Source organism: Dermacentor albipictus, unplaced genomic scaffold (assembly GCF_038994185.2).
Source record: "Dermacentor albipictus isolate Rhodes 1998 colony unplaced genomic scaffold, USDA_Dalb.pri_finalv2 scaffold_11, whole genome shotgun sequence".
NCBI lineage: Eukaryota > Metazoa > Arthropoda > Arachnida > Ixodida > Ixodidae > Dermacentor > Dermacentor albipictus.
In genome coordinates, this window is record NW_027225565.1 from 7,827,950 (window position 1) to 7,899,165 (window position 71,216).

At 47.9% G+C, this 71,216-nt stretch overlaps 4 protein-coding genes across 4 annotated transcripts; 2 read left to right on the forward strand and 2 right to left on the reverse strand.

The window, feature by feature from the left end:
* The first annotated feature begins 6,112 nt into the window (after positions 1 to 6,112).
* Positions 6,113 to 47,011, forward strand: LOC139051285 (uncharacterized). The gene is made up of 3 exons (XM_070528290.1): positions 6,113 to 7,270; positions 18,368 to 18,600; positions 46,531 to 47,011. Exons 1-3 carry the CDS (start codon positions 6,164 to 6,166, stop codon positions 46,925 to 46,927), a joined length of 1,737 nt encoding a protein of 578 aa, XP_070384391.1. The 5' UTR covers positions 6,113 to 6,163; the 3' UTR covers positions 46,928 to 47,011.
* On the forward strand, positions 29,125 to 31,421 carry LOC139051301 (transcription factor Adf-1-like). The gene is made up of 4 exons (XM_070528303.1): positions 29,125 to 29,538; positions 30,133 to 30,316; positions 30,891 to 30,967; positions 31,050 to 31,421. Exons 1-4 carry the CDS (start codon positions 29,376 to 29,378, stop codon positions 31,403 to 31,405), a joined length of 780 nt encoding a protein of 259 aa, XP_070384404.1. The 5' UTR covers positions 29,125 to 29,375; the 3' UTR covers positions 31,406 to 31,421.
* LOC135903496 (uncharacterized) lies at positions 31,417 to 34,182 on the reverse strand. The gene is made up of 6 exons (XM_065433813.2): positions 34,024 to 34,182; positions 33,346 to 33,512; positions 32,980 to 33,109; positions 32,666 to 32,809; positions 32,276 to 32,583; positions 31,417 to 31,813 (listed from the first exon to the last, which is right to left on the reverse strand). Exons 1-6 carry the CDS (start codon positions 34,168 to 34,170, stop codon positions 31,432 to 31,434), a joined length of 1,278 nt encoding a protein of 425 aa, XP_065289885.2. The 5' UTR covers positions 34,171 to 34,182; the 3' UTR covers positions 31,417 to 31,431.
* LOC139051300 (uncharacterized) lies at positions 34,478 to 38,755 on the reverse strand. Its single transcript, XM_070528302.1, has one exon. The coding sequence runs from the start codon at positions 38,342 to 38,344 to the stop codon at positions 34,487 to 34,489; it is 3,858 nt and encodes a 1,285-aa protein (XP_070384403.1). The 5' UTR covers positions 38,345 to 38,755; the 3' UTR covers positions 34,478 to 34,486.
* Positions 47,012 to 71,216: the final 24,205 nt, after the last annotated feature.

Below are 71,216 nucleotides of genomic sequence, written 5' to 3' on the forward strand. Positions count from 1 at the left end.
CATGCAGTTCAAAATTGCACTTCCTACTATACTGTTCTAGATCATTTACTTCGCTCCTCAGTTTGTCCTGCAAGTCAACCTGAGTGGCAGCAGTTGAAGACAATGATGCCACTTGAGCGTGTAGATGGGTCATCTCCGCTTGGTTAGATGCCATGGTGGAAATCACGGTATCATACTTATTAGACAGAAATTCAATTGAAGAATGAATTTCAATGATTTTTTCAGCCATCTGTCCCCCGTAGCTTTAAATGTAAGCAGTTCTTCTACCTTAGTAGAAAGTGCCACAACCGTTGTCGTCAGTTGATCTAGTTTACTGAAGAAAAATTATTGGCAAATGAAAGAGCATCACTGCTTGAGCCTGTGTCTGGCTGACTGTTGTCGACCCGTTTGCAAGACGGACAAGTCCCAGTCTTACGCTTCGTTACTGACATTTTTGTGTATGTGCTTTCAGTTACTGAGGAACAGGTCTTTCCAAGGTGATAACTCCCCTTGCAATCAAAACAAGACAAAAACTTTCCTTCCAAAATAGTGGTACATGCAGAACAAGCAGAACACATTGTTTCAGTCAGCGGCATAACACAGCGGCATGGCAGAGAACTCACCTGCCAAGAATCAAAATGGAGTTTAGATTGACGAAGCGGCTTACCACCGACTGCAACGTTTCTGGAGAATGCCGGGCTCTATATAGTCGGCGTGAGGTACCACATGCTCATCAGTCGAGGTAATAGCGCCCAAGCCCGCCGATGGTTGACTGCTGGTGGATGAGACAGCCATCCAGGTGTACGCATGCGCCATAGAGCACTCCACGGCTTTGCATTCAGCAGCAGTAATGCCGCGATCCTGTTCAGCAATACACCAGTCCGGCCTGCCAAGGATGAAAACAGAGTTTAAATTGACAAAGCGGCTTGCCGCCGACAGCAACGTTTCTTGAGAATGCCTGGGTCTATATTGCTACACGCGTGTGATATTTGCGTGTTTTAACGAGGCGCGTGGGCGCCATCACTCCAGAAAAGAGGAGAACGAACGAACTGGGCTCGCGCTGTGAATCTAACTGGTCAGCGCTGCAACCGCTGTTGTAAATATAACCTGTAAATTGTTGCTCATCTTACTGCCTCGTCTTTCGCGCAACATTGTGGTGGAGGTGGAACGTTCCCCGTCCTCGCCACGGAGCTCCGAAGCGGCCGCACCATCGTCTTCTCAGCCATGGCTTCCGAACGACCCACCCCGTCGCCACATACACTTGCGGCTCCATTCACAACATGCGTTGCGTTTCCTATTCTCCGTGATCCCGGGACATTCTCCACCCAAAATGGCGTTGACGTCGACGACAGGCTCAGCATGTTTGAGCGTGTTAGCCAAAGCCACCACTGGAACCCTAACATCATGCTTGCCAATGTGACCTTTTATCTGGACGGGACACCGCGTGTCTGGTTTCACACTCATGAGGTCGAGCTCTCCAGCTGGGACATCTTCAAAGAGAGGTTTCGCGATCTATTCGGCAACCCATCAGGTCACCAACAGGCTGGGCGAAAAGAGCTTCCCACCCGGGTCAAGTCGACCGAATCGTACATCTGCTACATGCAGGAAGTGTTCGCGCTTTGCCGGTAAGTCGACGAGCACATGACCGAGGTTGACAAGGTGGGCCATATCATAAAGGCATCGCGCACGACGTCTGAACTCCTTGTACTCAAGAACAGAAGAAGGGGTAGAAAACCGAGGGGATATGTTCCGGAGGAAGAAACCAGGTTAGTACTAACCACGAAGGCAGGCGAATCTATTAAGCAAGTAGAATTCATTAGAGTCTTAGGGTTATTCCTGGAGGCAAACGGGGCAAACGGAAGAACAATACGAAACATCACAAGCAAGACTGTGGAGGTAATAAGACTGCTAAGGAGAATCATTAACAGACACAGAGGGCTGGGAGAGGAGAGCGCCATGAGACTGGTCCGCGCTTTCGCCTTGTGTCACTTCTCATATGTAGCTGGGATGCTCACTTGGACACAGACAGCGCTAAACAAATTGAAGAGATTAATTAAAAGGCTAGTCAAAACAACAGTGTGGTAACCGATTAACACGCCGGATAATAAATTAATGAAACTGGGGCTCCACAACACAATAGCCGAGATAATTGAAGCTCAGCAAATTGCCCACAGAAAGAGGCTCTCTGAAACAAGGCCAGGTAGAGCAATACTAGAAGACGTAGGGTGGTGCCCAACCGAATTCAAAATTTCAGGTGAAAGTACAGTAGAACGAAAAGATAGCGTAAGAGAGATAATCAAGAGGACTCCTTTCCCCAGAAATAGGCACCCGATACACAACCTGGAAAAACAAAAGGCAAGGGCCAAAGCTCTCCTGCAAGAGATCCTAGCTTCAGTCCTAGCTTCAATCAGGGAAATATCACGCAACTTGATATTCAGACAAGGAACTCCTTTATTGTAGACCCTTTTCCAAGAAATGTCCACCCCCAACACAATACAGGTCGAAGGTTAGCGAGGGCTAGTACTTTCTTAAAGAACATATCCGGAACGGAGACCTTTGTTGACGCGGCGCGACACGCCAGTGCCAACACGTTCTCCGTAGCCATAGTCAATGACAGGGGAGAACTCCTCTAGGCAGCCTCGCTGAAAACCTCCTCGGTCGATGTGGCGGAACAGGCTGCTATAGCTCTCGGATTACTGGACTCAAAACGCACTACGGTGTACACGGACTCCCGAGCAGCCGTTAGAGCGTTCGCATCGGGATTGATAGCCAAAGAAGCAGCCAGAATTCTAAACGGCAAACACCCCTCTGACATTGTTCACCACATAGTATGGTTCCCAGCTCACATGGAACCACACGTATTACCGCGTCACCTGAACCCCAATGAGATAGCCCACGACCGGGCGCGAGGTTTCGTATGCCGCGACTGGATGGTGTCTCGGGTGAGTTCGGGAGAGCTCGTCCACAGTGATCCACTGGTTACTTTTCATGAAATCACCTCTCATTACAGAGCGAATAGGCAGAGTTTTCCTTTCCCCCATCATAAGCTCAACAGGCCACAAGCTAGCACGCTTCGCATGCTCCAGACGGGGTCCTACCCCTCTAGGGGCTATTTGAACAAGCTCCACCCGGACATCGATCCACTCTGTCCAGATTGTTGCACTGAATTTAGCTCTATAAATCACAAGATCGGGCAGTACCCTGTGTTACAGGATTTTAACAAAGAAGAAGACTGGACTAAGGCCATCACAGACCCGAGACAGGACGTCCAGCTCCTGGCTGTCCAGAGGGCCCGTGAACGAGCGGAGATGCCTGGCCTCTCTGTTCCGACATGGGACTAGCCAACGGCTGGGTAGAGACCTGCAGGCCCCCGCTTAGCTCCTCAGGACCCCAATAAAGTCGTTTGCTGCTGCTGCTGTGATGGGTACATGTACCTGAATTTTCTATTGTATAAAGAGGTCATAACAAACACGCGTGTTATAGTGCTAATATGTGCTCTTTAGTCAACTCAGTTCAAGTTAATGACATGGCGTGTCGTGAGCAGCTTTTCCACTACGATTATTTTTCCATTTGCCCAACGCAAACTAAAAGGTGTAAATGATACATGTCCACTACTGATACTAGTAGAAATTCCTATTCATTGTATAATGATAAATGCTAACATATCCAAAGCTTACATAGAAAAATCTTCATTGTGTAACGCTTACACTTCTGTGTTCTGTAACTCCTGACTTGCTTTTGTTGCGAGGAGAGCGAGTGGGGCATTTTTCTCTCAAGGGAGAGGCGATGTAATATCCTGTGTCGGCTTCCAGTTTCGGTTTCCAATAGGTCACGTCAGGGCGCCACTCAGCGCCAAACGCTCTAAGTGCACCTGCTGCGTTTCCCCTCGCTATAATAAAGTCATTCCAAGGTAAATATACCTGGTAGCGAAGCTTCCATAGGAGCCCATACGTTCAAAACATGGCGGTTCATCAGTGGTTTATAGGGATCAGTGCCATCTCTACGAGGAGAGAACACTTCCGCGAGAAGAAAAAATAATGTGACGTCTATTCCGTCAAAAACAGAAGTGACATCATTTTGTTTTCGAAGGCGCGAAATTTGTTTTCTTGGCCTGCCTTTAGAGCTATATATTCAAAAGCCACGCCATTCGACTTGATTGGCGTTTCGAGCTTTCAGCGCGGTAAGCGATGCAGCAAAAGGCCTGCCGTATACGGTTGTCGAAATCACACCCTTGCGCAGAACATACTTTCTTTGGAGGCCGACCAGGCACGTACCGAGGATTTTTTTCGGAGGGAGGGGGGGCAACTCAAAGTAACTTTTCTATGCAAATGAGGGGGGGGGGTATACCTTTACTAGTACAAATGTGAACAACGCCTAACATTCGGCATTAAAACGCGCAAACACACAAACGATAAGTGAAATAAGGTGTATTTTACACGTACGCCTGTGCGATATACCTCTCCTTTACTTGGCAAACAAAGAACCACGTCAAATGGACTCGCGCAGGAAAGAAGCGCAAAGAGAACGCTGCCAAGAACAAGACGCAAAAGTGCAAAATAAAGATTATTTCAGTAGGATAGAAATTAAAAAAAAACAGCAGTTGGCAACAAAGGCACACGGACCGCGCGGAGTTAGGTTACACCGCCAGCCAATCACAGAAGCAAACAAAATCGTCGTCGTGCAGCCTTTTCAGAATGGTGTCGTACTTGATACTTCCGAAGCGCCTGCTGTTCTTGAAGAGTCTTTTCATCGGCAGGAGCAATGAGGTGTCCAACACACATGGACCAAATGTATGGAGTCTTCAAAAGTCTGCGGTGGAGTTGGCTTCACTGCTGCACTCGTTTTACTCATGAAACTTCACTGCCAACTGAAGTTGAGAGGCTCAGTTGTCAGTTTCGTCAGCTCAGTTGTGCGTCGTATATTACACCTAGATATTTCATAAAAGTCAACTTGCGGAGTTATTTCGCGACGGTATCAGAGACATATTCACCAGTACATTCAATGGAAACACAATCAAGAAACCTTTATTAGGATTAAGCGACATTCGAATATCCAAAAACCAATTAAGCTTCAAGCGTTCCAAAATATAACTGCAGTTTTCTTTGTAATTAGTGAATATCACTGGCAGACGCAAAGAATGCTATGTCGTCTGCATAGACATACGCTTATACATTATCGCATAATGGAAATGAGTTTTAACGAAACGTTAAACAAAGTAGGAGAAAGTACCTTGGGGAACTCATCTTGAGGGGGGGGGGGGAGGACTGCTTATATTTTGGCGTCAATGAGCCATGTTGGGAGCAATAAAATATCCTATCCTTCAAACATATATCCAATTTATAAAATACAGAGGAAAAGACGTGCTATTTCAAACAATAAAAACGTATGACATGCTCTACACTGTTGCATGCTTTAGAAAATCAAGGGTCACTAAAGCAGCATACTGCCGCCTGTGTCGAGCAAGATTATTGCTTCCCTCTAAATCGACATGCACGCACCATATCGAGCATCCGGGTGTAAATCCAATCTGACATGGGCTCAACAATGCATTATTCGGTAAAAAATTCTTGATACGAACGTGCAATACCCTCCTATTATTTCATAACACTCAACGTTAGTGTGACTGGCCTAATACATCTATATATGCATCACGCTCTTTGTTTTTTTTAATCAGGGGGATTATTTTTGCAAGTTTCCGTTTAGGAGGAATCCATGCGTTCATGGAGTGGTTAAGTATATTAGAGGGGTCTTGCGGGGAATGGTCAAACAATACTTTCACCATACCTGATGTATATGCCATCTGGACCCGGAGCTGTGCCAGGAACCACTTGAACAACGCGTTGAAGCTCTTCCACTGTTGCCTCAATAAAATCATCTCCGCATTTGGCCCCTACAAAGTTTACCGGCATCTGAGCTGTAAAGCGCTGCTCTAAGCTTTTAGCAATTTTGTGCGAAAATTCTAACGATTATTTTGGTGAAAGAACAACTTAGTAAATATTTATAGGCACTGGCATGGCCTTGCGAGAGCTGAGAAACCTAACCAGCGATTGCGTCGTGAACGAAACAATAAACGTCTTCTTTCTCTCCGCTAGCTCTTAGGTAAGCGCTATTGTCAGAGGACAGCAGCAGCAACAGCGTCAACACTAGGAGCCGTCTCTCACTGGTCGGTCAAGTAACGTCTCTGATGGAGAGATATTACGCTGAAGGGTTTCGGCAACCACACTTTCGATATGCGCCGCTCTTGGGCCAACAATCACCTGCACGAACACGGCGCCAGGGAACTGGCATTCTCAAGTATCCGTTTGGTTTCTGCGACACGCAGAAGGCACACTCTGTGAAGACTCTTCGCTTCGAGATGGACCAGACTCCGGTATTAGCGCCTCCGCAACCGCAAACCGACGGCGCGGATCCCTTGGTGCATGCAGCGGAAGGCACTGGCACTAGCTGTCCATCTTCCATTGCGTCTGCGCGTACCGCCAGCGCAACGGACGACGAAAACCCTGATAACATATCCGAGCATGAAACTGCAACTCCGTCTTCGGCGGCTTCGACGGCCGAAAGCGTCGACTTGACTGTAAGTGGCGGGAAGTCCTCTTCCGTGACGGCTGGGTGGAACGATCAGCTTTCTGTTGAATCTGGGATCACCAGCAGTTCGGCGCGCACAAGTTTCACAAGCGTGTCCTCGCGCTCTCTTCCGAAGGACATGAAGCGCTACTTCCGACGTTACGTCCGTAGCTCCGGCGAAAGTGCCAGCGCGCAGCTGCCAGCTTCTTGGTTGGGTGCGGTAAATGAGCATGGAGGCGTCCAGCCTCGTCGGGATTCCTGGCGAGCGACGTCGCGCCGTTGCGCGCTGCTTACCGCGCTGGCCACCCTGTTGACGCTGTTGCTGGCGGGAATCAGCGCCGAGATATACGCCACACTAGTGCGAGAAGGCAAGCACAGAACACCGCTTATGCCGCTGGAGAACACTATAGCCGTGGCCCCACCCGAACCAGAGGGCAGGGCTATTCGCGTGGTTCCGCCGCGTGTCATTTACAGAGGCGGCAAACGCTCTAGTTCCGTGACGCCAGAGAACGAGTGGAGCACCGACGGGGCCCGCGAGGAGGGGCGGAAGATAGATCCGTCAGCGTACACGTCGGGAGCCAACGCGGATGAAGAACACTTGCCTGCCTCCACCGCGATCACTGTCGATCATGGAGACAAAGCAGCGACGGAACCGGCTGACCTGCGAGAAATACTTGGTGACTGGAACGATGGCAAGGAGACTCTGTGGGCTGCGTACAAGTCGCTCGTGAGTACAAGTGATACCTCCTTACGTTTAAGTAAAAGAGGGCTGGAAGCACGTCGCAAAGTCACCTTCCTGTTCCGGTGTATGTGCCGAGGCATCCCGAGTGCCTCATTGTTTGGACACACACAAACAATTGACGCTGTCAACCTTTAATTGCCGAACTCTATCGAGTGAGGCTAGCTTCGCATGACTCTGAGGAACGATCAGACAGTGTTTGGGGTATCAGCGGCCTTAGCGAGATTAGAAGAACTGCTGAGGCTTATAGATTGCTCAATGACGGATGTGTCCTCTGCTATAGCGGTCTCACAATTATCAAGCAATACGGGGTAGGATTCCTAATCCATAAGGACATAGCGCGGAATATTGACAAATTCTACAGCATTAATGAAAGGGTAGCTGTAGTCGTAATCAAACTGAATAAGAGGTATAGATTAAAGGTCGTACAAGCCTACGCTCCAACGTCCAGTCACGATGATGATGAAGTATATAAGTTTTATGAAGATGTTGAATTAGCGATGAGATAAGTGCGAACTCGGCAGGCACGTACCCAGGATTTTTTTTCGGGGGGGGCCCACCACCACCACCACCACCACCACCACCATCATAATCATCATCATCATCATCATCATCATCATCATCGTCGTCGTCGTCGTCGTTGTCGTCGTCATCATCATCATCGTCATCATCAGCCTGTTTTAAGTCCACTGCAGAACGAAGGCCTCTCCCTGCGATCTCCAATTACCCCTGTCCTGCGCCAACCGATTCCAACTAGCGCCCGTGAATTTCCTAATTTCATCCCTCCACCTAGTCTTTTGTCATCCTCGATTGCGTTTTCCTTCTCTTGGTACCCATTCTGCAACCCTAATGGTACAACGGTTATCTAACCAGCGCATTACATGACCTGCCCAGCTCCATTTTTTCCTCTTGATGTCAATTAGAATATCGTCTATACCCGTTTGCTCTCTGATCCAAACAACTGTCTTTCTGTATCTTAATGTTATGCCTAGCAATCTTCGTTCCATCGCTCTTTGCGTGGTCTTTGCTCTCAAACATCTTTGTCAGTCTCCGACTCCCTGCCCCATATGTCAGCATTGGCAAAATACACTGATTGCACATCTTACTTTTCAATGATAATGGCATTCCAGTCAGGAGCTGGCAATGTCTGCCGTATGCGATCCAACTAATTTTTATTCTTCTGTGAATTTCCTTCTCATAATCAGGGTTCCCTGTGATTAATTGACCTATGTAAGTGTGCTCCTTCGCAGTCTCTAGAGGTCCACTGGTGATCCTGATCTCTTGTTCCTTTGCCCGGCTATTTATCATTATCTTTATCTTCTGCATATTAATATTCAACCCCACTCTTACACTCTCTCCGTTAAGGTCTCCAATGATTTGTTGTAACTCGTCTGCATTCTTGTTGAATAGAACAATGTCATCGGCAAACCGAAGGTGGCTGAGATATTCGCCGTCGATCTTTACTCGTAAGCCTTCCCAGCTTAATAGCTTGAATTCTTCTAAGCAAGCAGTGAATAGCTTTGGAGAAATTGTGTCTCCTTGTCTGACCCCTTTCTCTGTAGGTATCTCCCTGCTTTTCTTGTGTAGAATTAAGGTAGCTGTAGAACCTCTGTAGATATTCTTACGCGAAAGACGAGTCAGTAAGACGAGAAACTATCTATAGGTTATATTTACAACAACGCTTGCAGCGCTGACCGGTTAGATTCACAGCGGGAGCCCAGTTCGTTCTTCCGCCTCTTTCTGGAGTGATGGCACCCACACGCCTCGTTCAAACAAATACCACACGCATGTAGCAATATTACTCCGCCAGTTAATCACAGAAGCAAACAAAATCATCGTCATGCGGCCTTATCAAAATGGCGTCGTGCTTGATAGCTCCGGATCGTCCGCTGTTCTTGAAGAGTTTTTCCATCGGCGGAACCAATGAGGTATGCAACAGACATGGACAAAGTGTACGGAGTCTGAGTATATTTCACTCTTCAAAAGTCTGCGGTACAGTTCTTTTCACTGCTGAGCTGGTTTACTCATGAAACTTCACTGCCAACTGAAGTGAAGCTTGACAATAAATAGTTGCAATGAAGCAAGCATTTCAGTTCAATAAAGAATTAGGCTTTCGTCATTCCACTGTAATAGGCGAGGGAAAACGTGTAAAATTAAGCGCTAATAATTTTACTTTTTTGTGGTTACGGCCTTATTTGAGTAACAGGAAAAGTTTGAAGTACGGATTATTTGCAGCCTCGTGGAGGAACAGTGGCTGGTTGTAATGAGGGCGTGGGCGAGGCTTCACTGTAGACTTCAGTTGTCTCCGACTATAGTAGCATTTTTTGTATTAGCTCTGGAAGAATTACAGCGAAATATATATTTGCGGAACAATCACAGTTCTTTTGGATTCCTCGTTTACTGCTCCAAATGAGAAAACGACTCGTGTTGTTATTTGGGAAGTTGCGTACCGCTGTGTGGCCGCCAGTCCCATACAACCGCGTAGAGCGCAGGATACTGCGATTGTAGACGTACTGCGCCAACCGCGAAAGGTTAGAAAAACACCCACAGAAGCACAATAGTGAAGTGGCTACGTGAGGCGGTTCGACCGATAGCTGTAAAAGCGTCATTCAAAACACGTAACTGTTCTCCGCTTCTGACGGCGTTTTCTCTACTTCCTATTTAAATAAAAAGATGTTGATCCATAAATATTTTATAAAGCAACGGTTATATTTGTTAGATTTGTTGTTAAATTCGCTTTTCCTTGCAGTTTGGTTGTTGCCTTGGCTCTCTCCCTTAGTAGATCGCTTGATTTCTCAACTCCTTGCGATTTTTGTTTCCAGTTGACAATTTTGCACGAAAAGTGCTATACAATTAGGGAAAAACCAGACGAGGTAACGGGCGACAGTCATCTTGATTATGGGTTTGAGGGTTATTGCAGGTTTTCGTGATGGACGCTGTTTCACATTATTTTATTTCTCACCTTATCTAACCGATATCACGTGTATATGATTCCGGGCATCTGCCAGCGTCGCGACGAGCTGTCATTCAAGGAAATAAGGAATCAAAAGGAAAAGTTAAACGTAATTGGCGTTTTCTCCGCCCGCAACTCGTTCCACGAGAGTACAGATCAGCTGACTAACAGCCGCATCCCTTTCCTGGTCCCAGGATGAGTCTAAACAAAGAAGGTTGAACTAACTTAAGCAACAGCTATGCGCGTGACAGTTGAATGGATGGTGACAAATGAACGCATCTCTAGTTAATCTCGCGAGCGCCGAATCTATGAGAAAACTGGCCTTCACATCCCAAGAGATGTTGATAACTACCGCCATCCAAAAGGAGTGAAAAAGGCAGCATAATGCTGACCGATGAATAGCTGCCAAGTCTCAACATTGATCTGGCAGCGCTTTAGGAATGTGTGAGGAGTGGTGGCGTGGGTGGGGAGGGGGGGGGGGGTTATGCCATCTGATTTCGGGGGGGGGGGGGCCGGGCCCTCCCGGCCCCCCCCCCCCTGGGTACGTGCCTGGAACTGGGTATACTGTAGTAATGGGCGACTTCAATGCAAAAGTGGGGAAAAAGCAGGCCGGTGAACAAGCAATTGGCAACTAACGCATTTATTCTAGGAACGCTGGAGGAAAGATGGTGGTAGAATTCGCAGAAAGGAATAAGCTGAGAATAATGAACACCCTTTTCATGAAGCCTAGCAACAGAAAGCGGACCTATAAAAGCCCTAATGGTGAAACAAGAAATTAAATTGATTTGATACTTTCTGATGATCCCAGCATAGTGCAGGATGCAGAAGTGTTGGGTAGGGTAAAGTGCTGCGATCATAATATAGTCAGGGCTGCGATTCACCTTAATTTCAAGAGAGAAAGAGTAATATTTTTCAAGAAAAAACAGGTCAACCTAGAGGCCGTGAGGGTAAAAGCAGACCAATACAGGTTAGCACTTGCAAAAAATATGCAGCCTTAGAACAGAGAGCTGATGATGATGACATAGAGGTAATGAATAAAACCGTAAGTAGGTTGGCTTCAAAGGCAGCAATTGAAGTGGGAGGCAAGGCATCAAGGCAAGCTCTCCCAAGTAGCTAAGGACCTAATAAAGAAATGACAAAGAATGAAAGTGCCCAACGCGAGAGATAAGATAGACTTTTTCGGAACTGTCCAAACTGATCAATAATGCGAAAATTAGTGATATTCGAATTATAACGTCAGAAAGACTGAAGAAGCCGTAAAAATGGACGCAGCCTGAAATCAGTAAGAATGAAACTTGACATAGGACAAACCAAGGTGTATGCATGAAAAGATAAGCAGGGCAACATCATCAGCAATCTCGAAGCTACAGTAAAAGCAGTGGAAGAATTCTATAATCATCTGTACACTACACAGAGGAGTCAGGGTACCTCCATTAGAAACGGTAATGAACAGGATACAGAAACTCCTCCTATAACTAGCGATGAAGTCAGAAGGGCCTTGCAAAACATGAAACGGGGAAGAGCGGCAGGAGAAGATGGAATCACAGCTGATTTAATCAAAGATGGAGAAGATATAATGCTTGGAATACGGGCGGGTCTCTATACGAAGTGTCTATCGACTGCAAGGCTCCAAGAAAACTGAAAGAATGCAAACATTATACTAATGCACAAAAAGGGAAAGGTGAACGAATTGAAAAATTATAGGCCCATTAGCTTACTCCCAGTAATATCTAAAATATTCGTCAAGATAGTTTGCAATAGAATTAGGGCAACACTGGACTTTAGTCAAGCAAGGGAACAGGCTGGCATCAGAAAGGGATACTCTGCAATGGATCACATCCACGTCCTTAATCAGGTTATCGAGAAATCCGCACAGTGCAATGAGCCTCTCTATATGCCTTTCATAGATTACGAAAAGGCATTTCATTCAGTAGAGATACCAGCAGTCAAAGAGGCATTACGTAATCAAAGAGTACCGAAAGTGCTTCCGTAAATACCTTGGAAAATATTTGCACATGTTCCACAGCTACCTTAATTCAACACACGAAAAGCAGGAACATGCCTATAAAGAAAGGGGTCAGACAGGGAGACACAATCTCTCCAATATTATTTCACTGCGTGCATGGAAGAAGTATTCAAGCTATTAAACTCGGAAGGCTTAGGAGTAAGGATCGACGGCGAATATCTCAGCACCCTTCCGTTTGCCGATGACATTGTTGTATTCAGCAACAATGAAGACGAATTGCAGCAAATAATTGAGGACATTAACAAAGACAGTGGGAGAGTGGGTTTGAAGATTAATATGCAGAAGAGAAAGATAATAGGCGGGCAATGATCGGCGGTAGTAATAATAACAGATTCTTTATCCTTATGTTCCTCGCTCACAGCAAATGGTGTCACTAACCTTTTACGTACATTTCATTTTCTAGTGCCTGCCCACATAAATTTAATTAGATTGCTTTGGGTGTCTGGACATAATGGATTAGTCATGAACGAAATGGCTGACAGTCTCGCGAGAGTGGCCCTAAGTGGCCCTGTATTACCATTACTTCCTGCAATAGCTTCGGTAACGACTACTTGATTCAGGAGATATACACTCATTCAAAACTTTTTGAACCCAGCTGTAGCTAATTTTTCAGAATATCGATACCTCCTATTCCCTTGGCCCGAAAATTCCTTTCACACCAGAAAAACTGAAGTCATCTTTACCCGATAACGTTGTCGAATACCAAAATTAAACTTCTATCGTCACAGGGCTGGTCTGGTGCCCTCCCCTCTGCGCCCAGTCTGTGGAGATGAAACAATAGATCATTTTTTCATATTCTGCCGCCGTTTTACTTCTTTAAGAAAAAATATTCTACAATCAGGATTTACACAGCTTGGTTTAAGCTTTTTAATTATGAATATCCTTTCTCTAGGAGCCTCCTCTCTTGGGAAGTGCCACAGGGATATTTGCTTAAGCGCGGAGGAATTTATAGTTGCTACAAAGAGAGTGTCTCGGATTCTTAAACATTTTGTTTTTGTTCGTTTCCTCCAGTTAGCTTACCAATTTTAGTATTTAATAAAGATTGCCTTATTTCACCCAAACCTTGGCCAATCCCTCACAGTGGGTGTGCGCCATCGCAATAAGGAATACCATACCATACCAATGGAACAAGAGTTCAACATCGCCAGTCAGCCTCTTGAGTGTGGGAAGGAGTACGTTTACCAAGGTCAATTAATTACAGGGAACCCTGATCATGACAAGGAAATCCATTGAATAAAAAAATGGGTTGGATCGCATACGGCTGACATTGTCACCTCCTGACTGGAAGCTAACCCTTATCATTGAAAAGGAAGGCGTACAATCGGTGAATTTTACCAGGGGTGACATATGGGGCAGAGACTTGAAGACTGACAAAGAAGCTTGAGAACAAGTTAAGGACCGCGCAAAAAGCGATGGAACCAAGATTGCTAGGCATAACGTTAAGGCACTGAAAGAGAGCGGTTTGGACCGGAGAGCAAGTGGGTATAGTCATTATTCTTATTGACATTAGGAGAGAAAAAATGGAACTGGGCAAGTCATGTAATGCGCCGGTTTAATAACCGTTGGACTATTAGGGTTACCGAATGGATACCAAGAGAAGGGAGACGTAGTCGAGGACGGCAGAAGGCTAGGTGGAGTGATGAAATTAGGAAATTCGCGGCCGCTAGTTGGAATCGGCTGGCGTAGGACAGGGGTAATTGGAGATCGCAGCGAGAGACCTTCGTCCTGCAGTGGACATAAAAAAGGTTGATGATGATCATGATGACACCATAGCGGCAGCTCGCTCTGCGTCGCTATAGAGCGTCGGTCTGCGTTCGCTTGCTTGAGTTGCAGGAAAGGGACACGTTTTAAGTGAGTAAGCATTTCTATGCCTACCCAACGAGGTCCGTCCGTCACGTAAGATGATCGCTTTCGAGATCAGGCGCGCAGCAGCAAGCGAATTCACCTTCGTATTGCCTCTCGCCTAAACGCCACTTAACGGCGGGAACAAAGCGCTGACGAAGCTGTTAGCACTCGGCGCACTGTGTCTCCATCGCACATTGCTTTCAATATAATGCCCACCCAACTCGCTTTGACGCGAACTAAGCGGCATGAACACAGCGCACACGAAGCTATCTGCCTTCGGTACACCCTGTCCTCATTGCTCATCGCTTTCAAGATAGGGCCCGCGCTGCCGCGCCATACGCAGCCGCAGTCGTAGTACTGTTGGTCACATTTGATAATGGTGGCAAGCCGATTGATAAGGTTTACTTAAAAGGAAGACGTCCGGATACCGACCAAAATGGTTTAAAATAGATATTTACGTTTCGCCTCCCCCCCCCCCCCCCCCCACCGGGAGCCTTGTTTACATTGAAACAAGCGGCAGAGCTGGCGCCCTTTTTATGTGCAGCTCAAAACATGACTAAGGCACCTGGCATACATGGGCGGCAGATTGCCTTCGTTGCGACTTAAGAGTGTGCGCCGTGGTTTGGATGATTAGGGACTCAAGATAAAGACGCGAAGAATGATTTTATTCCTTGGCAATCACGCGATATTTCTTCCTGTTAATCGTATATGTGATGTGGTTGCGGAGTGTTCGGCCAAGGTCAAGGCAATGCAACGTGTCGGTTCTAGACGTCATTCATGTGCTGCTTTAGTCTTGTTTTGAAGTTACCGGTTTCTCCAACGTTGACATACCGGCAGTCTGCACACGGAATGACGTGCACCTCGCCTGGGTACTTGTCCTTTTCCAAAGGGTCTTTCACATGCGCGTGCGCGTGTCTAAGTTTCCGGGAGGGGACGTGGGCAGCCTACACGTCATACGACCGCAGAACGCGTGCAAGGATCCCGCTTATGACGGGGACATACAGAATGGAAGCCTGTTTTTTGGGGGGTCCAGGCTGGGTGGGCATTGTACGAGTCAGTTGGCGCCCTACTGAGTCAATGAAGTACTCAGGGTATCCACAACTTGTCAGTTCCTGTCGCACAAATGCATTGTCAGCCATGCGGTCTTTCGCTGTTGCGCACACGTTTTTTTTTTTCGCCCGACGAAGAAGGGAGCCGACAACAGACCTCTTTTGCGTATCAGGATGCACCGATGTGTTGGTTAGGTAGCGACCTGTGTGAGTTTCCTTCCTAAACACTGAATAACCGGTTTGGCCCTTTGCGTTGCACAAGGGTGTCTAAGAACGGCAGTTGGCCTTCACATTCCACTTTTACAGTGAACTTGATTGCTGCTTGCATACTGTTTTGGTGAGCCGGGAAGAGGTCAAGTTTTTTTTTTTTCGTTGCAAAACACTGAAACAGTCGTCGACATATCTGAAGAAGTCTTTAGGTGCCGGTGTAAACAAGGACAACGCTTGAGCTTCGATATCCTCTATTGTTAATTTAGCCTCTGTGATCGAAATCGACGCCCTCATTACCGCTCCGTGGACTTGCCTATAAAATTTCTTCTGGAACGTGAAATACGTATTTGATAGGAAAACTTTAGTATGCACTGCAAGACATGAGCTGCTTCCATAAACGGGAAGGGCAATGCCATGCAAAATGATTTTATCATAGGCAAGCGACCGCAACCAGCGATCAAAACAACACCGGCGCTAATGTTTCCGTGCGGATCATCACCGGATCGGCATTCATTTTCGATAAATGGTGGCGCCGCCTATAGTCAGTGACAACTGCGACAGCCCAGAAGTGAGCTCTTTGTCGTGTTGCAGTTCTTCTTCAGCTGTCCTTGCCGCCCGCATATTTCTGGAAGTCGAAACTACCAAGCGCTCCAAGGTGAATGTGCAAGCACAAACACGTATTATATTTTATATTTAAGGAAACTAGTAGAAGCACAAAAAGGATGAAGGACGCTGAAGGACACAACATGGGTGCTGACTCGCAACTGATTTTTTATTGGGAAAGCATCTAATAGAAACACAGGAACACTACGCATGCGATAGGTAGTGCGAGAACAGAGAAATTAATTAAGTACAGCCTGCTAATCATCCATGAAAGTAAAGGAGTAAACCATAGGGTCGTGCAACACGATTGGCGTCTTGTTTATACTCGTGTTTAGATTCTTTTTTTTTAAACGAGGCTTTCTTTGCCTTTTCCTTCGACTTTCCCACTGCTGCTGGTGCTGTGGCTGCTGCTGTCGGTACACCGCACCGAGGGTGGTTCAGAGGGTCTATATACATGGAAGGAGCGTAGCAGTGAAGAAAAGAGACGCGAAAATCTCGTTTAGACCACACCGCATCGGATGTACACAATGCACTCTGGAACTCCCGGGTTAACGCCACTTTAGCCTCTTGTCAACTGCAGTTATCCGGGACCCCCTGCAAGCGCTTACCTTTTTACCAACGTGCATGTTCAGAGGGAAGCTAGATAGAATGGAAGAGAGGAGGGGGAGAGGAGGAACAGAGTAGGCAGAAACGAGGTAGTCGCGAAACGAGTGAATAGCAGCCTTGCCATTCTGCACTCGTAGTTCCCATACAAATACAAGGCGGGGGCGGGGGATAGGAAAGGGGTGACGTGAGAAAGCCAAGGAAATGCTGGATAACCTCAAGCTCAAGGTACGGGACGGTGCGTTTCTGCTATTTCTGAAAAATAAAATCATGCAAATATGTCTAGCGGACAGCTTACTCAGGGCGTGCAGAAACAGAGCCGCAATAATTAAAGCGCACCGCGGGGTCTAGGCGACACAACGGAAGCGGTCGCTCATCAAATCAACACTTCTGGGCCCGCCGCGGTAGCTTTGCGGCAATGACATTGCTCGAGGTCGTGGATTTGACCGAGGCAGCCGCATCTTGACGGGGGTGAAATAGAAAAAACGCTCGCGCACTTTCATTAAGGGGCACATTAAAGAACACCACGGTGCCAAAATTCATCCAGAGTGCGCCGCTATACGGCCTGCCTCATAATCCGATTGTGGTTTTGGCACATACCAGCCCCATAATCCAATTCAATTTTAATGCTCTGCCATGATGCGATGTGCCATATGAGGCGATGACAATGCTCAACCCTCTCAGAGGTTACGAAATGTGGCGCACGACAACGCCTGAAGCAAACAACTCTCCCTTTGTGTTTTGTGTACTACGCAAACAACCAGCAGTGGCACATGCAAGATAACGCTTAACATGAACTTACCACTCTCATGTTGACAAAACGTTGAAGAAATTAAAAATTCGCTGTCACCATCACCGCTAATTATCGTCGATCAATGCAAACAACACAGGATGCTTCGCTTACATTGATTCCCACAGTGCGTGGGATCTGCATAGTTCTTTTTAATGGTATGTCTCAATGGCTAGTCGTGCATGTCTATTGTTACTGCACTGCAAAATTGCGCTCAACGACCTTTTCATTTCCATTTAATCGGGTGTTAATGCAAAGGTCCATGGGCCAGATGCAAGTCATTCCACAGGTGGTGGAGTGTTGGTAAACTACGCTCAGTGAACATGAAGCAAGACTTGCTTTGTTTTATCCCACAAATTTTTAGACTCATTTCAGGCCTTTGCTAGTTTTCAGTTCAACAAGGGACAGATGCGTGCAACTTCGAACTCTTCGAAATTTCTTCTTCTACTTCGAACTCTTTTCCGATATTCCTTAACTATTATAAAAAAGCTTGTACGATAAGGTGATACCACAAAGTTATCACGCTTCTTTTTTTGGACAACTGTCGCTGCCCTGCTCCAGTTTCTTTTTTTCATTTTATTTTTCTGCAACTATACGAGGTTTGTGTATCAAACATGCTTGAGTCGTAATAGCGTGCAATGGAACTAACCCCCATCGTGTGAGTGCTCAAGAAATACCTGCACAAAACCTCGCTGTCCTTCTTTTACTAGCTCTAAGTGACTCGTCGAAAAATTGAAAATGGTGTTTGAAGATTTAAAGTGGTGGGTCCATACAGCGCGTTAAGTCTGAAGTGTAAGTTTTTGGTCTAAAAACAGTCTATGTTGGCTCTTGTGAGCTTTACAAGTGAATTTTATGCCTAAACCCCTCTGTAAAAAATGTTTGATCGTTTTTTTATCCTTTGTGTTAGTTTCCCAAAATATGCCTAACTATCCCAGCTCTCGATTATTCTGCAGCTCTGTGTGTTTGAGCAAGTGAATTTGTCAAACCATACTTGGTTTTCATTCAGAGCGGATCGGCGTGCGAGGCGCCTTCGTTCACGTACTGCCAACGCCCTCGGCACGAGTTTTACTACGAGAGCGCCATCCACGCTTGCGTGGGGACTTCGACTCACCAGCTCGGCGTCTGCACCCGCGGCGCCAACAGGTTCGACTCTAGGAGGAGCTGTCTGGAAGTGTGCGTTAAAAAGAAGCGGCCCTCGGAGCATTGTTCGCATGCATCGCTGTTCAGGGAATGCAACAGGTGCGTGAAACCGTGTCTTCGTTTACAATGATTAGGCAGTGCGACTTGAGCGCCTACACACTTGATAGACAGCTGCAGTGCTAAATATTACTCGACCTTAGGCCACAACGCCAAATACAAAGGATAACGTGCCTGCGTAAAATAAAGGGTGATAAATATGAAAGGATTAAGTCCACTGTTAATAAACTCTGACATTCAAGTGACGCGCAAAACTGCGATACTCGGAGATTTGCGACACCAGCTTTACTTCGCGCGTTTCACTAAGACGTGTGACCGAAGTTTGCTTTCCTGGCCCTCTTAGTATTTATCACGTGCCTTCAATCTCTCATACGTGAACATTGCTTTGCTTACGTCATTTCATAATTTCGCTTGAGTACGTTTCCGCCTCTTTACTACGTGGCTCACCCCTATACGTGTTGCCTCCACTGCACAAGCATGCCTTGCACTTCGGCGGCGTGCTGATATTCGTTAAGCGTTTGATACGATTCGTATCTATTTGATACAAGATTTGACCCTCAAAAAGAGTCCTGATTTTTATTTTTATTTTGCACGAGGTTATGATTATTCCATAGAGTAAAATGGATTTAATGTTTTCCACCAGCATGCGCTCGCTATTTTCATACAGATGATTCTTTTGACGAGTACTACGCCACAAGGTATAGGGGCTCATTCTGCGGTAGTTATTCTCTTCTACAAAGAAAAGTAAATAGGGCTGTATTTCAGCGCCTACGTTCTTCTCACTAGTAGTAACTTGAAGTAACTTGACTTTGCTAATTTCTGAGCACTCTCCTGCTCGCTATATTCCATGATCTTTCCGAGTCGGGCAGTGCCAACCCCTCCGTCTCTTCCACCGCCAGCCTCCGCTCACGCAGGAAGACCGCACCGCTCAGCTCGAACCTGACAGCACAATTCTGGGCCGTCCAGCGAGCCGAGCAGGCCGCTTCGAAACAAGGTCTCGGAACCGCGTCCGCGGCGGATACCCAGACCCACTAAAAACACGCCGGACTCGAATCTCGTTGATTTGCAAAAGAAGTTTACGTTCTTCTTCTTCCGATGGCTAGTAGATCTCACTGTACATATAGGACCCCCGCAGTTAATTATGCGCGCGTCACTAGGTTGCGGTTTAATTTACCGGCAGCAGCGGTCGTAATCCAACAAGGGCCGAATGAAAAAAAAAATTATGCCGCGGTAAACAATAATGCGGAGCACTCCAGTACGGTGACTATCATATCCCAGTAGGTAGCTTCGTGGTATAAAACGCAATAAGTAGTTATGAGCTAAGAAATAAGATTTTACATATTCTGCCATTCGTACGCTCGCGCCGTCTCACTTGTGCCGCCACGTCGAGGCTCATATGGCGTCAGAGGCGTGTGGCTCAGAGTCGGGGGATTGCCCAAGCTGCGTATAGAACGATGCAGAGTATCCAAAATAGGAAAATATACCCTCCCAAGGTGTGGGGCAGCGAGAACGATATAATTTCACGCTAAATTTAATAGGGGAAAATTCAGGGGCACTGCTTTAGAGGGACTACAATCGCTCAGCCTGCTACGGAATTGTGGGTAGCTTACATGGATTCTTCTACGATTTGGCGTGCGTCGTTGAGAAACGCAACTTCCTTTGTTATACACTGCAATTTTTTATTGCGACAGCAATCTTATGGACACTGCAGGCGCATTACCGCCGTCAGTATCGACGTCGCCGTGACGTTCCGCATAAAGTCGACGTGTGCTAAATAGTGGCCGCGCGCCGCGTGCTGTTTGTGCGAGTGAAAACGTGCGAGGGTGAGGCGAGGATGGTGGCTCGATCCCGCGCGTTCAAGGCAGGAAGGCTGGGACGAAGCGCGCAGTCTTCTATCACGAGCAAGGCAATGGGGCGATTCTACTCCGGCGGTGGCTGCGTATGGCGTCGCTGACCGCGGCCGTGCGAGCCCTATATGGAAAGCGATCTGCGGTGGGCACAGAATCTAGGTGCGTCGAAGCCTGATGGCTTCGTGTGCACTGCGTTCTCGCCGCTTAGTTGGCGTTGAAGTGGGAGGCACCAAGAAGGTCCATTCGCTCGCAGCTGCTGCCGCGCTTTCTCATTCCAGAGTTTTGACAGCGAGCGTGCGCGGTCATCGGATGAGATGTGTTCGTGTTCGCGCGTGGTAGCATACTTGTTAATTGAGTTTGTAAGCTATTGTTTATAAGTGTATACGGCCGATAAAACTACTATCCTTGCTTCGTATAGCTGTCTAATAATTTGTTGCCGCAATCGATACTTCGCCTTTCGGGTGAAACTGCGACATTCTTTATACAAAAAAATAAATTATTGGGTTTTACGTGCCAAAACCACTTTCTGATTACGAGGCACGTCGTAGTGGTGGACTCCGGAAATTTGGACCCCCTGGGGTTCTTTAACGTGCACTTAAATCTAAGTACCACGGGTGTTTTCGCATTTCGCCCCCATCAACATGCGGCTGCCATGGCCGGGATTCGATCCCGCGACCTCCGTGCTTAGCAGCCAAACACCACAGTCACTAAGCAACCATGGCGGGTGTATTTATATATTTATTTATTTTTATAATCTGATACTAGTCGTGGTCATTGTCTGTGTTATGTCCACTCATTATGGTTCATCCTTGAGCCCCACATTGAGTAAACACCGATTGTAGCACACGCAGTTAAACAACTCAAGTGCCGCATGACTCCCGCCCTGTCACAGAGAGGGACATCTGAAGTCTATGCAGTGTTTCACTTATTGCGCTAAGACAGCGCGCCTATACTAAGAACCACTCAGGACAGCACACGTTCTTCAGCCATCTCGTATTCCGAATGCTTACGCTTCCCCACTCAGCATTTCTAACTTGCATGACGTTGAATTCTGGGGCTTCACATGCCAAAACCACGATACTGACACGTCTACTTACCCGCTGTGGTTGCTCAGTGGCTATGGTGTTGGGCTGCTGAGCACGAGGCCGCGGGATCGAATCCCGGCCATGGCGGACGCATTTCGATGGGGGCGAATTGCGAAAACACCCCTGTACTTAGATTTACGTGCACGTTAAAGAACCCCAGGTAGTCAAAATTTCCGGAGCCCTCCACTACGGCGTGCCTCATAATCAGAAAGCGGTTTTGGCCCGTAAAACCCCATAATAAAAAAAAAGACACGTCTACTTGTTTGTGGAATGACCGCATTTCATCGTTTAGCAAATGTTATCGCACAGCGCAGGACGCGCGCCTGCCTGTATCGGAAGTTTCTCGAATGTTATCGATGGTTCTGTCTGTTGTCGCCGAACTTTGCGTACGTATGCGCGACGGGAATGTTGTAGAATTTTCTGAAAGACACGCGGGCACCAGTGATTACTCTGGAACGTTCGATGGCTGATGTATAAAAGCTGACGCGCTTGACCGGCTTGACCCGCTGATCAGATTTTCTACGATCGCCGACTGTGTTTGCCGCTATCTTTCTGCTTTGAGAGCGGCCTGTTTTTGAGGGCACAGGTTCTCCCAATAAAACACTAGTTTCGCCATTCATAGTTTTCCTGCTTTGTCACTACCACGTGACAATATGATTATGAGGCACGTCGCAATGGCGGTTTCCGAATAATTTCTCCCACCAGGGGATATTTAACGTGCCTCCAATGCACGGGACACGGGTGTTTTTTCTTTTCCATTTCGTCCCGATGGAAATGCGGCTACCAAGGCCGGGATTCGATCCCGCAACACCATAGGCGCTAAACCACCACGGCTGATTGCTGCTTGACGTCGCTGGGACGTTTTGGCAACGCGGCGTCTTCGAACCGCTTCGACATTTCGATGACGTCTGGCAGCTCGATGGCGCAGCAGCGCAAAACACTCGTGGATCGTAACCAAACACATCACCTGCTGCTCGGAAGTCTCGGCAGCAAGACCAGCCTTCTTCGCATCGGCCCCTCAGTCATTGCGGTATCAGCCCCTTGTTTAGTTGAGCGTCCGTGACAACACTCTGCAGCACGAGCGCAACACGGGCAACCGAAATTTGGCACAGCCGCATAGATAGACTCTATCGAAGTGGGTAGAGGTGATTAGAGCATTGCACGGGCCCGGGGTGGTGCAAATGCCTGGGCGCGGCCGCGTAGGCAATTTTTTGCTCGGGCCCGGGCTGGACTCGGCCCTAGAAGCTTCGAGCTCGGTTCGAGTCCGGGCTTCAGGATTAGGCGGAACATGCTATCTGCAACTCTGCAACACTGAAAACTTAAAAACTGCAGCCCTCTGAAAAATTTAGGTCAGATGATGATGATGATAAAAAACTTTATTTATCCCTCTTTAAAGGGAAGTAGGCAACGGAATAGCGGGTGGGGGGGAGGAACTACTTGAAGTACGCCTCCTCTATCCCCTCAGCCCACTCCAGGATGGCCTTCTGAAGATCGAGCCTCGAGCTGCGTAAGGCAGCCTACCACTGCTCCTCAATAGATATTAATTGCTTGAGGAAAGGGGTAAGCGGTTGCTTAGGGCACCCCCATATGATGTGGTTTAAGTTTGCTTTGGGAGAGACACAGAATTTACAAGAGGGAGAAAGGTAAATGGAGGTGTGAAGGCGGTGGAGGAGGTAAGGGGAGGGAAAGTGCGAGTCTGCAGCTGTCGCCCCAGAACTTCCCACATACGCGGGGATTTGCCCATGAGTGGCGGAAAAGTTAAACGGTCTAATCGGTAGTGTGTGCAGATGCCGTGGTAGGTAATAAGTCGATCCCGCGCTGTAAACGGTGCCTACTCCATGGCGAGGTCCGACACATCTGATGCCTGAGCCCGGACTGTAAATCCTAAGCCGCCTCGTTGCCGGCAAGGCCCGCATGCGCGGGAGTGCAGATTAATGCCACAGTTTGATGGAAAGGAAAGGCCAAGAGGAGAGAAAGGGCTGGCTTAGAGACCCTGCCCGCTCCGAAGGTATGTATGGCTGCTTTGGAGTCGCTAAGGATAACTGATGAATTTGGGATTGTGAGAGCCAGGGCTATGACCGCTTGCTCCGCCTCCTCCGAGGAAGAGCCAGGAATGGAGGCGGCCGCAGCGACCTGGCCGTGAGAGTCAATCACTGATATTGCGTAATGATTCCTGTTCCCATAATGGGCGGCATCAACATAGAGCACGTCTTTTGAGGTGGATAATTGTTTTTGGAGAGCCTTTGCTCGCTGCCTCCTGCGCTGTTTGTGGTGCACAGGGTGCATGTTTTTAGGAAGCGGGTGGATGCGGGGGGATGCAGAGGATCTCGTGTATGTGATGTGGAATGGTGTATTTAGTCTTCATGATGAGTGCCGGAGTGATAGAAAGAGTTTGTAGAATGTGGTGACCTGTTGCGGTGTTAGAAAGTCTGCTATATTGGTATGTGAGGTGGGGCTTCTGTGAGTTCAGTAAGTGTGTTGAAAGTTCCAGTAAGCATTAGCCTTTCAGTGGAGGTACGTATGAGGACGCCCAGAGCGAACTTATATATTTTGCGTAAAACAGTGTCGATCTTATCTGATTCTGATTTAAGGAGATGTAGATATGGTGTTGCGAATGTAATCTTACTGATAAAGAAGTCCTGGATCAAGCAGAGAAGTTCGGCCTCCTTTAGTCCGCCATGTTTATTTGAGACTCACCCTCGAAGGCGCAGGGTGTGATCGACTGTGGTGTGGAGTGTATGTAGGGTATATGTGTTGAGCCGGTTGCTTTGAATGTGTAAACCGAGCATCCAGAGCCTGTCCACTCTAGTAACGGGGATGCAGTTTAGGATGACCTGTATATTAGACGTGTTTTCCGGCCCCCCGGTGGGATGGCAGAAGAAGTAGCTCGGATTTTTGAGGGGAGCATCTGAGATTCATAGCCCCGGCATGAGCCACGACGGCGTCTGCTGTGGCCTGTAGAGCGTCTTGAATCTCTCCATCGGAGCCACCAGTCGTCCAAGGAGTGATGTCATCGGCGTAGAGTGAACATTTAAGATCAGGAATAGACCGCAATGCTTGCGCCATCAGCATCATAGAAAGATTAAAAAGGGGACAGCACTGAGCCTTGGAGCGTGCCGTAGCTACCTAAAGCGTACGAAAGGGATTGCTCTGTGCCTATGTGTATGGTTGCGGTACGGTTGGATAAGAAGGTACATATGTAGTCATATGTCTTTCCGCCAACCCGAATGAGATTAAGCTCTCGGAGGATGGCGGAATGTGAAGCGTTATTGGAAGGCTCCGTGGAGGTCCAGACTGAGAATTGCTTCCTTATCTAGACTGCTATTGGGTGTAATGATGTCATGCTTCATTCGAAGCATGATATCTTGGCATGAGAGAGATTTTCTAAAGCCTACCATTTCTGATGGATAAAGATTGTTGTCTTCCATGTATTTACTGAATCGGTTGAGGATGACGTGTTCGAGTGTTTTACTTAGACAAGAGGTCAGTGATATAGGCCTGAGATTAGAAGTGCTGAGTGGTTTGTTTGGGTTTGGGATAAAAATTACGCTGGCATCTTTCCACGAACTAGGGAGGGTGCCACTGTCAAAGCAGTGATTGAAGTACGCCGTGATGGCTGTGACGGAGTTGTCGTCTAGATTGCGGAGTATTTTATTGTTAATAAGGTCGGGGCCTGGTGCTGACCTTGTGCGCAGGGTGGCGAGGGCATGGCGAATCTCTGCTTCCGTGATAGCGGCGCTTAGTAGCTCGTTGGGTTTGCCAGTATATTTTGGCATGTCATACTTCTGAGCGGGAGGCAGATGTTTGTGGCGGAGGTCGTCGAATAATCCGTTGATATTGTTTTTGTGTGCATGTAGCAGTTTGCTTATGCTGTGGTTGTGGTGTGCGCGCGATGTGGTAGGGTCTAATAAGTGTCGTAAGAGTTGCCATGTACGCTTGTAATCGAGGTTGTCATGCATTCTTTCACATACCTGGTCCCATTGCTGGCAGGCCAGTTGTGTGGCGTACTCCTAGATCTGCAGGTCTAATTTGGCAATTCGGAGTCTTAATTTTCGGTTGTACCGTTGCCTCTTCCACCGTTTGAGAAGAGACTGTTTGGCTTCCCACATGTGTAGAATCTTGGGATCAACCGTAGTGAGAGGTGTTTAGGAGGCAGAGTGGTAGTGTGCGTCTGGGCGTTAGAGTGTAGTTGCTGAACCCATTCTGAAATGTCTTGAATGTTTGTGGGAGCTGATATCTGGTGGGCCTCTCGCAAATTGTCCCAATTGGCAAGGCTGAGGCGTTTGGGTGCAAAGGGTTTGTGTTTGAATTGTAGTGTGATGGTAATGATGTAATGGTCGCTACCGAGGTTAACTTGTGAGTTGTGCCATGTAACGTGTTGGATACTGTGTGTAAGCGTAAGATCTGGGGAGGCTTCCTTAGCTACGCTGTTGCCTAGCCTTGTTGGTGCATCGATGTCGTTATGTAATGTGAGTCTGTGGTCTTGTATGTGGATCCATAGGGCTCTACCCTTAGGAGTAGAAACGTAGTGACCTGGGTGCGTTGAAATCACCAAGAATTAGGAGAGGGTGCCTGGTGAGTGGCAGCGGCAATAGCTTGAGCGAAAAGGGAGACAAAGCGGTGATGTTTGTCTTGTGGACGAATATAGATATTGAGAATGCAAAGGCCAGAAGCATTATTTTTGCGAGGAATAATTTCTAGAAAATCATGCTCTATATCGACGCTGTCGAATTGGGAGTGATTGGCAGCGAGGTGAATTGCCATATCGGGCTGGGAGACCTTATTGGTCTGATAGACATAACCTGGGAAGCTGATTAGTCCGTGAGTTTCCTGAAGCGCAATGACAGCTGGGAGATTAGAAGAGGAGGCTAGAAACTGCTGGAGGTGTGCTTTCTTTTTTCGAAACCCCCTACAGTTGCACTGCCACACTTCAAACTCGGAGCGTGTCGGGTTATTGGCCATTGTTAAGCGGAGCTGATGGGGAGGCGGATCGAGCAGGTGCCACCATGTCAGGATGATTCGCGATGACTCCAGCTATCCAACTTGTAGTTTGTTGGATGTGTGCTTGTACGAAGTCAATAAATTTGTCTAGCTTTTCATTCCTGGATGTGCAATCTGTATTGATTTTTTCAATTGCAGTGAGTATATTATGGAATTTAGTCTCCAAATCCGTTAGTCTGTCGTTATAATTTAAGATTGTCTCGTCCAGGGTGTCCTCTGATCGCGGAATGCTCGGAGTTTTACGTTTGCTGGGGGGAGGGTGAAGCGGTTCCCCTTTCAGTGGAGGGGCTAGTGTCCATGGGGCGGTGTGAAGAGGTTTCAGGTAGGGCTAACGGATGATGAGTCGAAAGGGTCGTGTTAGAGAGAGGGTCTTCAGAGGTTGAAGTAGAGGGGTGACGAGATTGGAGTTCTATCTTGGCTACTAGGCGCGAAAACGCACACGACACAAGGAAGGAGACGGGACAGAGCGCCACTTACAACTGCTTTTATTCGGAGGCACATCACACACTTATATACCCGGCAAGGACACAATCACATCAATATTGATATGGAAGCGCACTGGTTAAATATTTCTTTTCGGCCATATATAAAGATATTGACGGGTCGCTGACGCACATGCTTCCTTTCTTTTCGATAAAGAAAGCTTCAATCACTTCCCGAGCTTTTTGATCTTTACATTTTGCCAGAATTCGCGCCCCTGTTCTAGTTTAAGTCTTTGAATTTCGGCTTTCGCAATTGTATTTTCTGTAAGGAGGAATTCATTATTAGTAGCCTGGTTTGAGGAGCAGCTGGAAGAGGCTACTTTAGCCCAGCGTACCTGGTGTGGGTTTGCGCAAAGAGTTGGCGAGAGTAGGGCTTGGTGATAGAGCTGGCCAAGCGACGTCTTGGGTTGCGTAGCCAGGCCCGCGGTCCTTGCTTTTGCTGCGACTTCTTCGCCGGCTTGAGTCGCGAGTGCGGTCGAGACTGGGAGTTTGGTTGGTGGGTGAGGTGTCTTGTTTATGCCTGGGATGTGTAGGGCATGGTTTGAACCTTTGTTTGCACAGTGAGGAGCCGGTTTGATGGTTTCCGTTGCACACAACACATATCCGGTCACATTCGTGGTCCATGGGTGCGTCTTTCATTCCACACTTGGGCAGAGTGTGTCTGTGGCATTAGTGCAGACGTCTTAGCGATGACCAATCCCGCGGCATCGTGTGCAGGCTTCTACCTTCTGCCTGAAGGGGCGGCATCGAAGTGCACAGCCGTCGTAGTCGACATAGAAAGGGATGATTTTGCCTTGGAATATGACCATGATGGTTTCAGCATTGCCCAGGCGTCGTGCACCACCAATAATCAATGTTGGGTTGCATCTGCGGAGGGTTGAGGTGATGTCATTTTCTGAGTAATCTGGGGCAAGTGAATGCACCCTCTGCAGGTATTGTGAGGCTTGGGCTGAACGCAGGAAGACTCGCATAGTAGGGTAACGGTTTAATGCGGGTTAAGGTTACATTTAACAGACCGACTGATCACTCCAGCGGCAATGGCTTGACTGACTCGCCCATCGCGGGGAAACAGCAAAAACAAGCGAGGCTTCCGGAAACGGAAGCAGGACAAGGTAGGTGACGATGTCGCTGCGGCTACTTGTTGCGCAGGTCACGTTGCGCCATCTGTAGCAGCCCTCACCAACTGGGCCTAGCACACCATCACGGCACTCACATTCCACCCCGTCCGGATGACCAAGTCCCTTGGTCTAACTTGGCGTTCATATAGTCACTCAAGCACGAAGTCTCGCAATTGACGGGGAAGGTGGCGCACACGCTGTTGGCGCTGAGGCTGTGTTTGGTGTATGGCAGTTTCATCATCAGGGACTGTAGTGGCGGATGTTTCCCCTTCAAGGCTGGACGAAAGATGTGCCACAGGAGATGACGGAGGTACATACAACTTAATTTGTGAAACATGCACAGTTCTTGGCTGGTTAAGCAGGCGAGCTGTCATTCCTGACACACGCAAAGCCTTAAATGTGGATGCAGTCAACTGCTCAGTGAGACGGTAGAGCCCTCTAAAGCGCGGTGCCATTTTCTCGTGGGGCGCTGGCGCTTGACGTTTGATCCATACTAGGTCACCTACTGTGAAGATATGAGAGCGATGGGTACTGTCATAGTGACGTTTGCGGGAGGCTCGAGCTGCTTCGGAATTGGCAGATGCCTCTGAACGTTGCGCTGTTACATCAAGGACGCGCTCAACAAGGCCGGTTTGTTGGAGCGACCGTTGTTGCTGGAGAGGAACCTTAGGCACGTAGCTGAAGAGTAACTGGAATGGCGAAAAGCCGGTGCTCGAATTCACTGAAGTGTTGACCGCAAAGGCTGCTTCATGGAGCTTCGCAGGCCAAGATAAAGGTTCCAAAGCACATATTTTCCTTAATACTGTAAGTAATGTTCCATTGCTTCGTTCAACGAGGCCATTCCCTTCAGGTCGGTAGGCTGTTGAATAGCGTAGCTCAACGTTATGTAAATGCATGAACCGCTTGAACTCTGTCGACTCAAAGGCCGACCCATGGTCTGAGAGACAGTGGTCAGGTGCACCATAGCAATAAAATACTCTATGCAAAGTCTGAATAAAGGCCAGAATACATGGAGCGAATATGCGACGAATAGTCGGCGTTCGACGCCCGGCGGCGTACGCGCGACGCGCGGCGGCGGAGAAATCGTCGTTCGCCGCCGATCTAGCTGGCGCAGAAAAGTTCGTCGGGCGGCGACGATACCGGAAGCGGCAAACGAGCGGCGCCCCAAAGCGAGCCAATCAGGTCTCACTATCCGAAACGACTTCCGTCTACGCTTCCCCGCTTGTCCGTGCATTCCGATCCCGCTCTATCGTTCACGCCGGTCTCCCGCTTTTCGTATTCATGGAACCCAAAGCGGCGCGGCTGGAATTTAACGACAAGTTAATTTCGGCTGTTCAGAAGCGTGCCATCCTGTGGGACTGCAGTCGCTATGACTACAAAGATCAAAGAAAGAAGGCTCAGGCGTGGGAAGAAGTTGCCGCCGAAATAGGATGCGACCTGCAAGGTATGTTTACAAATATTAGTGCCTCTATGTTTCCGCATGCAGGGTGGGCTTTCTGCAACTATGTCACTCTCGCTAAGAAGGGAGTGTCACCCGTTCAAAGTACCCACTTTTCATCATAGCTCGCCGTGGTCAAAACACATTCAACTCCAACCGCCGCGCGCCCTGCATGTTACTGTGGTGGTGCCCGTACGCCAGTTGCGTGTTCTCTCGAGCGAACGAAGGTTGTTACCTCTCGTAATCAGTGAATGAACAGCGATCCCATGCAATCGCGCGACGATGCAACGATTATCTACAGGAAAGATTGCAACCGCTACAAGAGGCTGAGCTGTATGTGCGGCGATGTTGGGCGCGCGGATGTGTTTGGGCGCAGCAGTTTCGGCCCACTATTGGGCGCGTGACCCTTAGCTACGTTAATACTTTTTGTGCACACCTATATGGTTCGCCGCGGCAAGCCAAGGGCAGAGGAGTGTGATAGCATTGAAATAATATTCAGGTGATAGTAGTCAGGTGATAGCATTCAAATTGATGCTGCTCCCTTGCTAGTTGCTGGCACGCGAAGGTAGCTGTGAGCTAATAATTTTGCTGTACTTCCAGAAAAAAATCTACAGGCTAGGTGGAAGAGCCTGCGGGATACATTCACCAAAAAGTACCGGGTGCACAAACACGGCGCCCCGAGTGGCTCAGGTGCAAGTGACGCGAAGGGAATCAATGATGCAAGCGTGAGCTGGCCTTATTTCACCTTGCTGAAGTTCTTAAAAGATCAGGCGGAAGTGGCCAGGTGAGTGCCTTCTAGTTGTTTGACTTGGTCGTTTAAGGTTTGCATGCAAGCAAATGAATTGTTTTGTTTAAGTGTAAAAGTTATTGCACAGGCGAAGCAACCTGGCTCATTTAAAGTTAGAATTCTACAATACATGAAAGCAAGTGGTACTTCATCATGCACGTGCGAGCTAGTTGCTTGTGTCAAACCGGTAGTATGCAAGCTAATGCAAATGAAAACAGATTGCTCACATTTCCATATGTGCCATTACTAATTTTATTTATACATATGTAAGCCTCCTACAGGTACTGGGCCATCACTGAACTGAAATATGGAAAAAAACTAATACACAAATATTAGACGGGGAAAATACAGGATTACAAAATTACAATGAAGGTGCTCCCAATGGATCCCTTTTCACCTCAAACAATCCACAATAATAGTAATACCATGGGAAAAATTAAAATAAGGAAAGTCTGTACTCGCGCGCACGCTCACACACACACACGCACACACACAGGGCCCTCTTTTCTATGCCACAAAACACCGATCTACAGTCGACACGCTTCTTATAAAGCTGGTTGTATTTTTTCAGTACCATATCCAACATTTCTCAGCCGGCTGCGACTGAAACCGCTGAGGAAGTGTTCGAGAGATTGTACAACACTGGAGGTAAAAGTTACGGCTGGAGTTATTAATCATTAGAGTCAGTGCTGAGGATGTTTACGCTGCTTTGGCTTTTTCTTTTGTCCAGGAGCGCAGGAAGAACAAGAGGACGAGATTTGCAGTGCCCCTACAAGCTTCGTAGAAGAAAGTAGTGTTGAGGCAAGGACGTCGAATAGTGACGACACAGCAGCATTACACTCCAGCTCCATAAAACTTGTATCAGAACCTCCGAGGAGGAGGCGAGCCCAGAAGGCAAACAGGGGTACGTGGGAACAAGAACTGGACAGAGTTGACGCCCAAATAGTCGCTAACAGCGACAAAGGAGCCTTGTACGGACAGCTGTTGGCAGAAAAGTTTCGCTCTTGCCCTAAAAGGCTAAAGTCACAAATGGAACTTGAACTCTTAGATTTTTTAAAGAAATACACGTTCGAAGAACCTCAATAAAAACCTCATGCATGCAGATGTTGTGCCTAAGTTTTTTGAGGTGGTGGGAGGCCAGTATGCGCCCACTGCCACGTCACAGCACCTTCATTCATGAAGTACTGCGCGAACATGTTTCTTGTTGCCGCAGCACTCGCACTATAGTTCCTTGACGGTGTTGCTTCCAAGTCAAGCAAGTCTCTCCTCTGGATTTCAGTCCTCCATTGAGCTGGAACAATGTTGCCATAGTCGTCCTCCACATCTGCATAGCCTGGCGGACAGTACGTTGCCTCACTTGCCGCACACAGAAAGTTGTGGAGCACACAGCACGCCAGGACAACATAAGTTGCATTGTCGGGCAGTAGGTTGATGCGGCCAAGTAGAACTCGCCATCGTGCAGCCAGAATGCCAAAAGCATTTTCGACGATGCGCCTGGAAAAAATACACTTCGCGCATTAATAAAAGATTGTTCAAATGCTGCCAAAGCCTTTAAGGCATATATTAAAAAAAAAGAACTCCAGTGTTCCTAAAAATAAAGCTAGGAACAATCTGCTGACAAGCAACCATCTTTTAAATTCAGTTGGAATAACTTCTTTGCACAGCAAAAAGTTGCTGTAGACATCTGGTTTGACTCACCGCAGACCAGCATGGGTGTTTAAAATGCAAGTAAATGTCATGTCTGCGTTGCTCTGTTTTCTCCGACTAGTACCCTTTCCTCTTTTAACCCCACTGGGACGTGCAGTTCACCAAAGTGCGAATAATACAGAGTATAATAATACAGAGAAAGTAAGGAACACAGGCAAACTTCAGTATGCTTGTGTAATCCGTGCTTAGCGAAGCACAAGTTGTCTTCCTATGGTGAATGGAGGCTTGCCGGAAACCCCCTCCCCATACCTTGCTCTGCTCAGCCTGTAGTTGAAGACCCTCTGGGTCGGCGTCAGGTGTTTTCCTGGGTACGGGCGCAGGAAATCAGGTCGAAGCTGGAATGCCTCGTCCCCAACAAACACGTGAGGTGCAACGTTGTTGCTGTTTGGGAGACGTGCTGGTACTGGGAGGTTCAGGTCTTCATTTCCAAGCTGCCTTCCGAATGAACTTGCCTTGAACACACCCCCGTCACTGTGCCGGCCTGCAGCCCCAACGTCGACCATGATGAAGCGGTAGCTGGCGTCAACAATCGCCATCAACACGATAGAGAATGTGCCCTGGAGTATGTAAAAAGTCATTCACGTTATTAGAAGCAGCACAGACCAGTTCGTTGCAAAAAAAATACTTTGAATACTATACCTTGTAGTTAAAATATTTGCTGCCAGAGTTTGGTGGCGCCTTAATTTGGATGTGCTTGCCATCGACTGCCCCGATGCAATTGGGGAAATTCCAGCGCCTGCTGAATTTCTCAGCGATGTTTTGCCATTGGGCAAGTCCTGGCTCCTAGGTTACACAAACAAGAAAGCAGTGCATTTTGAACAGGTTGCAATGCATGACATCGCTTAAACAGAAATAACTTCACTTCTGAGTATTTAACGCTCTTAATACCTGTTACGCCCGTGATTCGCTTCACAAAAAAGAGTATAAACAAAAATAAGGCCAGCCATACTCACAGGTAGGTACAGCGACTGTAAGTGCCGCCAGAGAACTTTGCAGGTGTGGTGAATGACGACACGACATGTTGATGGCGCAACTCTGAAATTCATTGCAATCTGCTTGATTGCACTCCCTGAGGAGAGGTACCTGCGCACATAGAAAAACGCTCAATCAATGAGGTGAAACAGTGGGGCTCTTCGATTTACAGACTCGGACTCACCGTCGACTCCCCGAGAAGCAGTGTAGCATTCGTTTTTAGCATATATTCCTCTGGCGTGGGAAATCCTAGGACTACCCGCAAACATTCCGCGGCGAGTCCGAGATTGTAAATCGAAGAGCCCTAGTATGTGAAAGCATTCGTCATATTGCAATCGATGCTGTACCTGAGGGTGATGGCCAGCCTTTCTTCAGAACACAAAGGTTCGCGACACAAGAACGACTTCACCAAGTCGCTTTTCACCAGTTCGTGCAGTTCGTTGAACTTGGGTGGTGTCATTCTATAGTATCTGAAAAACATGGTGGGGTCTGCGTCCTTTTTCATGACTTGGAACTGGAACGGTTGGAGTTAAACAAGAACATTATTGAACTGTTTAAATGTATAGTCTTTTACAAAGCACTTTATGACTGGTGTATGTACCTTCTTTTTCTCTTCTTTTATTCTAAGGGAGCAATTCATGAAGTCTTGCTCAGCTGCCAAAAGCTATAAATACATACATCAACGACGCGGCCCTCACCATATTACAAAGGTTACGTCACCTGCCGTCAGCACCCAAAGACAAAAATTTCTCCCGACGGCTGGCGTAATCACTAGCGCCGAATCGGAAATGAGACGGAGGAGATTGACGCACTATGTCCATTACTAACTCTTGAGTCTAGGCGGATGGAGATGACCCATTTGATATTGCTCAGACCACCAGCGCGGCAAGAAGTTTTTAGCCACAAACTGCTGAATGAAACGCCTCATACAAGGGTGATGCATCAGACCAGTACACTCTGTGCTGTTTACACTTACATGTCAGCGGCAATTTCGCAAATTGTAGGAAACAAAAACCGGTACTTACCGCGGTGTGGTACTCTCCTTCTTTTTTTCTCTGTTGCCATACCTGGTGCACCCAGTGTTTACGCTGCCTTTTTTTTCTTTGAAGTTCTATTAACTTCATTAACAATAATTTCTTCTTCTGAAGGAGGAGGCTCCGAATAAGAGCCATGGTTAGGCAAGTTCACGTGTGCTACTTTAGGGTCTGCTTGCTTCGGCCGCGCGCGCGTTGAGCCACAGAACAGAGCCGCGGTGTTCGAGGAGCCGAAAGTTGTTTACCCGCCCAGTGTTGCCACAACGCATAGCATCGCCGCTTTCATTAAACTACATCGGCACATGAATGTCCCAAACACATAAAAAAGACTAGAAATCATTTCGAAACAAAATTTTACGCGTTTTTAGAGTGTTCCGTAATTCAAAAGCGATAATAATTGTCGTTAAAGTATTTTTTTTTTGTCATGTGTTTCACGACAGCGCATTTGCCTCGTCTAGCCACACTGATAACAACGCAGCGACTCGCCGGCGGCGGCCGGCCTATCTTCGCTCCATGTAGCGCAGCCCGACGAACATACGGCGTCGCGCCGCGGCAGATTTTCTGCCGCCCGAACTTCGTCGTGAAAGTTCGCTCCATGTATTCTGGCCTTAACTTCGCGTGCCGAGGTTGACGGAACGGCTCCTGGAGCAATAAAGCGAGTTGCAAAATCAATCACGTTCAGTATGTACCATGATGAGTTGCTGGGAGGCATAGTTATGTGGTCGATAGCAATGCTCGAGAATGGAACATCTGAAGTTGGCATTTTGCCAAGAAAACCAACACTTCTTGAGGTTGGACGGTTATACTGCTGGCAGCATTGGCAGGATGACACGTAGCTCTTGACTGCTTTTTCCATATTTGGCCACCAGTAGCGGTCTTGCACTTTGTGTAAAGTCCGCTTGACGTCGAAGTGACCTGCACCATCATGTAGTGCCTGGAGAATGGCGGGACGCAATGACGATGGCACTACAACAGCATATGTTCCTGAAGGTGTCCGATGGTATAGCACGTTGTCGATTAGGTTGAACTCGGCCGGGGCATCTCCGTTAGCAAGGCTTTGAAGAATTGCACTGCATTCGGGGTCTTTTTCTTGAGCGGTAACCAGCGCTTGAGCGGAGTGTGTGACTGCACACGAAAGTCTAGACAAATGGTCAGCTACAACATTCTGCCGTCCAGGCAAATGTCTGACCGAGAAGTCAAATTCAACCAAGTCCATGAGCATGGAAGTAAATCTGCGAGATGGTTTCACACACTTCGTCAAGCAAGCAACAGTCCAGTTATCTGTAACTAGGACGAACTTCATTCCGATTAGATACTGACGAAATTTCACTGTTATTGCCCAATGTACTGCGATGCCTTCCCACACGTTACTGTGAAGCTTGCGTTCGTCTAGCGTCAGGGATCGGCTAGCATAGGCAATAACACGTTCTTTGCAATCCTGAAATTGTGACAATACTGCTCCTATGGCTTCACCAGAAGCATCAGTGGTTACTGTTGTTGCTGCATATTGATTGAAATGAGCAAGTAGCGGTGGCTTTGTAAGGGCTGAGCGAATAGCTTGGAAGGCACTTTCGCATTCTGGGGACCACAGAAATGTGGACGACTTGACAAGGGCTTGAAGAGGGGCTACCACTTTAGCGAAGCCCTTGATGAATCGACGGTAAAAGCTGGCTGTCTGTATCCAGGAAAGGACTTCCTTTTGGTTTCGGGGAGTTGCGATACGGTACATGGCAGCTGCTCTTTCTGGATCCGGGCGATGGCCTTCGCTTGAAATGATGAACCCAAGAAATTTGATGGAAGCGAGACCGAACGAACATTTCTCAAGTGAGGCTTTAAGTCCACTGGTATGCAGCAACTGGAGGGCCTCTTCCATCAAGTCTGCGAATGTGGCGAATGATTCTGCATAGATAAGGATGTCATCGAGATATACTCGTATGCCGCTTTTATCCGGGCGAGGCTGAAGGTCTTGGAATACCAGTTGCATGGCTCGCTGAAATGTGGACGGCGCATTCTTTAATCCGAATGGCATTCGGGTCCACATGTAAGTTCCGTGGTGGGTGATGAATGCGGTTTTCTCATAGTCCTGGGGCCTCAGGCTGACTTGCCAGTAGGCGCACCTAATGTCCATTGTGGCGAAGTAGGCGCAGCCAGCGATGTCCTGAATGATGTCATCCACCAGAGGTAGGGGGTGCACAACCTTGATCGTACGTTCATTAAGTGGAATGTAATTCACACACAAGCGTTTCTTTCCACTGCGAGACACCACAACGACTGGGAATGCCCACGGGCCAGATGCAGGGAGGATGATATTTTGAGCAAGAAGCTTTTTAATTTGCCTTTCGAGGAATTGCCTGTCTTCTAGCGTATATCTGTAAGGGCTGCGGCTGTACGGCACGGTATTGGGCAGCAAATCAATGCGATGTTGAGTGTCAGTAAAATGACCAATGTCATCTTCATGGCGAGAAAAGACGGCATTGTTCTTGGCCAGTATGTCAGCAATGACAGTTTGCTGTTCAGGGGAGAGCTGGCTGCCTAGGCTGGCTGGTGGAAGTTCGGGGTGGATGGTCACGGGCACCGTAGTGCAGACTTGTAGTGTGGCAGTGCTGCTTTCCAGCGGCACTGTCTTCGCCACCAAAACTTGCCAGGGAGGCTCTTCTGGCGAAGGTAAGGGTTCTCGTTGTAGACAGTCTTGTGATGCTGCTTCTGCCGGCGCAAAAAGTTCTGAGCGGGCTAAAATGACGGCATTGGCCATTCGCGGGACCAGACGCTGAGTGGCTAGAAGCGTTACACCCGTGGCTGGATGTTGTAGCTGAGTGGGCTCTGGTGGCTGGAAGATCAAGCGAGCTCGTGCTGCTAAAAACCAGTCTTCACCCAGAATAAGGGGTAGGACGTTGTTATCCAAAACTGCTGCCTCAACCACACCAGTGATAGGGCCAATAGTTATCTTAAGGAGGGCGGACCCAACTGGTAGCGCTGTACCACCTCCAACAACGGCAAGAGGGAAATTAGTCCATGGCAAGATCATTGCGGAAGGTAGGATGGCTTTAGAAATCAATGTCACGTTCGAGCCAGAGTCCGGATATGCTTCATGTTCTCCGACTCCTGCAATAGCCGCCGTGAAAAATGGACATTGATGTTGGGAGCCTTCAAGTTTTTCAGGCATACTGTGAAAAGCCCGTGCCTGTTGAGCATCAGAGATGGTTGATGGTGGTGCCCTGTTACTACGCGAGGGACATGCCGACGCCAAATGCCCTAACTCTTTGCACTTGTAACAGGTTGCTTGTGCAATGTCTTGGCCGCTCCGGAATGCTGGGGCCCCATACTGCGCAGAAATGGCTTCGTATCTTCGTTCCTGTTGTTCCTTAGGCAACTCGGAAATGCGCTGTCTTGGCTGTGCTGTTGTAGCTGTTGGCGGAGCTGGTGGCTGATAGTTATATTGCTGACGTCCTGAATTGCCACTTTGAAATGAACGAGGGGGTGGTTTCTGTGGAAGCAGCGGCTGTTTTACGCTTGCCCTGTCATGGGCACGTTGAGTGCACTTGTCTAGGCTTGTGCACGTGGACATGAAGTCACGCACTGTTAACGGCCTATTAGCCGCGATGGCCGCAATGACATGTGGTTCTTGAAGACCTTGTAGTAGGTAATCAATTTTCTGGGCGTCGGTAAGGGTGACGGGGCAGCTTTCAACCACACGCAGCTTTGCGTAAGCGTACTCTTGTAGGCTCTCGCCTGGGCCCTGTCTGATCTTTATGACGCGTTCCTGCCATTCGATGAGGGTCAGCTCCGATGAAAATGTTTCCTTCAGGGCGGCGCTCCATGTTTCCCAGGTTGAATGGTGATTTCCAAAAGCGAGGTGCCAATTACGAGCTGTGCCTTTCAGTTTACTTGCGGCAATGAGACGGGTGGTGGCGTCGTCCCATGCGGCAAGCTGCTGTACCCGGCGGACGTCATTGAGCCAGACATTAACATTTTGTGCTGGAGACTGATCGAAGTACGCAATCGATGACGACAGGTCTGGCAGTGTGGTAACTGTAGTCGAGGGGCGTGGCAGCTGTTGAAACAGAAGTGCCAGACTTTCGAGCGTCGCGGTTTCAAGGGTGAAACCCGAGTTGCCGGCGGTACTCGCCCTCTCCACGCTTGACCGTGGCGTTGCTTCACGACGTTGGTGAATGTCGGCTTCGAGGCGCTGAATGAGCTCTTCCTTAGAGCCGGTGCTCTCTAACTCGCGTCGGGCTAATTCATCGCGGATAAGGTCGACTCCGAGCCGCGACATGGTCGTTGAGTCAAGCTCCTCCCAAATAATTCCTGGCATGATGCACCGCAAAGCGAGGCTGGGCGCACGGGAGACTAGGCGAGTGAGCGCTAAGCCACAGGTTGTGCGCGGGATTCAAGTTAGTTCCAGGCTAGTTGTGAACATTCACGGCACTCTTCATCTGACGGCCGTGCTTTTCTTCTGATGCGGAGTGAACACAGACGAGCGGTAAAATGGCTGAAGTATCTTCAGGCGTGAGTCTTCGGGGGCGTGAGGGCGCGACTAGAATGACGAATGCGGCTGAAGAGGCGTACTGACCGTCGTTCTTGCGCTGCCGTGGCTGAATGGCTTGGCAGAGGTTCCGGGTCGACTGCGCCAGATGTGAGGCTTGGGCTGAACGCAGGAAGACTCGCATAGTAGGGTAACGGTTTAATGCGGGTTAAGGTTACATTTAACAGACCGACTGATCACTCCAGCGGCAATGGCTTGACTGACTCGTCCATCGCGGGGAAACAGCAAAAACAAGCGAGGCTTCCGGAAACGGAAGCAGGACAAGGTAGGTGACGATGTCGCTGCGGCTACTTGTTGCGCAGGTCACGTTGCGCCATCTGTAGCAGCCCTCACCAACTGGGCCTAGCACACCATCACGTCACTCACAGTATCGATGGGATCGGCCACATGGGTGGCGACTTCGTAAGGGTTACCATTGAATTGCAGACTCTGGATGTTGCGGTAGAGATCTGCACGTCCCATGTCTTGTGTGCTGATTAGAACGGTGTTGTTGATAGTGTTGACACGAATTCTGTCAGAACTGGTGCGGTCGGTGATGGGGAGCCCCGCAGCCTTGAGGATGACTTGTCTGAGGATGCATGCATGGATTCCAGGGCAGTTGAGGTCCCCACGAAATCTCAGGATGATTTTATAATCGCTGCGCGGCTTCGGCGGGGACTTCGGTTCGGCTCTTGATTGAGTCCTATGAGCCACTGTGGGGTTTACTGGTGGCGAAGGATGCTGACGCTGTCTCGAAAGGTTATCGTGGATCTCGCGCCAGGTGCGCGCGCCATCGACGCCCGCATCGCGCTCCGTTCCTGCGCTCATGCTAGGCGGAGTCAGGCCTAGCAGCGAGATGGTCAGCCGAGAGCCCTAAAAAGGGCTGCGACTGGCGTAAGGGCCGTCGGAGTTGCTAAAAGAACTGTCAAGAAGTTCCGATAACACTCACATAGGTCGAGGCAGGAAATCAGGCTCTCGAAGCTGATCGGGTAGACACAAAAAGAAAAAAATGCAAGAGCCGAGGCAACATGCGACATGCAGACCTCGACACAGCAGCAGTACACTGCACAGATTAGTGCATATTTTAAAGCAAAGCTTTCGATGTCTCACTGATTCGTGCGTGAGCGCCGGAAACGCACTTCAGGAAAGCCAACTTACACGGCTGCGTAGAACACTATAGTTTACATTCGCAGTACGCCAGCGTCGACTGGCCGGCCGGTCAGTGCATGATGACGGCTCGAAGCGACGAGCTGAGCAAGAGTAGCGCATTCGCACAAAGTTCGCTGGAAGCGCAAGTTGCGTCTGCTAGGCATCACGCCACCCTTGTCGCGATTCGTTGAGCTTGCCTGCTTATCGGAGGCAGCAATTGCGTGTGAACATGGGCTTGTCTTAGGATCTGAAAAATACAATCCTAAAAAAGCAATCAAATCACATATGCGTATCATCGGGTCGCTCAGCATTTCTTGGGTCCGTTGCGTGGTCGTTGTTTTTTGGGCTTTATTTCAGATTGCATTCGGTGGAAAGCTTTGTATACAACCATCTTTCTTTAAGAAAGGGGCTTTGATTCTTATCGGCGCTCTTCAGTCATTGGGAAAAGTCTACCAGTGCTTATCCTTGCCCTCTATACGCCTCAGCTTTTCGATGCGATTAGCCTTATTTGCATATTTGAGACACTTTTTTCTATCTATTTTCTTATGCCATGTGACTCAGGTTGTCTTCTAACTTGAGCCACTACGTATGTCTTAGGAGACGTGATATCGTTGTGGTCGTTCCATCGTTATCATATAGTGATGGTCATCTTGGAGCAATGTCATTCTCATAGCGCTGTAGTACAATCAACATTTCAGAACCCTCATCAAATTGTTGGCGTGTCGTTATATCGCCTTCATCTTCCCATCGACGTGATCCCGTCGTGAATCACGCTGTCGTTGTTCAATCGTGACTCTGCCGCCTGTATCCTGCCATGGTCGTCATTTTGTCGTCGACATACAGTCATCGTCATGCATTTATATCACACCGCTGTCGTGATGCCGTTGTAGCCGTTCCATCATCGTCATCCGACTTTCGTCATACTGTCGTCGTCACGCCATTGTCACCATGTAGTCGTCGTCGTACTGTGTAGTCAAGCTGTCGTCGCCACCCTATCGTCCTCACGCTGTTGTCGAACGTTCACCATCATTTCTGAAACATCACCCAATTGTAGTCAAGCCGTCATCATCATATTGCCTTCGTCTTTCCGTCGACGTCATACCGCTATAGTCCGTCCATCAACGTCATTTCTTCATCGCGATACCGTTGTCGGCACTGCATGCTACGTTTGGCATACAGTCACCCACCTTTCATGGTCATGAGCGACCCTGTCAAGCGAGGGTGATAGCAAAGGGGGCCGATCGCGGAGACAGTGCTTGTCGTTTAAAGCCGAACCAGTTGAAATCTCAGAATTACCACTACAGATTCCAAATAAAGGCACCTTCGACAGTACGGTCTGTCGCTACATCGTACGATTGCTGATCGCGCATTAACTGCGATAGTAATCTTCATATGGGTTTTGCCGCAATTAGTTCGTCTTCGCGAAAGTAAAAAATTCTGGTGAACACTGTTGACAAATTATTATGACCGCGGATTCCTAGCGGCAATCGTGCTCAGGTGAGAGACGAATGACCAGATGTTCTAATCGAGGTGGCGCTATGAGTTTGAGAGCAGCCCCTCCTGCCAAGAAAGGGAAGCACATTAGTGGAGTTAGCAGCGGCGGCGAAGGAAAAATTTCAACATTGGCAAGACGTCACAGAGCCAGATCAAGATAACAGAGTTAGAAAGGCATTTACATTGCAATGGCATTGAAGAGATTGGAAACTGAATGGTCGGAGACCCGCAGCAAATAAAAAAAAATTGCTAGAGTGTCTTCAGTCGCCCAAAGTATCCTTCGCATAACAGTCACAAGAGGAATCTATGAAAGAAGTTTCAGCACAGCTGCTTATATTTGCGAAGAGCAGAAGACGTGCGTTAAAGCAAATAGCATACAATAATTTGTTGCTGCCCAAAAATATGCAGATTTTTGGCGGTATATTCATTGATGTGCCACTGCGCACTGCCTTGCGTGCAATCATGTTAATGAAAAACAAAAATGAAATAAATTTTAAACAAGTTATGAAAGTATTGGAATAAAGTGGTAGCAAATAAATTTTGGAATATTCATCCACAAGTTAATTTGCGTGTTAAGGCATAGTGCAAGTCGCTGTTGGTTTCTATAATTTTTCTTCATTATCTTTTTTAAGCGAGTTGAATATTCTGACGTAGTTTATCGCATATTTAGTCCAACTAAACACATTAGGCTATCAAGTGTCGAGTCGATTGTTCTTAGGGAAACTCGTTAACCCTACGCACATGTTGCAATATTTTGTAACATTGGTGAAAGGGATGGGAAAAAGAAAACAGAACACGGATAATTGTATTTTCTTCGTGCATTTTTCTTTTCAATTATATTTTCACTTGTTCAGGGACTGAGCTGCCTTTGTGTTCACTGCACTGTACATGTATTTTCTAGCACTAGGCGGGCTCCCGGTGAACTTGAACAAACAAGAAATATCATGTCCCAATCTGACGGGAAGGAGATACGTAGGCTACGCTTTACATGCACTGTGCCTAACACCCTATAGGACGAAATAAAATTACATAGAGTCCAAATATAATATTGCGAAACAAAGATGTCCTAATTTTTGACCGAAAATTTACACTAATATAGTTAGGCCATATAAAGCAATGGAAATGGTATGTTCCGTGTGACAATGTAATTGCACAGGAGCGTTACTATTGCTAACCCTCCGTGGTTGCTCAGTGGCTATGGTGTTAGGCTGCTGAGCACGAGGTCGCGGGATCGAATCCCGGCCACGGCGGTCGAATTTCGATGGGGGCGAAATGCGAAAACACCTGTGTACTTAGATTTAGGTGCACGTTAAAGAACCCCAGGTAGTCGAAATTTCCGGAGTCCTCCACTACTGCGTGCCTCATAATCAGAAAGTGGTTTTGGCACGTAAAACCCCATAATTTAATTTACTATTGCTAGTCATCAATTTACGTTTAGTAAAGAAAGAATTTAGTGACCGTGTATTATGGTACACTCGAACGCAAATAGACGAGTGTATTTAAAGTTACAATCGCGCCAATTTTGTTGCCTCGAGTTCCATCACTGTACACCGCAATCATTATACCGGGACCACTTAAAAGGTGAGATGAAATGGCTAGCGGTGTGTAAGGGATTCTTAACCTATGCTTTCCCTAGATATTGCCGTACAACTCTTCGGGAAGTGTAGTATACTGCCGTAAATATTGTTTAACACACGAGCACGGTGATCAAAGGGTGTACTTTGTTTTTATTGCAGCAACTCTTGCGGAAAACCTGAAGCAGTGAAATCTGCCTCTTAAAAAATAATTTTCCGTTTCTTCTTATCTATAGTAGGCAGACGTGGCTGATCTCTTGTTGGCAAGAGCCAGCATAATGCCTCCCTATTTGCCTCTCTGCCCAAAGATTCTGTGTTTTTCTATCTAATAATAGAATAATAATACATGTCTTTTCGCTTAGTAAAGAAATGAAATCAAATTAAATCAAATGCTTATTTCTTGCACAGTTGCAGAGAATGCAGGAAGAAGGGGCGCAGGGCAAAAAGCTGCTTGATGCAGCTGGAAGACTGCCTGGCTCCCGTTAATCACATGAAGGCGTGCTCGATCATGCTTCGCATAGGCTCACGGACTAATGGGTCGCAGAAACCCGGGCCGGGCCGGGTACGGGCCCAGCTTGAAATCACCGGGCCGGGTTCGGGCTGGCCGACGCATGGCACCTTAGGGCTCGCGGGCCGAGCCTAGGCCTGAAAAAAACAGCCCATGCCGTGCTCTGGAGGCGATCATGCCACCGACCGAAGCCAATCTAAACGCGGCGCTCGTGATCAAGCCACTCTGCCGCAGGAAATCCCGCTACCCACCGCGGTGGCTTAGCGGCTGTGATGTTGGGCTCCTAAGCACGAGGTCGCGTAATCAAATCTCGGCCACGGTGGCCGCATTTCGATGGAAACGAAATGCAAAAACGCCCGCGTCCCGGGCAATTTGGGGGCACGTTAAAGTGCCCCTCACCCGGCCCCATAGCAAATTTTCGTTATACGCTGAAAGTTGTTACGTGTCCTCTAGGGAGCGTTGTGCCGCAAAAATGTTTTTCAAATCGACTCATTAGTAGCCGAGATAGAAATATTTCAGTGCCGCGAGCCGCTGATTTCAGCAGGCGGGCTCCACTGCCAAGCAAGACGCTCTGTCCACTCACCCCGTCTAGCCTACGCAAGCGTAATTCCTTCACTGCGTTCTTCCATGTCGGACCTCGAGAATCACGTTACGCATACGTCCAGGCCCCGCCCTAATTTCTTTTTTTTTTCTTTTGGCGTTACGCACTTTCTCCGACGGCACCGCGCGCGAGCTGTTGTCTCGTTCGCGCAGAGCACAAATTCGCGCGCTGTGCACAAGGAAACATGACTAGCGGCATAATTCAGTGCTACACGAATACCGAGGCAGAACAAGCGCATCGCAGAGCATGATCACGCGCTGCAACACGGTAGAAAATGGCATAGTTTCGGTATCTGCGCACGTGACTTCACGACCGTGGGAACATCTCTCTTGTTTCCGTGCTAATTCAAACAAAAAACACGCAGACATTCCGTTTGTGTGTTTTGTTATTTCTCTAAACATCAATTCATTTCAACCAACAGATTGGACAAATAACAGATGGCGCCTTGAATAATTCTTGAAGTCTCGTGTGACTGCGAGCGACGTCGCACTGCGGATCTAAGTACGTAGGCGCAGGGACCCGTGTACAGCCGTCAGCACGCTTAACACGTACGTTCCGCAGCATGGCCTGCGCCAGCTTGGACTGACGCCAGCGCCGCGAAGTGTTGTGCTCTGTTGTGTCGGCGTGTTTGCGGCGGCTTACGATAGCTGGAGCGCAGCTTGATTTGGCTGCGCGTCTTGTCTTTCGCTTGTGCCCGACCGGCGGGGAGAGTGCGCTCACTCGACATGTCCGTTCCGCCACGTTTCACTCGTGGCTGCGGTCTCACGCGCGTCCAGAAAACACGCTGCGGTTTGCTTATATCGACAAAGCGAAATGGCGGGGGACAGCTCGCACGCCTTTCGGGTTTGGCCTCAAGGCATGGCCCTCTAAGGAAATGAAAAATAGGAAAAGGAGAGCAAATGCAGGTTTGTGGCGTTTGTAAAGGTTGGACAATAAATTAATCTGCAAATCCGGTGGCATAGTTCATGTTCTTCATTTCTTATATCTTCTGACAGCGCGCAGCGGAATGCTCTCGCGCAGTGCTCTCGCAGGTGCCATTCGCACGAAAATTGTGACGCAACCATTCGTCGTACAACGTTCCGGGTGATGTCATATACCCATGCATGTGTGTGCGCGTATTGCTTAAAATTCGAAAACGTAAAGACTGACCGCCTGAAAAGCAGGCAGATCCCATACCCTGTGGGAATCGATGTTATGCGAAACAGTGCGCGGGCAGCCTACCAAGTTAACGAAACGACCATGAGAGCCTCAGATGTAGGCGGCTAGATAGATATATAGATACTGTCAAAGTGACACCAAGAAATGCATCGCATTTAATAAACTCAATTCGCAAAGCGCAACCAAACCTCTATGTCTTCCATAAATGACATGTTTTCGCATTCCCATACGTAAGTAGTCCTGAGTATCTCTGCCGAACCTTTTTGCATAGGAACATACAGCCATTAAAGATATTGACTGCTGTTTGCCTTATTGAAAATTAGGGAAAGAACCATATAGGAAACACGTATTGCAGAGTGTCAAGCATGACACTGTGAATAAGATCGGGAACTCGCTGTGCAAGTCACCAAGATGCGACGGGGGCGTCGAGTACGTTACCCTATGTGCACTTATAAGCTATAAGATGCTACCTTTCGGTACATTGCATCTATGGCCAGAGTCTTTCTAGTTACCTAAAAAGCCAGTTTCTTATCCGACAAGACGCCCCTTGGTGCGTTTCGTCAATAACTAGACATTAAAAGTTTAGTTTGAATCGCATCCACGCGTTTTTCTTGCTCAGCGCACGCGCAGCTCTTACGGCCCGACCGTGGATCTTCAATGCATCGTGGACTAAACAGGAAGCCAGACACTAACCTGCGAGAGCACTCCGCTGCGCGCTGTCAGAAAATATAACAAATGAAGAACATGAACAACTATGCCACCGGATTTGCAGATTCATTTATTGTCCAACCTTTACAAACGCCACAAACCTGCATTTTCTCTCCTTTTCTTATTTTTCATTTCCTTAGAGGGCCATGCTTTGAGGCCAAACCCGAAAGGCGTGCGAGCTGTCACCCGCCATTGAGCACAACACTTCGCGGCGCTGGCGTCAGTCCAAGCTGGCGCAGGCCACGCTGCGGAGCGTTCGTGTTAAGCGTGCTGACGGCTCTACGTTACCGTGCGGCTTGGAGCGGAGCGGCCGCGAGGAGAATGAAAAGCGGCATTTGGTTTGAAATTTCAGATCTTTCCACGGCGCGTAAGACACGATCGCTGGCGCGCATTGTATGCTCTGCGCTTGTCAGCTCAACATGACCAGACCGGGTGAGGGGGTCTTTAACAATCCCCTAGTGGTCAAAATTAATCCGGAGTCCTCCAGTACGGTGTGCCTCATAATGAAATCGTGCTTTTGGCACGTAGAACCTCAGAATTCAAATAAAAATCCAGATCCCGCGAGCGCCTTTCCCCAAATCCTGCGGGAACCAGCGCGCGCATGTTCTCGGAAGTGGGGTTTTCCCCGACCTCTCCCATTCGCGGAGGACCTCTGCCTCTCCATATGCTTCTGCCGTAAAAGTGATTGGAAGGGGATCGTTGGATCATTTGCACAGATTTTGAAGACTGCCTGCGGGGCATGCGATAGTAAGGCTGTAACAGTCCAATACCCCGTCGCATGCAGTTCAGACGTTGTGGGCCCGTGGTGGTTCTTCGACGGAATGTCGTGCCGGAACTGGAACTTCACCTCAGGCCTGTGCCCGAGGCACGCTGACGGCGGTGCGTTTGTCTCCCTCGAGGAGTGCTTGGCGACTTGCGTGGGACGCCGTGGAGGGAGCCAGCTGTGCCGTGTGTCCAGCCGACCGGACTACTGCTACAGTGACCAGCTGCGGTTCCCGTATTTCGCCGTAGCCGGCGTTGAGAAAAACAAGTCGCCGCATTGCCTCCGGGTGTCATCCACCAACTACCAGGGCCACCGCTGCCTTGTTGGTGCCAACCGATTCTTCAGCATGGAGGCCTGCGAGAAGACTTGCATCGTGAATCGCAGTGACACCGAACTTCGAGGTCCAAGAGCGCCTTAATTTACAAACGAGCCGCTGAAAAAAAAAATCGTTTTTTTCTTTAATTTTCCAGACTAAATAAAACGTGTATTTGGGCTGCCTGGATTACGCTCTACACCAGATAGTAAGCCAAGAAATGATGACTTTCAGTGGCCTTACATTTTATTTTGCATCACATAACTGTTGCATAAGCGTTATTGTTTTGTGGGTTTTACGGTCGCTATGAAAGGCTGACGTTGCCTCGCACTTATACGTCTCTAACACTTATTCGTCTTAGATTAGTAAAATGCGTGCGCTCAAAAGTTGCGTTAAAATTAATTTGTTGTGCGTGTCTTTCATAAAGTGAACCGGTGTACGACGCATGCCACAAGCTACTGCTATGCACTTCTCACCTCATGCCTTGTTGACGGTCCTCATGGACGCTCAATCCATATTATTGGCCGTCGGCCTCGTCGCAGCCGTGCGTTTGTGAGGTAAGTCGTTGAACTAGCGCATGTGCGCGAGTGTTCTCTCAGAATCTTCGGAATGCCGCTCATTCATCGATGCAGAAAAGGAGCTGGATGAAGCCAAAGTACGCGGCTATCAGATGTTTCAGCGTCTTCCGTGCATCTACCATGACACAGTCTGCAATACACACTTGGCAGTATTCGGGAAGCAGTAGCCGCGCAATGGCGGTCCACTGAAATGCTACACACCGCTTAACGAGAGAAGGATGGATAACGAGGAAGAATATGGGACGGAAGACGCCAAAACATGAAGAAAATGCGCAACATGTAATGTATCACGCGAAGAAATTAGATTAAGTGACCTAGAAGTGTTAACCCAATGATTTCTCCAGTGGCCCAGTCATAAACATAATTAACTTGAACAACTGAGTACAAACATATACATAATTTTTACTGTCGAGTTCATTTCTATTCATCACAGGTCGGAGCAATATAAGCCGGCACTTCTGAGAGGCGCGAGCATCTCCTTACATTCACCTAACTTAAAAGAAAAAAAAATGCAGATCCAATGCACATGTTACAATCTGTGAAGTGAAACTGTCATGAACATGTTAATTAAATGCCATAAGACTGTTCATTTTGTGCACCAGTTTATTCAGAGTAGCGATTACGTGCCTGCAAGGGAAAGACGCGGTGACCCCAACCACGTGACTCTCGCGACCGCGAAAATTACGCTGTCTCCCGCATAGGTTCGCTTTTCATTGCAGCCTCTTTCACATCGGCCGGTCGTTACAGCATCTCCGAGATAGGCCCATTTTACTTGGTGACAAACTGACCAAACAGATGCGCCGAAACCCGGGGAGGAAGGCACAGAAAGTTTCGTTTCAATAAAGGTATTACGCACCTTGAGCGTGTGTATTTGTTTCAGCGAGGATATTTAGGTGCTGTTTGTCGTTGCACTGCTTGATTCCGTAGAGAGAAAGACATATGTAGGGTCGGTACACCAGTGCCTCCTACGAACACTTTGCAACTACGAACACCTTATTCGCCTCGAAGATGCGCTCCATTCTCTAGTGCTCTGTACGCGCGATCAGCGAGGGGGCACCTGTTTAGGTGGTGGCGCCGGGAGGTGGCACATTGTTTCACTCCTCTTCAGCCGGGCACTAAAAGATTATAGGAGACGCGGGAACTACAGATGGGGCTGCATATACGCCAATTCGTCGTAAGAGTGCAGCCCTGTGTGTAAGCCATACGGTAAGCAAACGACAGCAAGGACAACCTAGAAGTGTGGCACGCGGTGCAATGCTCGAACAAGCACGCGTGCATTCTACCACTTGACATCGAGATGCATGTGTTAGCTGCGCAAAAAAAAAAAAAATCGCGGCATCCGTCGTTTCTAAAAATTGCTGTCCGCTGTGCGTACAATCGCCCAATTTTTTAACCTGAACGCGCGAGCATCGACCGGCCAGTCGATAAGCGCCGTATAACGGAGTACAGCGGCGAAGTGTGCGAGAATACGCCTGGCAGAGGGAAGCTGCATTGGACTGTGCATTGCGCGCACGCGCGTATTCTCGCACACTTTGCCGCTGTACTCCGTTATACGGCGCTTATCGACTGGCCGGTCGATGCTCGCGCGTTCAGGTTAAAAAATTGGGCGATTGTACATGTATGTTCCTCATTCGCATGTGTAGATCCTTGTTCCACACCAATCTTACGTCTCAACACCACAAAGGCGTTCATTGGACGATAGCCACGTGTCAAAACTAACACCCCTCCTATCCAGACGTCAACGCAGCGTGGAAACCGACCACTGAAAGGATCCTACGAAGGGCGCTCACCTCACTATTACCTGGAAACCTGAGCAAAGGATGAAAAGAAGGGAACCACGACAACGAATTGACAGGTGTAGTTAATTGGACGTTTAACACAAGTCAAATCACCACCCATCCATTAGCGCCTATCCAGAGGTTAACGACGCGTGGACACCAACTCCTGGCGGGTCGCACAAAAGGCCCTCACCCCGCCCTTTACCTGTCAGTTTGAGCGAATGAGGAAAAGGAGGGGAACAATGACAATGATTTCGGAGTCACAGTAAATTAAACGTTTAACACAAGTCAAATCACCACCCATCGCTCAGAGCTTATCTAGACGTCAACGCAGCGTGCACACCGACTGTTGCAGGGTTCCACGAAAGGCCCTCACAAACCCTTTACCTGGCAGCCTGAGTAAAGAAAATAAGGGGGGACAAGGATGACGAACGGGGTGTCACCGGCTGTTTTCTTGCCACAGATTCCAAAGCAGTCCCTTTGGAGGCGGATTACAGTGGGTAATTGCGAGCATGGGCATGGTATCGCAATGGAGTCGACGAGGGCGATTTACTGCTGGACATTCTTCAGATTCCCTAGTCGACTCACCTAGGGAAAACGACGGTAATAAAAGCGCAGGCTGTTCGAGAGAGAGACACAGAGGGTCATGATGTGAACTTGCACATTTAACTTGCTCCTGCATGGAGTGAGTTTCCGTACTGGAGCCACGAAACTAAGCAAAATAAACCTTTTTTCCTTCATTTTCTAAAGCCTGACGTAGTAGTCGATGGGCTTGGTGGGTTCCAGAGCTCCACGCAGCCTTAGCCAAACTCACTAGAAACACCAGTCTCGGAAAGGGCAGAATAACTAATAACCTCCTACGCAACCTTCTGCAATCGGCCACTAGAGCACTGTTACAGTACTACAACGACTGCTGGGAAAAGGGGGACTTACCTGCAGCCTGTAAGCATTCAGAGGTCACCATGATCCCCAAACCCAACAAACCCCATCGCATCGAAAACTTCCGTCCCATTTCCCTCATGTCCTGCGTAGGCAAACTCCTCGAGCACATGGTGTACGACCGTTTAACACCATACCTCGAGGACAACGGACACTTGCCGAACACCATGTTGGAATTCCGACAGCATCTGTCCACGCAGGATGTACTCCTACTTCTCAAAGAAGCCTTGCTTGAGTACCTTGATTACAGGCGCAAAACATCAATCCTAGCAATCGACGTAAAGGGCGCATTCGACAACGTGAGCCACGAAGGTATTTTCCGCAACCTCGAAGATACAGGCTGCTGAGTCCGGATCTATAACTACATCAGCAGCTTTTTGACACACCGAACAGCAACAGTAAGCGTCTGCAACCTTCGCAGCGATAAATTTCGGCTACCCAACAAAGGAACCCCAGAAGGATCAGTTATTTCACCCCTCCTTTTCAATATCGGAATGACCAAGCTACCAAATTAACTCAACGCCATTCCAAACCTATGCCATGCCCTTTACGCCGACGACAACACGCTCTGGACCAGAGCACCTACTAGTGGACAACAAGAACGCCATCTACAAGAAGCCGTCGATACTATAAAAAGATCCTTCCGAGACTGTGGTCTCCAATGCGCACCCGTAAAAGTCGGAGCTTCTCGTCCCGAGAGCACGGACCCGAAGAAGACCACCCAACTATATCGCACCCGGTCCTAGCGTCCCGCTCAACGGAAACAGGATCTCTACAGTAGACTCCCCTCGCGTACTCGGACTTCACATCGACAAGAACGGTTCAAGGGCGGCCACTCTCCCGCGTCTCCTACGCACACTCTCAGAAGTTGCGCACCTCATCAAGAGGATCACAAACCAAAGAAGCAGACTCAAGGAGCAAGACAAACCAAGCATAATTCAAGCTCTTCTAACTAGCAGTATCACCTAGGGAACTCCCTACTTGACGCTCAAGCCGACTGAAATCAAGAAACTTATAACGTCATTCGAAAGGCAATCGAAGTAACCTTGACGCTCCCACCCATGGCATCAACTGAAAAACTCCTCAAGCTCGACGTCCACAATATGTGGGAAGAGCTTGTCGAGGCTCATGAAATCAGCCAATCAGAGCGGCTCAAGCTCACACCCACCGGACGTGTAGTTTTGCGCTACCTCAATTTCAGTGAAAACTATATTGGAGACACAGAACAGAACGAAAAAATCCCACCTGCGGACCGGGACTGTATCAGCGTGTCAAGTATACCACGCAATATGTATCCGACTTACCATAAGGAGCGTCGGCAAAGCAGAAGCCACGCACTCGGCAAGAAATACGCGAGAGAACCTGATACGAGGTACACCGATGCTTCCCGTACATTAAACGGAACGCCTTTGCCCTAAGCGTCACAGATCCCCAAGGCAAAGGACTCGCAGTTGTCACCACCCGAGCAAGAGCCGCCGAGACTGCAGAGGAAGCAGCAATCGCTGTGACAATAATAACTTGCCCTGATGTAGCAGTATACTAACAGACTCCCAAGCAGCAGCTTGCAACTATAAAAAAGGGCGCACATCAAAAACCGCACTATATATAAAAATGCCATCGCACGCGCCCCGCTCCCCGATACCCCCATCAACTGGGTTCCAGGCCATCAGGGCATGATAGGAAATCAGGCGGCACACACCGCTGCCCGCGAACATAGCAGCCGGGCTTTCCTGCCATCCCACACCAGGCAGGCCCCCAACGTTAATGACATCGCCCTAAAGTACTCCGAGCTTCTGCAACACCAACGACTCATCAGAAGAACGTACCCTTCACTACACAAGACTCTGAGCAAAGAGGAAGAAGTCATCCTCCGCCGACTACAAACAACCACCTACATAGACAGAATAATGATGCATAGACTGTATCCTACGCAGTACTCGTACGCACACACCCATTGCGGTGAGACCAGACACCCTGAAACACATAGTCCAGGATTGCCCACTGCGTGACGCATCCGCAGACTCCCCCTCATAAGCTCCACAAGACGACTCCAAAGAAGGCCGCCCATAAAAGCACAAGAAGAGAGCCCGAACTCACTGCAGATCTATACCAAAACTGAAACATGGGAGACCAAGCTTTCCTTTGATGAGCTGGACAACCAACGCAGTCTCGTCACCCGGGCCAAGGAGGCAGCCCAAGCCAGAAGGTTCTTGGAATAAGGAGTCCTCTTACCTAGGGTGAACCGGGTTTTGACTCGGATTACCGTTTCAAAATATAAAAGTTTAGTTCTCTCTCTCTCTCTCTCGCTCTCTCTCTCGCTACCCGCGGGCTGTCAGAGCCAGCCAGAGTGCATGCGTTTTTCTCGCGTTTCCGCGAGCACCGCGCGGTGCATTTCGGTGGTCGTTCGTTTTTCTCTGGCCGAGTGGATTGGCGCCTGGCAGAGGTTTGGACGCTTTCTGGCAAGCAAACGAGAAAAAGAAACAATGGCCGCTCGCCGCCATCACTGTGGAGCTTGACGGATTGCAACGCGTTCGCTTCGGCACAAACTCTCCGGAAAGTCTTGTCTCGGGGGTGTAGGATACCGAGCAGTACGCGTGTGGTACTCTGTGTACCAAGCATTTCATGTTTTCTTCGATATTTCTTCAGTAGGTGCCCAATGTAGGCATTCAATTGTGGTCAACATGCTTTCCTCAGCGCTTCTTCATTTTCGGTGGCCCCGTCCCACAAACGAAAAAAAAGACATTGTTGCGGCGCAGCGACTTGTCGCGTGGTGAGAGTTCGATTTTGTTACTTCTTCTTTTGCCGAAAGTAATGGGCCACGCGGACGTTTCAGTTGCCGGACGCTCACTATATTATTGCAATAGCAATTATGTGGACACTGCAGGCACCTTCCTGCCGTCACAGTCTCCCTCATGCCCCTTATAAAGTCCAAGGGTGATAACATCGGGACTGCACGCCGCATGCTGCATGTGTGAGTGAAAGCGTAGGGGTAGCATGGGTGAGCCGACGATGGTGGCTTGTGTGCGCAAGGAAGAAAAGCGGGGAGGAAGCGCGCCGCCTTCCGTCGGGCGCGATTGTCAGGACTAAAGGGAAGGGGGAGGGGGGGGGGGGGGGTCTTAGGATTCTTTGATCTGTGAATCTGTGATTTCGCAAGATGTTTACTTTCCTTGTTTGACGCATTATATACAGTGACTTTTTCTTAGATACTTACATTTATTGGAGACATACGTATATTCAATTTTCTTGTTGCGAGGTTTTGTGTATACGTGCAGTGAGCTTTGTTTCCAGTGGCACTCTTTTGTCCTTTATCAAGCTGTATGTTCGCATTTGTATATTCCATTGGATGGAACGATGAAAAAGTTGAATGAAGGTCCTGAGGTGCGCAACTCAGCGCGCTGCGGGCCACTCCCACGTTGGGACAGTCAGGCCCTGCCCGACCGCCGCATCGTGGGCCCTCTGCACAGCCCATAGTCGCGCCCTGGCATCAGGGCTCTTGATAGCGGAGAGCCACTTGTCCTCATTGATTTGTTCTGTGCCTTGTAACGAGGGGCAACGCCAGGGCATATGGTCTAAGCTATCGAAGGCATTGCCGTACCTGCAAGAACTAGTGGCATAAGTGTCCAGATAAAGCTTGTGGAATAAAGCCAGGCTGGGATACGAGCCTGTTTGCAATTATCTGAGGGTCAATGCCTGCGTTCTATTTAACTTCTTGTGTGGAAGGGGAAAGTCTCTCCTGCCGAGAATGAAGTGCTGCGCTATTTCATTGTATGTGGTCGGTTTATCTCTGTTCTCCACCACTGTGGGTCGGCGTTGGAGTTCGCATGGTCGTGGAAAGCGAGACCTCGCGCCTTGGAGCTGGCCAGCTCGTTGAGGTTTGTGGGGCCTCCCATAATGGACCCCATGTGAGCGGAGAACCACGTAAGAGTGTGGGTGGTGACGCTTTTGCCGTCGAGGATGCGACAAGCTTCTTTACACACGGCGCCAACGCTGAAGGCGTGGATGCCTGCCCTGGAGTCGCTGAAGATATTGGCATGTTTGTCGTCCAGGAGGGCCAAAGCAATGGCCACTTGCTCCGCCGCACGCGACGATGTGCTTCGTACCGAAGCGGCGTTAACGGTCGAACCCCTGTGGTTGATCGACACTACCGTGAAATTGTTGCTGTTGCCATACTGGGCCGCGTCAACGAAGCAGCTGCCGCCAGGGAGTTCTATCGCGCGACGTAGGAGCGCCACCGATTGTATTTTCGCATTTCTAATGAACGCGGGCGAGTCAAATAAAATTGAGCCAACCCACCCCGCGCAGTAATGGTTCGGTTCCTTACCTGCGAGGCATGCGCGTAGCACACAGGCATCTCTCATTTAAAAAAGTGAGACGCAGGTGTGAGGATAAATGTTCTTTAAGACTCTCATACACTGGGTTGAACATGGTTACGTGACATAATGGGCGCTCAAGAAGTTGAACAACATGGTGTCGTGTGGTTTTGACAGCTGAAAGGTGTTTCCCTAAAAAAATTGTAGCCGTATGGCTGCCTTTTACGTTGAACATTGCATTTAATTGGCCACTGTGAAGCGTTGGAGCTAACGGTTCAAAAAAGAACGTGAAAGTTGCAAAGACGATATAAGACCGGGCCAAAGCCACCGTGAAATCTCATCAACCTTTTCAATCACTCGCAACACAATTGGAAAGGTTTATGAGCTGATTAGACTAAAACGGAGGATAAGCATCGATGAACTGGCAGAGCGTGTGAACTTCAGTCACGGTTCGGTTCACACTATAATTGATGAACACCTCGGTTATCGGCTCTTGAGTGCGCAATGGATGCCCAACATATTTAACCACCGCCAGAAGACGGAGAGGTTTGGCGTTGCCTTGACTCATCTGATCCGGTATCACAATCAGGGTGATTCTTGTCTGCAATTGTGACCGGGGACGAATCATGGTGTCACTACTACGGGCCTGAAACACTACAGCAAAGCTTACAGTGGAAACATTCGAATGTACCACCCCCAAAGAAAGCAAAGGCCGTCATTATCGCAAGAAAGGTGTTGTTGACTCTTTTTTTCTTCGATCATCAGGCGCCAATACTGATCGAATTTGCTAAACCTGGAAATACTATTAATCGTTTCGGGTACTGTGAAACGCCGGATCGGCTGCGTGTCGCAATAAAGAACAAACGACGATAAAAATGGACGAATGCGGGTCATTTTGCTCCATGACAATGCCCGTCTGCACGTTGCTGATCTGGTTAACACAAAATTTGCAAAGTTCATGTGGGAAACGCTGGAAAATCCGCCATACAATGCAGACCTGCCACCTTGGGACTTCCACATTTTTGGGCAATTGAAAAAACAGCTCAAGGGAACCTGATTCGTGTCGGACGATGACGTGAAACAGTCAGCTACAGACTTTCTGAAACAGCAACACAAGGAGTTTTATGAGACGGGAATCACGCGACTCGTTAGTCAGTGGGTCAAATGTCTAAATGCTCATGTAGGCTACTTTTAAATAAAGTACCCCATTTCTCATATATTCGCATTGGCTCACTTTCATTTGCCTCGCCCTCGTATATTTTGCAGATCTTCTGCTATCTATATATTATCTCTGTTGAGACTATAATTTTGGTACAATTTCTCACAATACACGACCGGCAACAGCTACTCCTACACAATACATTTGAACAAAGGTCAGCGTCATTGAGATTTTTCCATGGCCATTGCAGATGTACAAAAATGTGAACAAAGTTCTTGAATGACTAAGTTGCATTGAAATATTTGTCCCCAAATTCTTCAGTTCATGGCCTTTAAATTTTTCATGTCAGCAGCATGTACTGCTTTGCTGGGTTCGAATTGATATGTCACAAGTTCGTGTGATATTTTCTTTACTTATTAAACTGACAAAAAAATTGAAGCATTGATATTACTTATTTGGGGCGCAAGTTTTGGGACATGCGCGTATACCTTTCATTTAAAAGATACATATTTTGCTGGTTTTACCAGTGCGCAGTGTTCAAGAATTCATTTGCAGCATCTTTGGCAATGGCAATGCAGTTATTCATGTATTTGATCCTCCGACAAAATCTATAAGTACGACGCCGAACTACAACGTGAGACCCCCCTCCCCCCTCTCTCCCCCGAACGAAATTTCTGGCTACGTCACTGCCGTTGGGGGAGGAAGGGGCGGAAGGGGTGCGCTCGACTGTCTCACATTCTCTGACATTCGCCTTCCCCTCGCGACTCTCAGCTCCTGACGTTCGGCGTTTTCATTGACGAACATGCGATGGCAGATGCCTGCAGTTGTAGCTGTACAGCTGCAAAAATCAACGGAGCTGTGCCGTTGAGAAAAGCTCCGGCCGCGCTGGTTGTTGTTGTTCTTCTCCTGAGCGGTTGTGGCGCATGCCCACAGGGGAGGGGGGGAATGACCATGAATCGGGTGGTTAAATTCGATGCGTAAAAACAAGAGAATTGGTACCGGGTGAAGAAGTTGTTTCCTCTTATTTGGCTTAGCGACTTCGGCATGCACGGATGGATGCTCGTCGGTCACCTTCACTGCGAGAGTATCGCGTGGAAGTCTTCTCGGTTGTCTTTGGAGCACGACATCGGGCGCGAGAAAGTTTCGCCGCTCGTACAAGCTCCGTATCACGCAACCGCATCCGCGAACATCTATTGCTTTTATTTCAGTGATGAGAGAGTCTCGTACATCGTATAGAAAGAACCGAACTGTTCTGCATCATTAAGCGCAACAACGCCTTAATTGCACTAGCGTCATGCACAAAGTTCTTACGACATCTTTATGTTGTGAGTCGAACATCCTCCACACCACTGTTTAGTCCCTTCGAAAAACTAATCCGTACATTTCCGTTGACTGTCAGTTTTGTATGCAAAGGGCAATGAACTATTTCTTTCTATACTCAATGGCAACCGCATGGCTCTGGCCTGGTACAAACCCTCGACCGGTGAGGCCAGCGGCTACATTTGTACACTAAACTACGCGACGCCTTCACAGGCAGAACATTTGGCTATCTTGACCGCCTAACAAGACAATACCGTGCCATCCACCATCTACACCGACTCATTCGAAGCATTAAAGGAGATTGAGGATCCCAGTGTGGAAGATACCACTGCTCTACGCATCCGCCAGATTCTACAGTACAAGCAAAATAATGGTATTGACGTTAGGGTCGCCTGGACGCCGGGACACGTGGGGGCCCAGGGACGAGGTGGCGCATGATCTTGCCACCTCAAAATCTGGAGTTCCACCTTGTGGTCTCCAGCCTCTCCTGCACGGGTCTCCAGATCTTGGTGACCACCGCTATGCAAATTTACTGCCGAACTCTCACTTCGAAATGGAACAAATACGCCGCTTCCTCAAGTACACTAATAGGGAGAGACTCAAGCATCTCACTCCTCCTCAGATGTTTTAGGACCTCGCCTTCAGCCGACCCCAGCTAATATTCATAAATAAAACACTTGCCAATGCAGCCAGTACTCCTGACATAATTCACAACTAGCAGACGTTGGCCGACTGAAAGACGAGTATTTGTGCCTCTGCCCCCGAATATGCACCTTCTGCCACTCGGTATGCGAAGCCAACCTGCAGCATATCCATTTTACACTGTCCCACATTCAATAATTATCGAGACGACAGCAATATTTTTCCAGATTGCCATATTGAAGCTTTACAGAACCACATTCTCGAATACTCCGATCACCTAGTAAAGTTAGGCCACTTTGGCGTTGCTAGCTGCCTGGCTCGTGCGATTTAGTGTGTGTCTACCTCTCCTTCATGTGTCCCGCCTCCCGCACCAGATACTTTCGGTTCTCCCTTTTCCTAATAAAAAAGAATTAATTCATTCGTCCTATACGTGTAACTGCGTGTTGCGCACTTTTTTCCCCAAGAGTAAGTCCCACAAGGCAAAACCAAAAGTTTCTCAGGAATATATCTTGTACCCTCTGTGGACAATGGTACTGCATGTTGCGAACTTATACTTTATTGGTTTATCATTTGAATTTCGCAATCACATCCTATTTTCTTGAAAAACTTCGCGCAGAATTTATCTTCGGTGACTATCCAAGTGTGAGAACAGCCGAAATGTGTCACGTATGAGGCGAGCACTGCAGCTAGGCTCCTGTGTAGCGCATCCTTTTAGACCCACTGTGCCTCCTGGCTGCGCCACTGCGGCGTCCGCGTATACTCAGTACTTACTTTCTTCCATGTTTGCTTATATATGATTAATGTAGTTCAATTCGTGGCTTTAGAAAACGCATATTTATAAATAACAGGAGGTACCGATACAATCATTGACTATGGGACCTCCTTCTGTATATTTGTTTTTATAACCTGTAATCTATAATGAATCAAATCAATTTCAATTTCAAGAAATACTGAGTTACCCGACTTGGCGCCAAGTAGCTATGTAGCCCCATGGTTAATACGGTGGCGACGAAGACGATGTTTCCTCGGAATGCGGTCGGACTGTTCAAAATTTACCATCCTTGGGTGCCTATACTCTTGGGCACAGCGATGAGAAGGTTAACGCTGCCATTCAAGATTTCCTTTCAGGATGAATAATATTTAAACTCTAAATTCAAAATTTTAAGCTTTATTCTCGTTCAACCAATTTCAGTTATCTTATTTTTATAGTAATTATATAATTTCTCTTTTCATAAATCATGTAGTTTCTCCAATCTCTATCATTCTATAACTTTACTATTTTGAGTCGAGAGTAGACGCTGCAAGAGAGCTTCGCAGTCTCGCTCGTACCATCACGTTAGGTTACTGGCATACACCACAGAACTCTAACTGTCGTTTATACAACCTCGACCCATCGCTGAAACTAAATTTATGAGCAAAACTTTCGCTATGTGACGTAACAATGCTGTGTCGGCTGTGGGTAGGAGTAGCATTCTCTAACTACTACAGCTATCGAATTGGAATGGCATGCTCACCAATGAGCGCTAAGTGCAAGTGTGAAGAGACCATCAGTCATCTTCTGTGCCACTGTTCTCGCTTTGATAACCAACATCAGATTCTTCAGTGTGCCTTGAAGAGACTGGACGGTAGGCCATTTACAAAAGCAAAGATCTTGGGAGCCTGGCCTCACGGTTCATTAGCCCAGACAGTAGTTCGAGCGCTTCTTCACTACCTGAAGGCAACTGACTTGAGTGCCCGACTACTGACATCCTGCACTTAGTGCATGTGAAAGTGCGCTAGGCTCATGTTTTCTTTCTGTCTCTTTCACTCTCCCTCCCCTCCCCACGTCTAGGGCAGCAAACTGAACTCAGTCTGGTTAACCTTCCTGCCTTTCCTTCCTCCCTTCTCTCTCTCTCTACTATTTTAAAATTATGTCTTTTTATTTTGCACTTTATTATGACCTACCCAATTCTTGGCAATCTCTTTGAGTGGGTACGTGCTAGTATTTCCCAATGATCTACATTTACAAAACGCGCTACAAACGCGCAGGTAGATGCGCAGTCGTACGTCAATGGCGTGTCGTTGCAGTTCCGCCGGCTCTCTCTCAACGACGAAACAACTTCTCGCCCCGCTGCCAGCCGCATACCGGTGCATACCGGTGGGTCTGTTCCCAATGAGCTCCCGCCGCAACACCACGCTAAGACTGGTCCGCCAGCTATCATGTGCACTGTACCTCCTCGCTACGCCAGTGACCTTACCGTGGCACCCTTGCCTTCTTATTCCACTCACAGCGCACTGGAGATGTCTGCATTCACACGTCCCAAAGAGCTTGGATTGACGCTTGATACTTTTCCCTTATCATTCATAAGTCATTGTAGAGCGCAGCTGTTAGGCGCCCCTTCCTGCGTTAAGCGTTGGCGTCGGCGTAAACCAGTGTATGAGCACAACGAAGGGTGAAAGAGCGAACGCGGAGCGCAGAGTGAGATGAAGGACGGTAATAGCGAAGAGAACGCGAGGCGGAAAGTGGAGGAGGATGGCATAGTGAAAGCCTGAGAAAAGCGTAGTGCTGCGCCAAACGGGCTCTGCAGCGACGACCGCTACGAGATGGTGTCAGAGTAGCGCGCTGTATGAAACCACTTAAACTTCGTATAGTAGCGACACTCTCCTCCTCCGCCTTCACTGCTCCTCGCTTCTGCTCCATTTCACGCTCATTATTCGACCGTGGCTCCGCCTACACTGCTCGAGTGTAACAGACGACCTTTCGCAAAGTCAATACACGCACTGTAAGGCTGTGCGCTTTAAGAGTTCGCGTTGGCTTTCCAGCTCCGAGTAACTCCATGAACGGCATATAATTTCTATGCGGATGGTTATACAAATTCAGTGACGGCAGCTCTTTTCCCTGTTTTGATAACTATTTTTTAAAAAGTATCTGAAGGAGCGCTAACGCTGGGCCATGAAGACTTCGGATGCATCGCGTGCGATACAATTAGGTACGCAACATTCGCCAAGCGCGTGTCGCAAGTTCATGTTAAAAATGGTCGCAAATAACATGTTTACGATCGAATGCCAGCATCCTGACCTCCAGCTAGCCCTCAGTAGCCTCAATAATCCGTGCTGTCCTTACCATGTGAATTTGCGGCGCGTATCAGCTATGACATACCAAGGCTGACAGAGGTTCGAAAGAATATTAAACAGCTACAGTGTCGCTAACGTGCGTACTTACCAATTTTCTAAACACACACAAACGCTCAGTGGTGGGCACTGGTGCTATTACGTTTCTGGTGCCTCAACATCGACAGAAATACCGCGGCCGATCGTCGAGTCAGGACTAGAAAAAAAAATATCCGTTTTTTACCATTCGTTCGCGAAGCGGGAACGCGAGAACAGTGGTTCACTGAGTCTCAGACAAGAGCATAGTGGGCTTAAGTAATTTTTTTCATGGTAGTGACTTATCACGAATAACATTTCAGCGTGCGTTGACACGTCCGTTCACTAAGTGACATACTTGTCGCGAGCCAAGTTGCACTAAGGTGCATGCATTGAGTACGTACGGTTGCCCTCGCTCCGAAGTAACCTTTACGAGATATGACTTGATATAGCGATGACCGCGAAAATATGACTGCACTATTAGGCGGCCAAAATTGTGGTAAGTTAAATGTTTTATAAAGGTCAAAATTACATGAATCCCCATTCAAGTTGCAAATTCATAGCTTATTTTCAGCATAGATGTATTACAGCTTTGCTTTTGCAGTCAAAAGAGAAAGGAAGTGCGTCTTAGAGCCGTAGGAACTACACTCTTAGACAAATGTACCATAAAGTAACATAGTTAACGACAAGAGCGGACACTCAAGCCGTTTCGCGGCCGAGCTGTGGAGCTTCGCCAATTGCGCTAGGTGGCAGAGCACATCAAGAAAAATGCCGCTGTGGCTGCAACTAGCAGCTTGACAGGCGGCACGACCACTGGGCACGATCTAACATGTGTGAAGCCTCGTCAGGCTCTTTCAGTAAAATGCACCTGAGCATCGTTGTTGGGTTCTTCTGCCAGCGTCTGCTTCGTACCATTTCATGGTAAGGCCACAGCAAGTTCTTTTGCGCGTTGTTAACGACTTATTCTCTTCTCATTTCGTTATGTCACTGTTAGCCGCATGAACGAGTGACGGCAGTTTTACAGTCATGAACAGCTGCTGCCCATTTCTTACGTCGATTTTCATTTCGTATTCTTTTTTTTAATGCGCAGCAATGAGCGGCGATGCGAGCGATAACAGCGATGCGGCAGCGTCCGAGCTGCGAGGCACGTTCGATACAATGACGAATTTAGAAAATAAAATAACATGATTGGTTAAGAAATGCGGCGTATGAACACATACCGTTCGGGGCAGAGAGCTTTATGTTACGCGCAGCTACTGCTGAAAAAGTATGGCGCTCTACTTATGCCAAAGAAATGTAGCTATTTCTAAAGCGGAACACCTGCAGTATTTGCAGTATGGCAATGATGCGCTCTCTCTCAACCTCTGTAGCAGGCTATATGTGCGCTCGAGCGTTGTTAGCGGTTCTGTATTGGGCTGAAGATAGGTGTTTTCATGTTTTAATTGTGTATGGAGTCATTCTGGTTGAAAGTTCCTTGTTTCTTAAAATTTATAACAGTGCTTCCTTAACCAAAAAATACGCATTACATGAAGGAACGCAGCATCTCCATTATAAAGCTTTGCAGGCTCCAGTGTTGCTTATACGAAGGAACGTAGCGTCTACATACAATAGCTTTGAAGCCTCCAGTATTGCTTACCTTCTGTCCGTTATTCTACGTATTGCAGGAATCTCCACCATTTCCTCAAAATACACTGTACAGCCAAAGGACATCATGCCTACTCAAGGGCAAAATTCCAAGTATCAGAAGATGATAGCAAGGCTTTGTAGACAGCAGGTGAAGACTCCCAACACAAAGTGCTTAATTGCAGCTGTTTAATGATGGACACACTGACTTACACATAGGAGAATAGGATGTTGGTGCATGCTCAATTATTTTTGCAGCCGTTTTATTACGGTACGCTACCATTCAAATAATTTTGCTGCCCTAATTCACCCTCTTTCGCTGAAGTACAAGAAAAAACGTCATATTTTTTCCCGTCTAAAACAATCCCATTTTGAGCAAATTAATCAATTTCATGTATGTGCAGTTTTTTTTTTATTTATCTGGATAATTGCAACACGTCTTCTTTGTGTTTTGCTTGTGCAAAGTTATTGCCATCAGGCCATTAATTTCCGACTATTCTTCATTATACCGGGGTCACACGACAACTTTCGATCGCGATAAAGCCCGATCCGGATTGGAATTCTCGACTGTCATTGGCTCCATCGCGCAGCTTGCGCAAAAGAACCAATCGCGACCGAGAAATTCGAATCTGATTGGGCTTGATCGCGTTTAAAGGTGCGCCGTATGACACCCGTATTACTTGCATTCCGCTGTTTCTTCCCGTTTTCATGTATCTGCCTCTACAATCTTGCTGCAATAAATTGTCTGCTATTTTGCTTGACTGTGCAGCAAGTTGATTTATATTTAGGGAACACGGCAGATTTATTTACGATACACGTTTTGACGTGAGTTACTAGACGTACAATATCATAAGCGACAAAGTTCTAGTTCCTCAACAATTGGCATGATTGTTGCGCTAAGTTACAGCTTGAAACAGCACATATGAATTTAAATAAAACTAACATGCGTGAAACACCTTTGCGCGCTCGTCATCACAACCTATAAACAGCGGCAAAGCGTCTGCATGAAATCATTCGATTTATGAACGGTATGGGACACAAGAAGAAAGAAAATACAAGAAACGAAACTGAAATGAGGGCCTCCGAGATTCGACGGCGTCACTGGAAAAAAATGTTTCCAGTGACCCTAAAGTCGGCCGCTGGCGCCCATACACTCTAAAAACAGTTTACACCCTTTGGAGCGACCCTTCTGCCACACAACGATAATCGTCATCTGCCTTGATGCGTTTCCTTTCTTTAACGCTGCGAGCCCGGTACTTTCCAGTAACGAACGGCCTGCGCGTTATCAGCATGATAGCATTTCCTGTCGGCAATGCTGTCATGCTGATAACGCGCAGGCCGTTCGTTACTGGAGAGTACCGGGCTCGCAGCGTTAAAGAAAGGAAACGCATCAAGGCAGATGACGATTATCGTTGTGTGGCAGAAGGGTCACTCCAAAGGGTGTAAACAGTTCTTAGAGTGTATGGGAGTGTCCCCTCCTTACGTTTACTATGTTACTCTATGAACGTACACCATTTGTGCTGTATATTTGCCACACAATGATAGTCGTCATCTGTCTTGCTTGCGTTTCCTTTCTCGAAAACGCTGTGCTCGCTACTTTGCTGTCGCGAATGCTCTGTCATGCTGATGACGCGCATGCCGTTTGTGACTTGGTACAGGGCTCGCAGCGTTAAAGAAAGGAAATGCGGATAAGACAGATGACGAGTATTGTTGTGTGGCAAGATACGACTTAAAGGGTGCAATTTTGTGTAAGAGTGGAATAGTGGAACCAACGAGCAAGCCAACGACTAAACGAACGTGCGAACTAAACGAATGAGCACGAACGACGACTAAACCAGCCAGGGAACGAGCGGGCGACCGCATGACCGCAAGACGATGGCGAAGAATTCACTTGTCCAGGAGGTTCTCCTAATTCTTGTCCAGGAGGTTGTTCCTCACAACGCGGTGGGAAGAAGAGAGAAGCGCAAGATGAGAAGCGAGGCAACGGGTGATTCGTCCACCGATGACGTCAGCAGCAATGAAGAGCCGTCCAAGTTCAAGATGGCACCCGTAGAGAACCAGGATCCCAGGCCCTTCAACGCGTTGGATCGGCGCAAGATGCGCGAGCAAAGCGCAGACGTTCGTCGCAACGCTGTCGACCTGCGTAGAGGCGGGCTTCAGAAAGCCTACCGGTCATGCTCAACGCCGCTCTAGCTCTGAGGACGTGCGGGTGCTAGTTGACATGACCGATGCGCCCTTCGAAACAAATGCTTCGGCATTCGCGAAAGTGATGTCAAGAATGATGGCTCGAGAGCGTCACCAGAGGTGTTTCGAACCAAGGGCAGCCAAAGACCGGCCCCAACGTCATTCCACTGTGTCGGACACCTGCACTAAAAAGGACCCGGCTAGCGGACATCTTCTGCGATCTCATTCGTAGAAGACCTGATACACTTCTACCGTTCAAGTAACCACTTCGCACGACACAGCAGCACGTGGCGGTTAGCGAAGAGTTCGTGAGAGGGCGATTAATTTTTTATCGATATGAACCTTGTTGCTCCTAATAAATGATACCAGAGGTGCTAGACAATAAAGCGATACGCTGTTTTTAACAATTTTCTTGATACGTGCGCTTCTTCGCGAAATATTCCTCATAAAAACTGTGCACAGTATCTGTAGCACAAGGAGGATGCCGTTCAGTTGGCAGCTCTCAAAACAATCAGTGCCAGACGCTTGGACCTTGTAGCGCACACTTTTTTTGGAGGGATAGATGGATATCTAGACAGTAGGAAAGGAAACTGGCGTGAAAATGCCAAGTATGATATTTGCATTATTACAACGCTAGGGTATACGAGAATAGATTCAGCACGATGTGCTTGATGAAACGGCCGCGAGGGCGACGCGCTGGTACAAGGCAGTGGCAATATTATCGGCGATCACATGAATAAGTAAAAAGTTGATCTCTCTCTCGAATGTGAGGATGAAACGTGCATTCTCTGATAGAGTGATTCATTTCTCAGTCATATACTATAGCTGGCAGATATGTACGAAGCTTTTGACACCAATGAGCGCTTACAACTAAAGCCGAGAAGAGAATTTTTCTGCGCTAAGATCGCTGACGTAAGGGATGTGCACCAGCACTTAGTGACTCTGTCAATGTGATGTGAGTCATTTCTTACCAATTTTGTAAACATCACTTCAAAATACCACTGATGTGCACTAATTTGGCGCCAACAATAATCAAGCATGCGTAATGAATTCTTGGTTTAAGCCTTATGCAACCAAAAGAGTATGCCTCCTTGGGTGGCTGAGGGGCATCAAAAATGTGTACAGTAGAACCTCGTCGTTGTGAACCCACGCATAGTGAACTAATGGTAATAGTGACGAAAAACGCTGGTCTGCATTACACTTCCATAGCGTCCATGTATTTTTCACTGATATAGTGAAAACGAGAATATTCAAGAAATTAATACACGAAAGGAAAAAAAGTGCATTTCTTTACTCCAACCGTAATGACATAAATAGTCGTATGATTTAAGAAAGGAAAGCAATAAAAAGAAGGTGCTAAACACTTCCTGGCGATGACGGAGTGAACCATTATAACGCTAACCATGGTTTCAGCGCAATGTTTCATAAACTATGACAATTCATGCATGCACTAGCATCCCTGAATTCTTTTCAGTATGGTCACCATGTTGTGCTAGCGAGGTGTTATTTCCTAACTGTGGCAGCATCCACACGCGTAATGATAGCGGCCCGTTCCTTCCTCTGATCTTCAACATGCACGCTCACAGTGCTGCGGAGCCTTGGACGCAACTAACCGTCTTGGTAAGGCTGTACAATGCTTACCTATAAGTTGAAACTTCTGATTACCTTAGTAGTCTGTCCACCATGTCAAAGCTGAAAGTTCTGTCGCTGCTCGACAAGCAGAAGCTGCTATACGAAGCCGACGCTTAGGTGACATGATGAAACGAAAAGAAACAGCGAAATATGTCTAATATAATCTTCGTTTCAATAAAGAACAAGTTCGAGCACTTCTGAACAAGAATCAAAGAAGTGTGCTTCGAAAATTGTAATGTAGTTGTAGAAAGGCAAAATGGGGAAATATGGTTACAGCGAGAACACTGATGTAGTGAAGATGTTTTCCTGTCCAGACAATTTCACTATAACAAGGTTCTATGGCATGTCTCGCGTTGATCAGTTAAGCGTTAGCGCCGATGTCTGTCCTGTCTCATGGATCACGTGATCACTAAGTTCATTGATCACCCAACCGAAAAATTATTTTCTCTTGAATAATTCCCTTTCTTTAAGCCTCGCTATGTACATTCTTCGAGCCACTGCGCCTCATTATTATGTGACATGTTGGTAAGCTCGTTGGTGCAAAAGGGGTATAATGCATTGAAAGTAGCTTTCAAGATGCGCGCCTAATATATCAGAGGCAGAATTCACTAAGCTGCTCCGTTCGTACGCAGTTTCCTAGCCAAAACGTTTTTACGCTGACATAAGGGTGCAACCGTAGTGTCAGGGCACTTAGCTTATGGCGTCGTATGAAAGCGAGGAGGAAGCAAAAGCGGCATTAAAGGACAAGGAAAAAAAAGAAGCGCGGTCACGTGATAACATGAACGCACAGAATGGATCTATAGTCCAGGCTATATTATCACGGCAAATTAGTGCACACCCCTCTTCAACAGATTTCTTTTCCGGGTGTCTGCTACAGCGCCGACAAGCGCAACCACGCAAACTCATTCAGCGTGCTACATAAAGACTTTCTGCAAACATGAAAGAAAGGTGCAGAAGCACGCGATAAGGGCCACTTGGCTAATCGCGCAGCACATTTTCGTGTTTAGCCCGTTATCTTTAACGCTTGGAAAAGCTTTCGTGTATAGCATGTATAGAGCAACAGAAATATGGGTAGGATAATTTTTCACGATGGCTTACAATTTTCTGATTTACAGTTTTGCTCTTATAATATTTGAGAATTAGTTCAATAACAGTAGGTAATTATGTAATCACACGAAATAAAAATGATAATCTCACTTGCTGCAAGCGATGGCAAACAATGTTACCTTGGTTATGTCCAGCTTGTGGCACTCGCTTATTTTTAATTATTCATACAATTCGCGTAGGACACCCTGCCTTATGTTAGCATAAAGTGCGTTTTTGAAACACTTCTTGGGCTTTAAAGGGAGAGAAAGGGGATTAATCGAGGGGCCCGATTTTTATTAGTCATATCATAAGAAGCCAGCAAACACTGACACCGAAGACAACACATGGGAAATTACATGTGCTTAATAAATGAAATAAAGAAACGATAAACTAATGGAAATTAATAAATGAAATAAATGAAATAATTAGTAAATGAAATAAAGAAACGATAAATTAATGGAAATGAAAGTGGATGAAAAAGCAACTCGCCGCAGGTGGGGGAACGATGCGAAGGTTGTGATATCGTTCCTCACCTGTGGCAAGTTGTTTTTTCGTCCACTTTCATTTCCATTAATTTAGCGTTTCTTTATTTCATTTATTAAGCACATGTAATTTCCCCTATGTTGTCCTTGGTGTCATTGTTTGTTGGCTTCTCATGATATGACTAATAAAAATCGGGGCCCTCGGTTAACCCCCTTTCTTGTCGTTTAATATATAAAGAGGGTCTCGAATCCGGCGACATTGATGCCTTCAGGTAGCATGTGTGGGTTTATTGACCCAGTTGCCTTCACCCAAAAAGATCACGTTCTCGTGACGCCTATGGCAGAAAGGACGTTCCACGTCCGCCGCCAAGGTTTCTGAGTGGTGGCGCTGGCTAACACTCCCAGGGTTCTGCTAGGAAATACAAATACCCAAGAAAGTAGATGGGGAAATGGCGCCGTGGTAGCTCAATTGGTGGAGCATCGTACGCGAAAGGCGAAGGTTATGGGATCGTTCCCCACCTGCGGCAAGTTGTTTCTTCATCCACTTTCATTTCCATTAATTTATCGTTTCTTTACTCCATTTATTAAGCACACGTCATTTCGCCTATGTTGTCCTTGGGGTCAGTGTTTGTTGGCTTCTGATGATATTCTAGGGCTTTAGTCGCAATAGCAGTTTTTCAATGCTTACTGAAAAAAAAAACAAGAACTAGATACCTCAAACAACAGATTTCTGTTAATATTCCTGCTCTGCAGTTATGTTCTGGCTTTGAAAGGTTGCACGTAACAGCTGGCTAAATGATACCAAAAAAGGAATCAACAGTCCTGTCGCGTTTAATACGAATAACGCAGTAAGTGGGCGTGGACAATCGGCGCTTACAAAATGCGCTTGTTGTTAAAGGAGGCACATGAATGTATGTTTAGTAATGGCACCGCGCAACCATCCCAATTTTCCTTATCCCTTAAGGTTATTTCTTTGGGAAGAGAATGCGAGTATATGTAATCTTGCTGTACGAACCTCGAAGCAGAGAGGGAAATCAAACTAGTGATACGCTGGGATGGTGCAATAATTAACGCAGCATCGGTCAAAGGGGTAACGTCCGAAGTGGCCGAACAGGTGGCAATAGCCATGGCAATGAGGGACCCCGAACGTCCTTACGTCTACACTGATTCCCGATCGGCGGCCAGAGCATTCGCCTCGGGCTCGATATCGCGGGAAGCGGCGGCCGTCCTCGGCAGCGAGGGAGCCGCGGGTCATCACATCGTCAAATGGTTTCCAGCCCACATGGGGGCCGACGTGCACCCCGAATTTCCCAACGCCAACGAGCTGGCGCACGGACGCGCGCGAGGACTCACGCACCACGGCGATCGTGGCGAGCGAAGTGACGGGGAGGGAGGAGAGCACCGAGACCCGCTGCTCACCTTCAACGAAATAACAACAAATAACAACGCACTATCAGCTGTCGAGGAGGACCTTCCCGCTCCCCCACGCTAAACTCACTAGACCACAGTCATCGATATTCAGGATGCTTCAGACAGGGTCGTTTCCCTCGAGAGGCAGACTGAGCCGTTATTCACCAGAAGTAGAGCCGCAATGTCTGGATTGTGGCGAATCGTACTGCTCGCTAGCGCACATGCTCTGGCAATGCTCCGCGTTAAGCGGCACCGTGTTCACTAAAGAAGAAGGCTGGGTGAACGCCCTGCGAATCGACGACCACCAGACCCAGCTCCGGGCCGTCCAGAGGACTCACGAAAGGGCGGAGGCTCACGGGCTTCCCGTCCCAACGTGGGTGCGGCCCGCGACCCCTGCCGACCACTAAACCAAGGGTGGGTGGGAAGGGGTTCCTCAGGACTCAATAAAGTTATTTCCTCATCCAGTCCAAATTGGCATCAACCGAACAATAGGCCAGTTTCTTAAAGGGGTCGCTAAACATGAGCATCAGGTAAAGTCTACTGGTAAATTACACTTCTAGGAAACCGACAATATTAGCTTTACAGTGCGCGGGGACTCGGTGAGATGGTCATCCATGAAAATCCATGACGCCATGTGCAATCAGTGTGGGAACTTCATAATGGTGTCCCCACTTCTGCTCTCGCGCCTTTAAACACTACACATCATCATGTATAACGACGATATAGGGAAGAAAACGGCATGAGAGGACAACGGGATGAAGACGCGTGTAAGACGATGGTGACACGACCATGACTGTATGACGATGATGGCATAACGACGACGACGTGACCATAACGGTATGACGCGAATCCGATGACGAAGCTCGAAAGTGGCGATTGAACGACCAAGACGGCTTCATCATGGCGGTATGATAACAATTGCGCAACGACGACTGTACGACAACGACGTATGATGTTGGTAAGATTACGACAGCATGACGACAATTAGTGATGCATATGAGATGATGACGATGATAGAACAATGGTATAACGATGACTACATTTGGACGAAGACGGCAGGAGGAGAGTGGGTTGATAACGATGATGTGACGACAATGACATTCGGAGAGTAGTATCACGAAGCTCGAATAACGAAGATGCAACGACCACGACGTCATCACGATTACAAGCACAGTATAGGGGCACAAGCTAGAACAGAATTTGGGTCTCTGGGTCCGCGTAAGAGGATGGATGGATGGATGGATGGATGGATGGATGGATGGATGGATGGACGGACGGACGGACGGACGGACGGACGGACGGATAGATAGATAGATAGATAGATAGATAGATAGATAGATAGATAGATAGATAGATAGATAGATAGATAGATAGATAGATAGATAGATAGATAGATAGATTCAAAGTGCCTTAAGCAGGAAAACAATTCGCTAGTGCATTAAACGACAGAGCAGACTAGCGCCCGTTTTGACTAGTGTCAAGTTCTGCGCATAAGTCTAAGTTTCGTCCAAATGACAAAAGATTGGAACAATTTACGCGTAGATGCTGTAAACAACGCAGATCCTGATACATATATGGCCGTTCTAGCGGGCATTATTAGTGCTAAGCCTTGCTCGTTCTTTATATGTCTATATCAAGTGAGCTAACATTTTTAGCGCGCAGATCCTACGCGAACGTTCCTGCATTTTGCGTCGGCGTACATCGGCGTAACAGAGCGAACGCGGAGTGCACCATAGATGATAGTTGGCGATAGCGAAGAGAGAGCGAAGGGTAAAGCGGTAGAGGAGTCTGCATTGGAACTATGAGGCGGAAAGCAGTGGGGGATGGTATGGCGAAAGCGAGACAAAAATTACCGACGATTACGTTACTTCCTAATGCGAAATTTGAGCGCAGCAAATAAGCTGTTTCACCTTTTCGATAGATTGAGGCAAAGAAATTCGCCCGCACGTGCACGCCCCGCACGTGGCCCCGCACGAGAGCCTCCGCTTCGGCGGCGCGAACTGCAGGGTCTTCTCGGCGGCGGCGATGAGCTTCTGCTTCAGCCTCGCTTACTGCTGGTTGCTCTCGACGGCGGCGATGAGCCTCCGCTTCGGCGGCGCGAACGGCAGGGTCTTCTCGGCGGCGG

Bases quoted from the DNA above. Each gene is read 5' to 3' on its own strand.
- LOC139051285 (XM_070528290.1), top strand. From the start codon at position 6,164: ATGGAGAGATATTACGCTGAAGGGTTTCGGCAACCACACTTTCGATAT. The intron at 7,271-18,367 runs GTGAGTACAAGT...GTTTTCATTCAG, and splicing joins GGGCTGCGTACAAGTCGCTC to AGCGGATCGGCGTGCGAGGC. The intron at 18,601-46,530 runs GTGCGTGAAACC...CGTCGCATGCAG, and splicing joins CTGTTCAGGGAATGCAACAG to TTCAGACGTTGTGGGCCCGT.
- LOC139051301 (XM_070528303.1), top strand. From the start codon at position 29,376: ATGGAACCCAAAGCGGCGCGGCTGGAATTTAACGACAAGTTAATTTCG. The intron at 30,317-30,890 runs GTGAGTGCCTTC...GTATTTTTTCAG, and splicing joins GATCAGGCGGAAGTGGCCAG to TACCATATCCAACATTTCTC. The intron at 30,968-31,049 runs GTAAAAGTTACG...TCTTTTGTCCAG, and splicing joins GAGATTGTACAACACTGGAG to GAGCGCAGGAAGAACAAGAG.
- LOC135903496 (XM_065433813.2), bottom strand. From the start codon at position 34,170: ATGGCTCTTATTCGGAGCCTCCTCCTTCAGAAGAAGAAATTATTGTTA. The intron at 32,584-32,665 runs GTATAGTATTCA...TACATACTCCAG, and splicing joins GCAAATATTTTAACTACAAG to GGCACATTCTCTATCGTGTT. The intron at 31,814-32,275 runs GTATGGGGAGGG...TATTTTTTCCAG, and splicing joins TACAGGCTGAGCAGAGCAAG to GCGCATCGTCGAAAATGCTT.
- LOC139051300 (XM_070528302.1), bottom strand. From the start codon at position 38,344: ATGCCAGGAATTATTTGGGAGGAGCTTGACTCAACGACCATGTCGCGG.